The sequence below is a fragment of the Athene noctua genome, chromosome Z (assembly GCF_965140245.1).
Source record: "Athene noctua chromosome Z, bAthNoc1.hap1.1, whole genome shotgun sequence".
Lineage (NCBI taxonomy): Eukaryota > Metazoa > Chordata > Aves > Strigiformes > Strigidae > Athene > Athene noctua.
Genome location: NC_134077.1, coordinates 42,232,328 through 42,304,416, shown reverse-complemented (window position 1 = coordinate 42,304,416; position 72,089 = coordinate 42,232,328). Strand labels below are relative to the sequence as shown.

At 45.2% G+C, this 72,089-nt stretch overlaps 1 protein-coding gene across 4 annotated transcripts; it reads right to left on the bottom strand.

The window, feature by feature from the left end:
• Nucleotides 1-35,103: 35,103 nt before the first annotated feature.
• SLC49A3 (solute carrier family 49 member 3) lies at nucleotides 35,104-63,378 on the bottom strand. Of its 4 annotated transcripts, none has more exons than XM_074933173.1 (11): nucleotides 62,982-63,344; nucleotides 61,621-62,257; nucleotides 51,983-52,141; nucleotides 50,910-51,129; nucleotides 44,867-44,943; nucleotides 44,612-44,749; nucleotides 43,933-44,049; nucleotides 42,348-42,500; nucleotides 40,411-40,568; nucleotides 39,207-39,319; nucleotides 37,492-37,751 (listed from the first exon to the last, which is right to left on the bottom strand). In XM_074933173.1, exons 3-11 carry the CDS (start codon nucleotides 52,076-52,078, stop codon nucleotides 37,600-37,602), a joined length of 1,224 nt encoding a protein of 407 aa, XP_074789274.1. In that variant the 5' UTR covers nucleotides 52,079-52,141; nucleotides 61,621-62,257; nucleotides 62,982-63,344; the 3' UTR covers nucleotides 37,492-37,599. The 4 variants fall into 4 exon arrangements, with proteins under 4 accessions (XP_074789273.1, XP_074789274.1, XP_074789275.1 ...); XM_074933174.1 differs by having other exon boundaries at nucleotides 63,226-63,338; XM_074933171.1 differs by lacking the exon at nucleotides 61,621-62,257 and having other exon boundaries at nucleotides 63,226-63,378.
• Nucleotides 63,379-72,089: the final 8,711 nt, after the last annotated feature.

Sequence of the window (72,089 nt, the reverse complement as noted above, 5' to 3'; positions counted from 1 at the left end):
AGGCTGCGCTTCCTTCATCTCACCCTACAACTTCACATCTTTTTTCTTCACAGGTGCAGAGTACCTCTGTGGCCATGCACCGATAGAAAGGGATTATTAGAGATGCTATAGTGGAGGGTTCTTTTATTCCTGAAAGCGTACAAGTGTTTACTGTTTCTATTAATAGTGTTAGCGGTACTAACGAAAGGGATCCTTTAGATTGGAAATTGCTTGAAAAGGCTAGAGCTTCAGTACTGCAAAATGGTCTTCATCATCAATTAACAAAACAAATTATTAATTATATTTTTTCATCATCACTGAATTCCAAAAGATATTGATCAAATAGTGGCAGTTACATTAACTCCATCTCAAAAAAATGTTGTTTGAAAGTGCATGGACTAAATTAGCTAATAATGAGCAAGCTCAGCAGTGACCACGAGGCAATCCACTTTATCTCGTTCAAGCACAAATGTTGTCAGGTACAGGACCCTTTGCAACAGTAGATCTACAAGTCAATTTCTCTAATGAAGTGTTGCAACTATCACAGTCACTAGCTTGTCAAGCCCTAATGTCTGTGCCTGACACAGAAGGGAAACAGCAAGATAAATTTGTAACAGTAAAACAAGGTCTTAATGAGCCTTATTCTAAACTTGTAGATCGCCTCTATGATTCTCTTAAACAGCAGTATGACATGACTATAGAAATGAAAGAAAACATGTTTAAATTAATGGCCTTTGAGAATGCTAACCCATCCACCAAGAGATTGTTAGTTACCCTCCTGCAAGGAGTGTCTGTAGCTGATATGGTTGAATTAATCAATAGAGGGGTGCAGCAAGCTAATGTTACAGCTTATGCAGCTGCTCTGCACGATGTTGTTGCACCATTTTTTCATGAGGATGATGGGGAGAAGTTTGCATTCTCTGTACCATCTGTAAATAAGGCTGAGCCAGCAAAATTGTATCATTGGGTAGTGTTACCTCAAGGGATGAATAATTCTCCCACTATGTGTCAAATCTTTGTTGGCTGGACATTGGAAGCAGTCAGAAAAAGTTTTCCCAACTAATTATTTACTATTACATGGATGATATATTAATAGGCAGGGAACACATGCAACCAGAAGTTATATTAGGTCATTTGCAAAAGGAACTGTCCAATAGAGGTTTGAAAATAGCCCCTGAAAAGGTACAGTCTACCTTCCCTTGGAAGTATTTAGGGTGGACAATAACCAATGCCACTATTCGTCCACAGAAATTAAAAATTAACATAGAGGTTCACACATTAAATGATGTCCAAATAATCACTGGAGATATCCAATGGGTTAGAAATTTATGTGGTATTACCAATGATGATCTAAAGCCATTAATGCCATTATTGAACACTACTGTTCAAGCTGATAGTAAAAGAACCTTGGCACAGGAATATAAAATTGCCTTGCAAAAAATTACAGATAAGATAGAGTCGTGTCATGCACAATGAATACAATTAGAACTCCCAGTGCAACTGATGATTATCAATAGTGGAGAAAATAGACAATATCCATTAGCCATCATTATGCAATCGAACTCAGAACAAAGACAACCATTGAGAATCCTAGAGTGGGTTTTTACTGCACATACCCCTAAGAAAACCATAACTACAAGAGCAGAATTAGTATCACAGTTAATTATGAAAGGCAGACACAGAATTATTGAAATTACAGGCACTGATCCTCAAACTATTATTGTCCCACTAATACAAGAATATTTAGAATGGCTGCTTAGACATTCTGAGGCATTACAAGTTGCTCTTGAAGATTATACTGGACAACTGTCTAATGTTTATCTAGCACATCAATTACTACCATTGTTAATGAACCAAGTAATCAAAAATTTTCCAATCAATCAGAAGTACCAGGTCAAGGGTTAACAGTTTATACAGATGCAGGGAAAAAAACAAAGCAAGCTGCATGTACCTTGGTTAGAAGGAGAGGAGTGGAAATATCACCTCATTCAAGGCCAAAGAGAAGATTCCTTGCAGACATCAGAACTCCAAGCAGTTTTGTGGGCAGTTTTGTTGTGGTCAGATTTGGGATTAAATGTAATGTCTGATTCATTCTATGTAGTAGGAGTAGTAAAAAGGATTGAACAAGGACAAGTAAAAGAAATAAAAAATAAACACTTAGGGAAACTGTTGCAACAACTAGTTCACACTCTTGATCAGAGAATCATTGTCTACTTTATTACTCACATCGGAAGTCACCAATCCAAAGAAGGATTAGGGTATGGAAATGAACTAGCTGATCAATTGGTTGCTCCAGCCTGGTCTGGGCACTCTCCAAATTTGTTTGCACAAGCTAGAGAATCTCACAATTTTTTGTATCAGTCAGCAAAAATGTTGCATAAACAATTTAAAATTCCTCTTGCGGATGCGAAGGGCATTGTGGCCTCTTGCCCATCCTGTCAAAAAATAGGGTTTGGTCTGGGAACAGGAGTTATCCCACGGGGCCTATCACCTTTGCAGTTATGGCAAATGGATGTTACTCACATAGCAGAATTTGGTAGGTTAAAATATATACATGTTGTTATTGATACCTTCTCCATGGTTATTTGGGCTACAGCTCAAGCTGGAGAGACAGCTAAACATGTTGAAAAACACTTATATAGTTCTTTTGCTGTACTTGGAGTGCCAAGAAAGATCAAAACAGACAATGGTCCAGCATATATTTCTGGACACTTCCAGTGCTTCTGTATCTTATGGGGCATTAAACACTGCACAGGAATTCCACACTCTCCCACTGGACAAGCAATCATCGAACGAGCTCATCAAACTCTGACACAAATGCTTCAAAAACAAAAAGGGGGAATGTCAGATATGATGCCAGCTGAACGATTAAATAAAGTTTTATATGTTTTGAGTTTTTTGAGTTTTACAGGAGAACGTCAGGAACCACCAATGATGACTCACAGTTTAGCAATAAAGAGTGATGCTGAACAATCTATGGGCACACAGCAACTGTTAGTTATGTTCAAAAACTTAAATAGTGGGCAATGGGAAGGACCTGTTAAAGTACAATTAACAGGCAGAGGTTATATGTGTTTGCTTACAGATCATGGCTTACGATGGATTCCATCTCGCTGGGTGCAGCCTTGGAAAGAAGGTCACGCTCACAATCCTAAGCCTTGCAATGGTTCTAACAGTGATTAATGCTCATACATTCTGAACGTGTTTATTGAAATCCCTTCCAAACCAGTAGGGGCCCAAGTTATATAGGAAAGGTAACTATGTTCACAGATAGTTGAAGAAATTATTACAAGGGGGAATTGTTGTAATTGTTGTAATTGTTATGTTTGTTATTATTTTGCCATACTTAGTTTGTTGTATTAACAATTGTTGCAAAAAAGCCCACAAGGAATGTGGATTACTCAAAAACAAAAAGAGGGATATGTTGGGAGATAATGAACATGTGAGCAATCCTACACATGTGCACGCCTCAGCAAGGACACAGAACAAAGAACTCAGCAACCAACTCCAGGAGATGGGTTGGGTGGAGAAAGACATTGAGTGTGGCGCTTATTATCCAATCGCAAGAAGGCTTGAAGCACATGGACAAAGCTAACTGTCCAGTCATAAGGATTGTACTACGTACTGTTCGTGTGCACAGGAGAAACCTATAAAAGGGCTTGCTTACCTTCAATAAATGGGCATTGCTTGATCATACTGGTCGTGTGTGTGTCCATAGCTCCTGCAATTTTCAGTAGTGTAATTCGCAAAGGCAAATCCCAAATATATAGAAATTATCAATCCCACTGGGTCATGAAATACAGGTATTAAAAGTTTCTATGTAAGAGGCAGGAGAAAAAAGGAAAAAAATCACAACTCAGAGACAATCTTTCAGCTGCATTTATTGAACTGTATCTGAAAACACTGTGTTCTGAAGCAATTGTCTGCAACAGCATCTTAGCAGTTTCTTCATACTAAACTTGGATGTGTCTCATGTAGGTGCATGGAACACTACTGTCATATCTACTCTAACACATCAGCCAAAATTCGTTTGGTGTAATAAAAGCCCACTATTTCACCAAAACTGGAATGAGCTTTTACAGAGATGAATCTCTCTCACCCAAAAAACCATCAAAGTGTCTATTCATTCATAATAACTGAAAATAACTGCGGTTCGGTATGACTCTCTTCCCTTCTGTGCTTTGGAAGATACCTGTATTTTTAAAAGAGGAGTCTATGCCCAGAACTAGTTATTCAGAGTGAGCTACTAGTGAATTATTTTGAACTTATTTATGTAGCTGTAAGTCAGAAGCAATGCTAGGGAAATTGATAGAATATAGACCACCCTGAGGAGAGCTTGCGAAAGGATCTTTTCATTTTCTAGTCTGGATATGTAGACAAGGAAATAACTCTCAATGACCAACTGCATGTAGCAGTTTTACCATTCAGGGCATCTGAGAAATAATACAATAAGAAACATAATCAGTATTGAGTTTCATGAGAAGCTGAAGGACTCTGTAAGAAAATCCTCCTAACATCCATCCATTTCAGAGCACTCTTGACTTTACAGTGCTCCTTTATCGTGGTTATTTCTGTCCAATAACTATGCATATCTGATTAAGAGACAGTCCTTCAACCCTGACCAGGGGTAGACAAAACAGACCCTTATCTAGCTCATACAGCAAAAGTAATAACACTTCAGGCAAGCCATGGCCATATCCTTTGTGGAGACTTTGCCATGCTCCTGTACAAAATGTACACATCTTCTGTTATGCTCACAGAAACAAAAAGAGGTGAGAAATGATGCCATGAAAGATACAAGGTGATGAAAAGTCAGCTCCCCTGACTTTTCCTGTGCTGCTGCAGTCCCTGCCATGTTGCATCTCAAATAGAATACTGCAGCTGGGACCCCATGGCCAACCCTGCAGTACAGCTATATAGGACAACTATGTTTCTTAACCTTCAGATATGACAGACTGTAAGCTTAACTTGACATCCTTTTTGAAAACTAAGCTATATCCTCTTCGGTTTTCCTGACAAAACAATGTGAATGTGTGTGAGAGAATGACAGAAAAATAAGAACTGGTGGCATCTGTCACACAGAAAATCTGCTGCATGGGTCAGTGAGCATGACATCAGCTGTTTGTCACCATTTCCTGGATGTAAAAAGGCAGAATGCACATTTTACTGAGTTAATCTTTGTCACTGCTTGTAAATTGTTCCTTGTTGAGGTTTGGATGCTCAGAACAGTTTTGATATGACCCAGATGAGCTTTCTGGGCTAAGCCAGGTTCTAATGACTCGGCATGAAAATAAACCCTACAAAATGCAGAAGGTAGACTAGGAAGAGCAGACATCTTGCAGTGTTGCCTCAGACATTGATGAAGACAGTGAAACATTAAGTTACCTTGGTTCAATTAACCCTGTAGAGATATATTTCGGCTTTCAAACAACATTGAACTGAGGCATGTTGTCATTTGTCCCCTTTAATCTATTGATTCATGAGTGTACCACTGGCCACAACTGTTAGAAAATTACTTTTGCCTGGTAACTGATTTGGTGGTGTCTTTTCTCCCTTATCATTTGCTACAGGACACTTTGAAGCACTCTTCAACACACAATGTGTGGCAAAGGTGCCACTCATTGGCTCATAAACCATCAGTTCTTGGCTCATTCCAAGAGAGTAACTGTGAGTCCTGCACCTCTCACCACTGCTCTGATCTTCCTCTCTGTAGGTGTCCCAGGAAAGAGGAATGAGAGTCTCTGCTGGGCATCTTTCAAACCCTTCATCCCCTAGCCTGGGTTGATACCAGAGGTTGCCCTGACCTATGTGCAAGACCTTGCACTTGGCCTTGTTGAACCTCATGTGGTTCACACAGGCCCACTTCTCAAGCTTGACCAGGTCCCCCTGCATGGCATCCCATCCCTTAGGCATGTCAACCACACCACTCAGCTTGGTGTCATCTTCAAATCTCCTGAGGGTGCACTCAATCCCATTATCTATATAATTGATAAAGATATTAAACACTATTGGTCCCAATATGGACTTCTGAGGGACACCACTTGTTGCCACTCTCCACCTGGACATTGACCACTACCCTCTGGATGCAACCCATCCAACTAATTCCTTATCAACTGAACACTCCACCCATCAAATCCATATCTCTCCAATTTAGAGAGGATGTTTTGGAGGACTCTATCAAAGGCTGTTAACACAAGTCCAGATAGAAGACACTGGTCATTCCCTTACACAGGTAGGGACTTGTATTACCACACAACCACTCAGCACTGGCACAGGATTCATGTTAAAACTCTTCAGAAACTTCATGTACCTGGAGAATCTGTGCCCACGTGCAGGCAGAAAAACTTCTGATACACTTCCTGTGTAGTTAGAAACAGAAATACAGGGCTATAAACATCACCCAACAAAAACATGCTCTGAAGAAAGCTCAGAAAAGCTAGAACAGACATTTGTCTAACATATTCTTGTTGCTGTTGTTAGTGTAAGCTACATGCTGATGGTATGATTTCACAGAAGTCAGCAGCAAAACATCCACCTGTTTTTGTTTCTGTGGACAAACTTTGGGAGATGTGCATCAGATGTCAGTTAAAGAGGAAGAAATAAAGAGATGCTCCGCTGTGGCCAAAAGAATGGAATACCTTTACTAGCGTGCTAAATCTTGAAATCAGTTTCAGAAGATTCTTCCAATGACAGCAACAAATTTGCTACGCTTTGCTGCCATCTAGAGACTTGTTTCTCACAAGATGATTACATGTGAGTCTGCTCCTTGCTACTATGACAAGGCTTGTCCAGAAAAGATTGTGACAGACATGGAACAAATCAAAATGTTTCAAAGATAAATTTATGGGGAAAAAAAAGACATTTTAATACAGGAACAGAGGAAATATTCCAGTTCTAGGAGCTTGAGCACACATTTTTTAGCAAATCTCTATTTGGCACATATTGCCTTCAGATGTGACAGCAAGATGGGGAGAGAAAGTAGGATTTCAAATGTAAATTAATTAGGTCTCAGGGCTTATACACAGGTTAACCAATCCTGTTCATTTGCTTTGATGTCAGCACTAGAGCAAATACTCATGCAAGTGCACAGCTCTTAACAGTAATACTTCAGCAACCACACTAGCAAAATTATTCTCTACAAGAATCTTAATCAGTACAGCCTACTTAGCAAGTTTCTGGGTTGTAAATTTTCTTACCAAAGACTAACCTTCATATTAATTTTTGAAGCTGGAAGTGTGAAGATATAAACATGTCTTACCTTGTTTAGACTAGGTTTGGTGATATGTACACTTCTGGTGAGATTCAGCACTTTTGAAAGTCATGTTCTCTTTAAGATGCCTCATTATAGAACAGGTGACTAAATCTAAATGCTCATATTTCAAAAATTTGAACTTCAATTCCACAGAAATTACATTACCATTTTTCCTCCAAACATCTATTTTTTGTTCAGTGTTCCACATTACAATGTCAGCAGGTGGTAGAAAGCTAAATATTCTATTTCTAATGGGATGAATCTTGAAATATTCAAACCTTGCTACAGCAAACTACTGTGCTGTACTAAGCTTCAGTAGAGACACAGTAAGGATCTGGAATCTAAGTATTGTAGAATTAATGGCATCCATAAATGCCATTAACCACATTCAGCTACCTGGCTTGCAAATTTCTTTCAGATATATGCCCATTTTTTCCATGCTCTATAACCCAAGAAGTGTCCTTTAAACATCAAACCCTTCGTATCTTTTCATTCAGTTTTGGTCCACTCCATTTTCTATGTCTTACTATTAAAAGAGACAATTACACTGTTTGGTTGAGGCTAAAGTAACATATTTTAGCCTCTGTAATTAATCACAATAGCAGTAAACTAATTTTTACCCATCCATGCCTCTGGCCTGGTCTATTTGGTGCCACATATCTGTAAGGGGGGCAATGGAACAGAACAGTTATAAGCAGGATGCTCATTCATTTAGGCCCTAGCCTGGATTTATATTGGTTTACGGTATTTATGAAACTGCATTGAAAAGCCCTGTCCTACTTTCACCAAGAGATTCTCATCCATGCAAGTCCCCACCCAGCACAGGAAAATCCTCTAACTATTCAGCTGAGCAGTCATATTCTTGTATCTTTTTCATTACTTGAACCCCTCCAAATGAAGAAGAAATTGAATCTGTAATGGACCTTCCTTGTCATGCACTGATGTTTTCAAGAGTTCTTCAAACACTGGAAGACTTAAATATACAGTAAAAATGAGACAGATGGTTTCATTTCCCTCTACCCTCTTCCACGGGAGAGACAATCTCTCAGGCACTCTCTGAAGTGTTCATCCAAATGGGTACTGCTGACAAAAACAGACATATGTACATACATAGCCTCTGAGACCCATCAGGGACAAGATGAGAACTAAGTCCTTCATAGCATTATTTGGGATCATACGTTTCTGGGCATCTCCAAAATTACATAAAACAATTTTGTTCCCAGAAGTGGATGATAGAAGTTTTAATGTATAATGTGCATAAAGGACCTCAAGAACTGGACTGCTAAGTACGCTTTTGAAGAGAAAGTGTAGGCAGGCAAAGGTTTTCCAAATCTCTCCCAAAGTCTGAATTTTCCACTAGGGCATAAAAAGTTCCCTGGTTCTCTTATTAGTCATTATCCAGGTGTAAACAGTAAGCATATAAGCAACCCAGTACTTTGTAAAGGTGAAAGATCTCTTTGGATATTATCTCCAATACTAAACACTCATAGATACAGAATAAAACTGAAGTTGGTTTTATTCTTCTATGATAACCTCCCAGTCCTTTCCGATTTCCCGTACCAAAAGACATAGCATCACCATTATATTAAATAGATGCCAAATGACCAATTCTTCCTTAGCTTTGAGTGACTTTCAAAATATTTTTATTAAAAATACATTAACCTAATTACTACTATGTATAGTTGTAACATAAGACTGAAAACATGTTAGACAACCTGTATAGTCACATACAGACATAACACACAATTCTGACATTGTTAAAAACTGAATGATAGAAGGATCCAGGACTTCAGCAATGCTGGAATACATAGAATATTACAGGATTAATTAAATAAATTACATGATACACAACACAATGGCAAAACTGCCCTCACATGGAGGATTACAAAAGTGACTGAGAGGATGAGGTAGAGAGAAATCCCCAGGAGGATTTTGATGATGATAAATAGTCTGACATAATAGAAAATAAAACTAAATTGCATGAAAACTAACATAATTTATTATGTACTCTGGGACTAGAGGTACAAATGAAGAAAGAGAGGAAGCAAAGGAGAAGGTAGAACCCCCAAGACATTGAAGTGGTTGGACTACATAATTTAGGAACCGGCCTTATGTGCAATAAGTCATTGATTTTCCACTGACTACATTCAGGTTTGTTCCAGGCTTCAGAAGCACTGGCAATAGAAAAATCTCAGACAGAAAGAAGATTTAACTATCTAGATCTCATCTCTAGGGTATCAGCACTCTCATCAGATAACCTTAGAGCAAGATTTTCAGCTTTACCTGTGAAATGCTGGGGTTTCAATCCCAAGCCCCAAATTAAGGTTGACATATGGGTGATTCCCACAGCCCTTCACAAAGGGGGAGTGAGTTTGCCTTTAGGCTTCCCTCCAGGGTGCGGCCGGCCTGGCAAGGAGAGCCATTGGGTAAATGAGCCCCGGGTGTCTGCATTAAGGAAACAAAGGTCAGGTGTCCCACTGAGGGATAAAAGCTGGGACCACTTGCAGGAAGGGGCAGTGTCTGTCTGTGAGGTGGATGCACTTTGCAGAGTTTGGTGTTGGGGAAGGACCTCCTGCTTCCCTGGAACTGGGCTCCAGTCAGGTCTGGCTTTTGTAAACGCGGGCTGTGTAGAGATTCAGTATGTGGCTTCCTTGGTCTTGTGTATTTGGCTTGTTGACTCGGTTGTCTCCCATCCCTTCTATGGGAGACTGCATTTCACCATTTACTCCATCCGTTGTTGGTTGTGCCATGTTGTTGTTGGGGTCAGTGGAGTTGATGTTGATTATGTATAATCTGACTGACTTGTTTGTACCCCCAGTGCTCACCCATGTACCGATCCTTTTGTATCAAATACAGTTTAGTCATTTGTTCATCTTTATGCTGGCTGTGTCCTTTATGCTAGGCCTGATAACTGGCAAAACAACCTGGTACCTCTCTAACACAGGCAGAAGTTCTGCAAGCTTCATCTCCACGAAGAGGAGGGTTCTGACAGCTGGTGCAGGCAGAGAACAGGAATAATGCTACTTCTGAAGGACTTCTGCAATTCAGAGGGTGAGTGTGCACTAAAAGCAGCAGTGCTGTGCAGCCAAAGATACAAGGAATGCCATAGTTAGGGTCATGACTCTGCTAAGTTTCCAGGCTATGCTGCCACTCATAGGGCTGGGCTGCCCACCAAAAATGATAGAGTAATAGAATGGCTTGGAAAGGACCTTCAAGATCATCTAGTTCCACCCCCCTGTCATGAGCAGGGACACCTTCCATTATATCAGGTTTTTACTGATTTTGCTATCAACTGAAATTCTTATGTTTGATTTTGAGTATAGAATTAAGATGTATTTTAGTAGAAATTATTTGTTCACACTTATTGCACTTTATGCCAGCAACTGAAGGCTACTCTAAAATCTCCTGCACAGCCCTGTACCAAGGCTGAAGGGATTGGTCAAAATTATCTAGTAGGAGCTTTTGGAACCTAGGTAACAAACACAATTTGATTTATCAACTGATTTATGATGCATACATAGAACTAGAAGAATGCATGTAGCTGTCAAGGTCTAGGATTAATGGGAACTGAGGAAAATGAGCTGTAACAGCTTGTGAGTACCTGCCAAGAAACCATGAACTTAAGCATAAGGTAGTTCTGGCAGGGGGAGATCGCGACCACCTACTCACATTACACCCCAGACCTGTTTCTAGACATTTCTAGCTTTCACTGTGCAGAACTGGAAATAGGAGGAGAGTATGTTGATGATTTCCAAGAAATCATATGTTTATGCATGAATACTTAATGAATATGTATGAGCAGGTCCTATATAAGATGTACAATTTTGGTGCTCGGTGTGTATTGTTGGTGAGATGACTCCCCTGGGCACCCGGTTGTCAATAAAGAAGTGTCTGCTTATCTACATCACACTGGTGTTGATAAGTTTTATTTTTTCCTGGTTTTCCGGGTTGCTCAAAGCCCTGTCCAACCTGGCCTTGAACACTGCCAGGGAGGGGGCTGGAACAGGTTGCCCAGAGAAGTTGTGGCAGTGTCTCACCACCCTCAGAGTAAAGAATTTCTTCCTTGTGTCTAAACTACAATCTGCTGTCTTTCAGATTAAACCACTACCCCTTGTCCTATGACTACCCTCCCTGATAGAGTCCCTCTGCATCTTTCCCCTTTTTAAAAGTACTGGAAAGCACTATAAGGCCTCCCTGGAGCCTTCTCTTCTCTAGGCTGAACAACCCCAACCCTCTCAGCCTGCCCTTATAAGGGAGGTGCTCCAGTCCTCTGACCACTTATGCGGCCCTCTGCTGGGCCTGCTCAAGTAGGTCTGTGACCTTCTCACATTGGGGCCCCAGAGCTGAACACAGTACTGCAGGTAGGGGCTCACCAGATCGGAGTAGAGGGGAAGAACCACCTCTCTCAACATAGTGACCATGCTTCTTTTGATGCAGCCCAGGATATGGTTGGCTTAGTGGGCTGCTAGCACACAGTGCTGGCTCATGCCCAGCTTCTCATCTACCAGTACCTCCAAGTGCTTCTCCACAGGGCTGCTCTCAATTGCTTCATCAACCAGCCTGTATCTGTGCATGAGATTGCCCTGACCCATGTGCAGGACCTTGCACTTGGCCTTGTTGAACTTCATGAGGTTCACATGAGCCCGCCTGTCAAGGTCCTTTTCGATGGCATCCTTTCCCTCCAGCATGTTGACTGCACCACACAGCTGGGAGTCATTAGCAAACTTGCTGAGGGTGCACTCAATCCCACTGTCCTTGTCTCCAACAAAGATGGTAACCAGCTCTGGTTCCAATACCAACCATGAGGAACACCACTCATCGCTGCCCCCCCACTTGGACATTGAGCCATTGATTGCAACTCTTTGAGTGTGATCATCCAGCCAATTCCTATCCACCAAGTGGTCTATCTGTTAAATCTATGTTTCTCCATTTTAGAGACAAGCATATGGTGCAGGACAGTGTCAAATGCTTTGCACAAGTCCAGGTGGATGACATCAGTTGCTCCTTCCTTATCCACCAACACTGTAACCCTGTTGTAGAAGGCCACCGAATTTGTGAGGCATGATTTGCCCTCAGGGAAGCTATCTTGGCTGCCAGCAATCACCTCATTTTCCATGTGCCCTAGCATAGTTTCCAGGATAATCCGCTACATGATCATGGTGGTCCATGAAAATGCTGTCATTTAGATCCTTAGTAAAGTTTAACTCATGCCAAAAATGTCTCTGTCTCTTAGAGAAATGCAGAACCAGAAGACTGGAAAGTCCTTGTTAGCCCAGACCATGACTGCAAGCTTTTTGAGTGAAGAACAGGATCCTCACCACAGTTTTTCAAGACTACTTAGATATGTGTTTCTTAAAGAAATGCAGTGGAGTCTTCAGTATAGTTACGCACAGATATATAACCATAGCAATATTTCCTTTCCCAGCTCTTAATTAAAACAGAGACTGGAACAATTTAATTGCAGAACTCATTTGGACACTTAAAACCTAATATAAATAATAACATAGTACACATACAGAATGCTGTGATAACAGGAAGGAATAAAGAGAAAAACATGCCTTTGCAGCTATGAGCTCTTCTAACAACAATGTCAACATATTTTAGGATCTTGTTGCTTAACTGAGGGGACCAGGGTGTAGTTTTCTCTCATCTACATCAGGTTTGAAGAATTAGTTAAAAATATTGTGAGAGGATCTTGTTGCTGTTTGATAAATCTGAAACACACAGACATTCTGAAGCATTTAATATTTAGTCCTTTCAGAGACTAAATTCATGCATGGTTTAATCTACTATACAAGTTTTATTTACATAATTAATTAACTCAGAATTTAGATAATTAATCAGCTCAACAGTTACTATTGTGGAATTTATAAAGAACACTACATTTACACTTCATTGGTAACAAAATAATAGAGGAGAAAGCAGAAAGATAGCTTTTTCCACAAGAGCAGCAAGTAATAATCAGTTTAACCTCCTGCAGTAAGATCTTTAGATGCCCACTCCATGTAGATAATTTTTACAGCTGATCCATTGTAGTGATTTTTCACACAATTGGGAGAATGGACATTCACTCTAGACAATACACCATATGAGAATGCTGATGCCTGTTCAATATGGGGAATATAAAAAATTCTGTTAATAGAAATACCACAAACATTACAATACACAACTGCACCACTCAAACATTTCTGGGTTGCATTAGAAACAAATTGCCAATTTTTGTGATATGTGCAAAATCACAGTATTAGAGGACCTTGAAGCATGTACAAGGAATTCTATGGATCTCCCTATTACACAGTTCCTAGCCCTTTATGACTCCTTCAGACAACAGCAATTGCTTAGGCTCTCTGACAGATGTTAGGTGACCCTACAGCGACTACACACAGTCACAATTTATTTTGTAGAAGACCTGTTCTGCCTTTCCCAGATAGTATATTTACAAACAAATTCAAAACCAGAAGGCACAGAATTTGAAGTCTGTAGTACAGATTTTCAGACAGCATTTGACAATGAGGTAAAGACAGCTCCAAATAAATAAATAAATAAATAAATTAAAAAAAAAAAAAAAGAAGGAATGAAGAAATGCAGTTTTATACTATTGCCACTTCCTAGATTTAACTGATACACAACCCAGCAAAAGAACTTTCCCAACTTATCCTATAGTAGCAGTAATGCAGAATCTCTTTGATGAAAGAGAAGGGCAAAAGATGCCTATTCAAACAATCTCTCACATCTGCTATTCTTCTCTTCTCCAAGAATATATCTTCAGGGAATATTCAGCTAAAATTATTTCTTTACAAAGTTCTAAAATCACAAGATGAGTAACTGGAATATTATTAGACTTTCCAAGAGAATGCTGAGTTAGCTTTTGCAAAAGTGTACTTGGAAAGCTGTATCTGAGCAGGAGCCACTTCCACTGTGTTCAGCCTCATTTTACACCTGTAATCTCTCTTCCACACATGTAATCATCAGGAGTGAAGCTGAATTCAGCCTGAGCAGCCTCACGAGCACTTACACAACTTCTTTTGAAGGATCTCTGGATTCCAGTAGAGAAGTTGTGACCTGAAAGCAGTAGTGCACTTAAGGAACTGGGATACCAAAACCATAACAGAACAACAAAAACACCAAAGCTTTGAGCCAGTGACAACCAATTACCTCCTCCAGCTATACAAGCTGGGAACCTCCAAATTCCTCCAGGCTGCATATGTAACCTTTTTCAATATGCCAAAGTCCCATGTCACTGATTTAGTGTTACATATTTTGAATGTTAAGCGGTGCTGGTTAAAGGACTGTCAGTCAATTAATACAATTTATCAAAATAAAGTTACACTTTTAGAAACATGTATTTTTTAGAGTAGTATGAAGAGGCTTGTGAGTTGAGACAAAGGGGATATTTCTTACCAGCTACCCCCAAGGGCAAAACGGAGTTGACGTGACAAAAATTAATTTATTGCCAATTAAACACAGGAATTATGTTATTTCATATTAGTAACGGAAAATAATTATTTATTTACAAAAATATGCAACCAAGGTAACATTATAAATGGAGGAAACAAAAGTAACTGGAATTTATACTGCTTAACAATTCCATTATAAGCTCTTGTTTTCAGTTAACTTGTAACTTTATCATTACCTGTGTTTGACAAAAACTGTCCCTTGGAGATACCTATGCTGTGGTAGTACTGTATGACTTTCACTGCTGTGAAAGTGATTTAAAAGTCAGACGCTAGCAGTAGCAGAGATCCAAGTTTACAATGAAAAACAAGAGTTCAAGCAAACACTTTAACTGAACCTTTGCTAACCTCTGACCTACTATAGTTGAATTTCTAATGACACTCCATTAGACTGTACTAGTAAGTGCAGTAATGTTTCCAAAGCTAATACAGTACGCTGCTGTCAGAGCACATTATATATTGTTAAATTACTTGTGGAAATTTTAATCTGAAAACAGTTCAGCTATTTCCAATGACATATGAAGCTAGCAAGAGCCTGGTGAAAAATGAATGGTTCTTCACATAGGAAGAAATACATCTGTGGAAACATCTGCCAAAACATATTGCAGATGCTAAATTTACACGGGTTCGAGGGGAGGCTGAACAAGTTTATGGAAGAGAAATCGATAAGATGCTGCTAAGTACACAGAAACAACATCTGCTTCAGAAAAAAAGTGCCAAAGCCAAGAACTGAGGGCAGCTGAGAGAGTATAAAAACCCAGGTCTGCCCTGTGCTTCTGTGTGTTCAATGTCCCTACCATAAAAGCAGCTTTTGAGACTAGTTGCAGAAGTCTTGCAGGTTTCTGGACCACACAGGGCTACCAAGAGCAGAACAGTCTATTGTCTGTCCTACTTCTTACACAGGCCTTTGATGTTTTCTCTTTACTACCCTATGCACATCCAGGTGCTGCAAATTCCTGAGAAGGCTGTTCTAGCCGCTTGTCAACCCATCAACACAGACAAACAGCTTAAGGTGTCAGTAACAAGGAACAGATCCCGACAGAGGTCTGTAATATTGCAGACTTGAGACACATTTAAATAGTCATCCTAACTTTCAGAATAAAAATAACATGCTCAATTGTTGTGCAAGTCTGAGCTTTGAAACCTCCAGAGTACTGATTCAGGAACGAAGAGTTCCAGTTCTGAACACTGTAAACAGCTGTATAAGGCACTATGCAAAGAGAGTGTAACCTCCTCCTCTGCTGCTTAGTGCACGAAGGGCAACAGCTTCTTCTTGCGTGCAACTATTTCTTAGTACACGCAGCAAATATTTAATGTAAAGATCAATGGTCCACTGTCCCTTTATCAGACACAACAATGATGGTTTTGTCTATATGAAACAGAAATGTAGAGTTTCCAATTCATCTAAGTTATTATGAATCTTGAGATTGTGGGTAGCAACATTTTGGTCATTAAATAGGTTAGTAATACACTGCAATTTAAGTGTAGTATATGCAATACATTATTGTACATATGCATGTATGTAAAATAAGCTCTTAGTATCCTGCAAAGAATATTCTTTTGTGGCAGATAAGATCGGGAACAATTTAAATTGTAATACAAACACTTTTTTCATCTAAGCATGCTGAGTCCAGTTGAACAATTTCCTTGTATTAAGAAATTCCTCTAACACACAGTTGCCTTATAACTTCATTAAAGATATTCTGTTAAGAAATACTAAAGAAGACATCAGCATGTTGCTGAATATTATATATACAAAAAATCCTTAGTTCTACTGACCTTTGTTAGCAACTAGAGAAAAGCTCCCAGTAGTCAGCGCCAGGTCATCCTTACTCAGACCTCAGCCGGGAATATTCCTTCAGTGAGTAACCATCAGTTTTAAAAGAACTATTCTGACATTTGTCCTAAACTTTTAGACTAGAAATGCAGCAGATACTATCACAGATCTTTTAAACCATATTAAAGCCTTTAATATCCAATGGTTCCACACTTGCAGCTTACTGACTCTTCTTGTTCTGTCTTGTACTTCCGTGCTATGCACAAACCTCAGAGCATTTGGGTTTGTTGCTGTGTGTTTGGAAGTCATATAAGCCAGTCTTTCCCTTGGCTTGCTGGCATTATTGACAGTACTAAGTAGCTCCCCGTTGACGGATAGAGCCTGGCTGCGGGAGAGCTGAGCACGCACACGACCAATGTGATCAAGCAATGCCCGTTTATTACAACTAAGAAAGCCCTTTTGTAATGTTCTCCCGCACACGTGAGTAACATGCAGTACAAGTCCTCAAGCTTGGACAGTTAACTTAGCCCGCGCTTTAAACCTTCTTATGATAGGATAAAAAGTGCCACATCAGCCTTGCCAGGCTTCCTGCCTTGTGGAACTTCCTCTTCCGTCCCAACCCCTTCTGGGGGTTGTTTGTCTCGTCGAGTTTCTCCCCCCTCAGTCAGGGTTACGTCCTTATCGCATTCTTGCTCGGCTGAGGCTCTTACCAGTCTTGTTCTCGCGCAGGATTGCTCACATGTCCATTCTCTCGCAGAAAGCCCTCTAGAATCCCAACATATCCCTCTTTTTGTTTTTGAGCAATCCAGATTTCTTGCAGGCCCTTTTGTACCGAATGTCTAACACAAGAAATTAAGCACGGCAAAATAACAGCAAGCATGATAACTACAAGAATTACAACAATTGCCCCTTGTAACAACTCTTTCAACCATCCTGTGATTCCCAGTGAAGCAAACCATTCTGATAAGGGTGATGTTACAACAGTTAACTTGTTCATGTTATCTTTTAGTTTTCTCAGATTCTTACAGATCGATACCAAATGGTCAGATAAATTCATACAGCACATTCCTTCAAACTCTTCACACCCATGCCCTTGTGCTAAAAGCAGAAAATCAATGGCAGCCCTATCTTGAAGTACAGCATGTCTAAGACTCTCGACATCCAAAGCCAAATCACCCATTACATTTGATGTCGAGTTCATTTGTTTAGCAGTCCAACATGCAAGGCGAGTGACTAGCTGTAATGCCTTTTTGGTCCCAACTGGAGACTCTTGCCAAAAGGCTGTGGTGTCCACACGCCATTCTCCTGCTAAGCAAACATCTTGTTTTCAACAGTTCAGCTTCCTTATCTCTTTGCTACACACGCAGTTTCGCAGCCCCTTGGCTTTGCAGGTGTTCTTCACACCAGCTACAGCCTGTTGTTACAGTGAGGCCACTCGGTCTGGATCGCTCACATGTCCGTTGTTTTCTAACCATTCCACAAACCCCTCTTTTTGTTTTTGAGCGATCCAGACCCCTTTTATTGTTCAGTCCATCGTTTTCACAAAACACTTCCACACAGAGCTTAACATCATTAAAAGATTACAATGACAATCAAAACTGCTATTCCACATAAAACCAAATCTTTTAACCATCTAGTAATCGGTAACCTTTTAGCCGAATCATTATTAAATACTTTTCCTTCTTCAAGATGTAAAGTCATCGTGTAAGCATCACTACAAAACCAAGTGTCGTTTACCGGTACTGCTGAAGGAGTCACATTTTGCCATCCTAGCTAGACTGTCTGATTATACCAACCATGTGTCAGAGTTGTATAAGGCCGATGCCTCCCAGATCTCCCCTTTCTTTGTTTTTGCTGCGGCACCTGCAAGACTTGTTTGAGAGCTGTATCAATCAGGGCTTAGACAAACTTCAAAACACAGCATAATTAGAATAGTTCCACAGAAGGTTAAAAGAATACAGCAGTTACAATTACTGGTTAAAAAGAGTAGGCTAATTTCACTACCCATAATTAAGGGATATGACTAAATACTACAAAACAAACAGTAAGGAAAATACAGAGTAGCACACTTAATTAATCGGAGTACTAAGATTCAGATCTGCAGTTGCTAGGGAACCCTGGATGCAGCAAGAATTCAGAGTGCCCTTCCTCGCAAACTGGAAATCCTACACGATGTGTCCATCCGTAGGTGAGGCATCTAAAGTCGCTGCAAGCAGGTCCAGCCTCCAAATCAACAGGCCAAAATAACTGGCAATTTTCTTTGAGCGGGAACATCTGATTTCATCCTCCTGTTGGGTTCCACCCAGAGCCTGGCCAGCACTCCAGAGGGAAAACCAAGGGAGTTTCTAATAAGGTTAAACACTTGAGCTCTTAATTCTTAATATTGCTAAACAAAGAAAGTTGAATACACATATTCTTACAGCATTTCATCCTGATTAATAACTACATTTCATCTAAACTACATCTTTCACTAGTGACTAGTAAGCCTATATATCTCATTAAGGTGTTGCAATTACTGTTAGCATTTTCTCTTAAAAGAATTGGCAACTGTAGTGTGATTTGTTCTATTGCAGTAGCAAACATTACCCAGACATTCTGCTTAAATTATCAGTCGAAGAGATTGCAAACTGTTGGTACAGGGGCATCCACAGCACCCACAGCTGGCTCCTGAGCCCTGGGTGCCTTTCATGGCTCAGATGTGGTTGCACACACCTTGCCAGTAATCACAGGGACTGTGACCTCTGAAGACACAGGCATAACCTCTTCCCCAGGTTATTAAAGGAAATGGTCCTTCTCAGTTACTACTTTTTAAGTTTTTTGTTAACACTTGAGCTTTGCTTTGGATTTCTTCTTGATCTGGTATCTGTGATGAGAAATGACACAATATTGGTGGCACCTGTGAGACAGGGGAATGTTTAAAAGTTCATGACATATAATGCCTTATTTAGCCTTTTGTGACGTGGAGATTGATACCTTGCATCTCCCCTTTTTTGTTGTTGTAACAGACGCTTTAGCTTTAGTGAGAGTACATTTTACTAGAAGTCAACTTTGTGTCACTGTCTGAGCCCAAAATATTTAAGGGGTGCCTGCTGATCCAAATCCTGAGTAATTGCGGCTTCTTGGTATACTATTAGGGGGAGCCGCAGTAAAGTAAGCAAGCTGAACAATTTTTGACCCTTTTGTTACAGAACACAGGGGTTCGGGCCATAATTCTGATTTTATTCTTCATAACCAGCATCTACGACCCCTGGTAAAACAAACAACCCCGTAAGGTTGTAGATGATTTTTTGACAATATTTCCGTCAGGCAGATGGTACAGAGGTGCACTCTCCCCGCAGAGCATGCACCTAAATTCAAGACAACAATTAACACAGAATTACTGCCTCCCGTTAGAGGAGGTATTTTACATGTAACACTTAAAACACTGAGCCCAAACAGACAGCAGCACCGATGACTCCGCAGCTGCAGCTGCGCCGCGTCCCACACACGCAGAACGATCACACAACCACACAAAGAAGTCCCCCACACTCCTTACTGACACAGCATAGAATGACAAACATTACAAATACGGAGACTCCATTAAGAACATATAAAGCCTGTGCTGCATGACAGCGTCAGCACCTTCTCTGTGAAAAACTTGTTGCTTTTGTCGGGGGTTGGGGGGGGTGGGTGTGGTCCGAGCGCGGTGCCGGGCTGGGCCGCAGGCGGTCCCTCCGCGGCGGGGGGGGGGGGCTCGGGGGGGCACCGGGCCGTCGCCGCCAACTCCATACTGCGCGCCCCGACCACTGCAGGACCCCGCGGACTCCTCCGATGCCGCCTCATTCTCCTTCCTGACGGCATCAGGTGCCCTTCGGGTGTTCTCAGCTCTGGCCGCGCAGCTCTCGGTTTCGCCGCCGCTGCCCGCCGCGGACCCGGCGGCGCGACCGGCAAAGTAAACAGGTTTTTTTCCTGAGCTAACGCGACGGGAGCCGCTAGGGGTGCAGGCATCGGAGGCGGATTGTCAGAACGAGATGCTGCTCCGATCGCTGCAAAAGCAGAAGCATCCGCAGCACGCTCGCTGCTCAGCTCTTGCAAAGTCTCACGGATTTGTTTCCACAGTGTGCTATAGCTGCTCACTGCTTTTGCTGACTTTCCTCCATCACTGATCGAATCCCAAAGCTGTTTCCCTATAGATTCCCAAGTAGATATAAGTCTCTTTTCTCGGCTCCACCTTAAACTTTCCAGAGTGAACTTATATTTTCTCCCCCTCATAGAGAGGACACACTGGAGGCGTTTCACCACTGCCTGTTCGTCCTTGGCAAGGTAGCCCCGTTCCTCCCCGGCCGCCGCCTCTCGCGGATCTGTTATCTTCAAACTCTCTATCTCTCCCTTTTAAGTTACAGCGCGCTGATTCTCACCTTCCGACACCGGGGCAGTGTCTGGATATGTCGACCGGCTTTCTCTCCCTCAGATTGCACTCCGACGAGTCCTCCTTAGTGAAGACTTTGTGCCAATCTTGAGGCCCCCACCCAGGGATGCCACTTGCGGGAGAGCTGACCACGCACACGACCAATGTGATCAAGCAATGCCCGTTTATTACAACTAAGAAAGCCCTTTTGTAATGTTCTCCCGCACACGTGAGTAACATGCAGTACAAGTCCTCAAGATTGGACAGTTAACTTAGCCCGCGCTTTAAACCTTCTTATGATAGGATAAAAAGTGCCACATCAGCCGTGCCAGGCCTCCTGCCTTGTGGAACTTCCTCTTCCGTCCCAACCCCTTCCGGGGGTTCTTTCTCTCATCGAGTTTCTGTCCCCTCATTCAGGGTTACGTCCTTAACGCATTCTTGCTCGGCTGAGGCTCTTACCAGTCTTGTTCTCACGCAGGATTGCTCACATGGCCATTCTCTCGCAGAAAGCCCTCTAGAATCCCAACAAGGTACCAAAACCTTTAAGGTGTCGTCTGCTCCAGACGGAAGGCCAGGGTGAAGTCCACCCGCTCGAGTCTCAATTATCGCCCGTTGAGGAATGCCAAGGCATTGTGAGTATTTGCTCTAAACTTGAGAGGGAAATTTTCTTTGAGCTAGCTTCTATTTCACCCCTTCTATTTCACCTGTTTATTGGTGTGTGTGTGGGGGTACATACCCTTGCCCTTGTTCCTGTGTGCATTTGTCCTTTTTGTGTTCATTTTACTGAATCCAAATACCTTTCTGTATGTATATGTCTGTTTTGTGTATGTGCTTGTATATATACATGTACAAATTACCGTATCGTTAAGTAAGTTAGAGTGAATCTTGTCATTTTAGAATCTAAGTCGCTTTTCCTTCTGAGTTATTTTGTATTGACAAATTGTTGTTAGTTATTAATAAATCTAGATTATTTTTACTAAATCATTACCGTGTCAATATTTTCATCCGCAACAGCTGTTTGAGTCCTCAATGTGAAATGAGATCTACCCAAGCCTTCCCTTCCCTCTAGGTCCTTTTTCTGTCCAGATCTATGTTGCATTAAGGTCAGAAATAAGGACTATGGCTTTCTCTGCAACATCCCGGAATGCAGTCTGTACTGAAGATATCCATTTCTGGAAGGTAATAAGGATAGCAGACATCTCTTTCAGCACTCTGGTGACTACAGCTTCTTTAACTGAACAAATCCAGTTGATAGCAAGGCAGGACAGAGTCATCTGTACCTCACTGTTGACATGCGTAAGTGTCATGCTGACTACAAGTACTCTTTCCATTTCATTTTGCTGGCTTCATTGGGAAGAATGTTATTTCTAAACTTATCACATGATTCTGGTCTCAGCCTCATTATGAGCTCCTTTGCTCAATGCAGAAAGTACTTGATAAGCAAAACTCTTCAACCATATTTCCTCAGGAGTGTGTCCCAAAACAGCAATGAACTCCTGTCTACATTTTACATTCCTATGGATGCAAATGATTGCCAGTGCTAGCCCCACCTGTCTAAGGCAGGTTTGTTTCTTCCTTAAATAGATCATGCAGGATCTCTAGACATTAGATATCCTTGAACAGCCGTGTCAGGAGTGATGCAAAGGGGTTTGATCTACTTTAAGCACATCCTAGAGCTGAAGACACTTCGTATCTTCCTCCTAGCTTGTGACAGGTGCAGGTGCTTAATGCCTTCTTTGAATCAGTTTCTAATAACAAGACTACTTGTACTGAGGGAATCCAGCCTTCTCAGCTAGAAGACAGAGACTGGGAGAACGACCACCCTGCAATCCTGGAGGAGACAGTCAGTGACCTGCTGCATCACACAGACACACACAAGTCTATGGGACCAGATGGGATACACCCAAGGGTGCTGAAGGAGCTGGCTGGGGTGCTCGCTAAGCTGCTTTCCATCATTCACCAGCAGTCCTGGCTGACCGGGGAGGTCCCGACAGATTGGAAATTGGCCAATGTGATGCCCATATATGAGAATGGTCGGAAGGATGATCTGGGAAATGACAGGCCTGTCAGCTTGACTTCGGTGCCTGGGAAGCTGATGGAGCAGCTCATCCTGAGTACCATCACACAACACGTGTGGGACAACCAGATGCTCAGGCCCAGTCAGCATGGGTTTATGAAAGGCAGGTCCTGCCTGACAAACCTGATCTCCTTCTACGACAGGGCGACCTGATTATTGGAGGAGAGAAAGGCTGTGGATGTTGTCTACCTTGACTTTAGTAAAGCCTTTGACACCGTTTCCCACAGCATTCTCCTGGCGAAACTGGCTGCTCATGGCTTGGATGGGCACAGGCTTTGCTGGGTAAAAAACTCTCTGGATGGCCGGGCCCAGAGAGTTGTGGTGAATGGAGTTAAATCCAGTTGGTGGCCAGTCACGAGTGGTGTCCCCCAGGGCTTGGTGTTGGGGCCACTCCTGTTTAACATTTTTATTGATGATCTAGACGAGGGGATCGAGTGCACCCTCAGTCAGTTTGCAGATGACACCAGGTTGGGGGGGAGTCTTGATCTGCTCGAGGGTAGAGAGGCTCTGCAGAGAGACCTGTACAGTCTGGAGCCATGGGCTGAGGCCAACTGGAGGAGTTTCCATAAGGCCAAATGCCGGGGGCTGCCCTTGGGCCACAACAACCCCCAGCAGCTCTACAGGCTTGGGGAGGAGTGGCTGGAGAGCTGCCAGTCAGAGAGGGACCTGGGGGTGCTGATTGACAACTGGCTGAACAGGAGCCAGCAGTGTGCCCAGGGGGCCAAGAAGGCCAATGGCATCCTGGCTTGTGTCAGCAATAGCGTGGCCAGCAGGGACAGGGAAGGGATCTGACCCCTGTACTCGGCACTGGTGAGGCTGCACCTCGATGACTGTGTTCAGTGTTGGGCCCCTCACTACAAAAAGGACATTGAATGACTCGAGCGTGTCCAGAGAAGGGCAAAGGAGCTGGTGCAGGGTCTGGAGCACAGGTCGTACGGGGAGCGGCTGAGGGAACTGGGGGTGTTTAGTCTGGAGAAGAGGAGGCTGAGGGGAGACCTCATCGCCCTCTACAGCTACCTGAAAAGAGGGTGCAGAGAGCTGGGAATGAGTCTCCTTGATGAAGTAACAAGTGACAGGACAAGAGGGAATGGCCTCAAGTTGTGCCAGGGAAGGTCTAGACTGGATATTAGGAATCATTTCTTTCCAGAAGGGGTTGTTAGGCATTGGAATGTGCTGCCCAGGGCAGTGGTGAAGTCCCCATCCCTGAAGGTGTTTAAGAGTCGGGTTGACATTGGTCTTAGGGATCTGGTGTAGTTGGGAACTGACAGTGTTAGGTTAACGGTTGGATTGGATGATCTGCAAGGTCTTTTCCAATCTTGATGATTCTCTGATTCTGTGACATACAAATGAAATTTCTCACCAACTTTTTGTTCAGGATGCACAGTGAAATTGATAGGATTTTGATACATGCCTTTCTTGTAAAACACAACAATCACATTCAGATGGAAATATTTCCTGTTTTATGACTTATGTAACCCATATTTAGACTGTGGAAAGAGTTACTTCGTCATCCAGGTGTGAGAAGGGATGCTGCTGTTCACTGTTCTCACTGCACCACAGAGACATAAAATACCTCTTTCACTGCTTGGAAAAGTTTACACTTGCTGACAAAATCATCCAATATGTTACCGACATCACTAACTGATGTTGTCCTTCACATGTCTTAGGAGAATAAACCAGAGGGGAAAAAGAAGGTCTGGAGCTGTCTTTAGGACATGAATCCTGTGCCTGGAATAGGAACTTCTGCTCTGAGACCACCAGAAGTCCCCGTGCACTGGAGCTAGGCTAAAAGCTCCCAAGGCATCATGTGGCGTCATCCTAAGAGACCAGATGGATGCCGCTTTCTCATGCACTGTATCTGCTTCTGGATCCCTATCTACACGTACAGTGCTATACCAACAGGTGCATCTAACAATAGGTGCTGGTGATGTCAGGGCCCAGGTGCTTTGACAGACACGTGTTGACACATGTTTCAACTCTAGTGTTCTTGATCACAGAGCAGAGTGACACCTATAAACAGACATATGCTATGACAAGTACAATCAATCCCATTTGACTTCATGTGTTTGGGATGCCTTGGCATGCTCTCAGCATCCAGAGTGACCAGACTCTGGTGTCTGTACTCCCAGACATTATAGTAATGGCAGGGATCTGGCAGGAATTTCACACCTCTGCAAGGGGCATGCGTGTCATCTTTTTAGCCAATATGGAAGAAAAGACCTACTTGTACAAGCAAAGGTCCTCCTCGTGTCTTTTCCATTTTAAACTTGCATCAGCTGCATTGTTATCTTTGAAACTGTGTATCACTCAGTGGGGTGACACAACTCAGTGCATCAACATAGAGAATGTGGGGAACTGAGGTGAATGTGACCTTCAGACTTCAAATTAAGAGTATGAAGGATTCTAAATGATCTGACTTTAACTTCTCATTCTATTTTGGTAACATTGATGAGATATAAAGTTGGAGCTCATTCACCAATCATCTAAATCACCAATGACATCACATTCTACTCTGTCAAGGCACAGGACTTCTCACATCTATTCAGCAGTATCTTTCTGGACTCAGCCAGTTTGATTAACACAGCTCACTGCAGTTCCATCAGTCCTACCCAGCTGAGGCCTGAAGTTTAGATTCCATATACAGGTATTTAAGTACCAGCCTTGGTTCTTCCTGCTCCACAGATCTCCCAACTCATGTTACCTCAGTCTAACTAGCTTACATTAGAGAAATTGTAGCTTGGCAGCAGAATTTGACCTTTTGAGACTATCTTGCCAACACTACTGCCGCTGCAGAAATAGCACCTGCTTGCCTGGAAGTGAACCAAGAACAGTATCTTTGTGATTTGCTCCTAGAGATCACCATTTGTGTTCTGATCTGATCACTAGATCTAAATCAGCAAAACTGTGAGAAAGCATGAAAGGAGTGTAGTGTGAAAATTCAACTCTGCATTCCAAGTGCGCCAAAGAAAAGCTGCTTCGCACCAGCTGGGTACAGCAAGCCAGGTTGAGTTACTTCATAATTTACACCTTTTAGCTGTTAGCTCACTTCCAGCATCCCCTGCCATAGGATTTGTCCCACACTGCTTAGCACTTATGTTCCCAACAGAGTGCAGAGAGGGGGTTCTGTCCTCAGCTTGCCTTTGCCTTTGTTGGGCTTTTGAAAGCCGCGTGACCAGAGAATGACCCTGATGTCAGGCTGAACAGAGCAAAGAAGCTGAGGTCTGACTCTGCTCTGTGTGGCATGTGCCCACTTTAGTGGCATCACTTTTAAAAAATGACATAAAGCACAGTAACTAGAATGCATGGGTTGACTGGAGACTAGTAAAGTGCATGTTTAACTTCTCTGGATGTTCACATCCAGCAATGGTCTGTGCACTGAGCTGAAGGTAACACTCCTCAGAGAGGCTAGGTGCTCATGTGGTCACTGGGACATGTTTCTCAGGAGGAGACCTCCCTTGCAGGGTTGTCTGCACCCTGACTCCCAGACTGCACCATGCTCAGAGAAAGGAGCAGGAGTGGCTCTGATCCTTTCCCTTCCAATCTCTCCCTGGAGCAGGGTTTTCAAGCCCCTTCATCTGAGGTTGTTATGTAGCTGCTGAGATTCACAGGGTACTTCAGTCCCCTGGGTGCTCCTTCAAGGATGCATTTGTGGCTCTGAAAGATTTCATCTGGGATCCAGGGAGGCTGAGAACCCGTTTCACGATTTTCCCTACGGCCATGCCCCAAAAAAGCATCACTGACTCCAGGATCTTCAGGAAGGAGTGATGCAATGACCTAACATGGATGACATACCAGGGCTCCTAGCAGTAGTGCAAGCAGAGTCAAGTTGAAGCAAAAATCTGTGGAAAGGACTGGAAAAAATGATCAAGTTCCTCATGTTTTGTTTTGTTTCTTACCTAGTCTTTGTCACAAATTTTCTGTCAAACAGTTCTGCAGGAGTTTTCAGCAGTTGAGAAACTGTTATGAATTCTTTTGAAACAACTCACCACTATGTGATGTTAGTTATGAGGGACTTGCTGTGACTTCTATGTGAGTATACTGAGGAATGCCGGGGTAGTTAATTTGGACCTTACTGTTAAAAGACTCTGCTACTGATAACATGCTAAGATTACCTCGTCTTTTTTTCTTTTTTGCATCAGCTGCAAAATTATCAGGGCTTTTCTTTTTCTTCCCCCCCCCCCCCCCCCCCCCCCATTTTCTTTAAAAAGAAAAAAAGCTATCCACAAAGCAGAGGTCAAATACAGACCATCTTAATCAGAGGTATATTTTATTCTGCTTTAGCAGTTGTATGTAAAAGTGCACACTTGTAAACTGCTGGTAAAAGCACCTGACAGAAAGTCCTCTGAATTATTTATAAAAGCAGTTTGTGTCTGCATGTGCTGCTCAGAGAAACTAAGCATCCCTGCTGATGAATTAATGACTACTCAGTATTTAAAAGGCAGTATTTACATGGTACACAATTGTTCAAAATGTGACCGCACACAAAGTGAGTTGTATCGTAATCGGCTGCCATCACCTGCCTATTAGTTCAGCTCCTGAAGTAGCACAGAAATATCTTACAAAGATAACAAGGTTCTTATTTTAGCAAGGTGGGGAAACGTTTTTCTCCAATACCATTGCTACATTACACAGCTGAAATGTGAAGCTGTAATAATTAAATCTATGGGTTTTGCAGACTGAGATAAACTAATGAGGAATTATCTGCATGACATGAATAGTCCAGTACAACATCACACATATGTAAGTTTCCTGGGCCCCTGCACTTCTGAGATATGTGGACTGCTTTCTCTGCTTTAAAAAGACAATCTTCCTTTCTCTATGCATAAATAATGAATAACATGACATGGTCCCTCATACCTGGAATACTTGGTTTTAGAATTCATAGTTGCTGCAGGCATGTTTCAGCTGTTAGGGAGCAATGAAAGCACATTTTGTGTAGAATCCTGAACATCTTTCAGGACTGTGGCTATTCCAACCTCCTTTCCCATTTAAAAATTCTTTACTGCTAGCCTTGCAGTCCTCCTTATTCTGGAAGTATCACACAGTTCCTACTTTTGTTTGTAATGTGCTGAAATTTCAGAAGATAGCTTGGTCAGAGCTGCCACTTTAGAGTACAGAAGTCCATTATTGTTTTTATTAGATGTTTCCAGATTATACCCATCATTGCCTGGAAAGATTTTTTTATTAAATATACTAAAAGTTAGAAAAGAAAAAGAGACCAGAAATAGTAAATGTATGTATTTATGCAGCTATAAATCTTCCCAAACGATGCATAGAAAGTAAAGAGTTAAGAATTTTCTTCTGGACATTTTTCTTTTCAAAACAATACCATTTCACCCACACACCTACAAGGTTCTCAGAGCCATCCTGTCCAGTCTGGAGTTATAATTTCCTATTCCCCAAAAAACCACACATAGGTAAAATTTTTAAAGGAAAGCAAGAATATATTCCTTTTGAAACACTTCTGAAAGTGAAAATTACTTTTCATTGCAAAAAACCCACCCCACTACACTTTTTTCTTTCTTAAAATAAGGTGTCTAGCACTGTAAGATCCACAAACTTATTAAAACTGATTAAAAAACTTGGTGGGACCAGCACTGGACTCTGACTAAGTTTAAACTACAAGCAGATACAAGTCCTTCTGAAAGTAACGTTGGGGTATGATGTGACTAGTGTTTAGAAAAAAATAAACAAAAAATCCCCCAAACTGGACAACCACAGGTGATCTTACCTTTAAAGAAAGACAGGAACAAGGATGCCCAGAGACATAGTCCAGAATAAAAAATCCCAAACAACTTTTCTGTTAGCATTGTAAAAATAGACTGCCTATCCTCCCTTAGCAGAGGGTTAAAGTGGATGAAGCCTTGGAGACAGCCTGCAATGACTGATGGATTTTGCAATTACAGTAATAAGGCATCAAAACAGCTTCCCACCAGGAGAGAGAGTGCATTTGCCCGTGTGCCTCTCCAGGAGCCAAACCAGCTCAGCACTGGGTCAGTAAATCCAAACACGAAGGGGCTGGTTACTTTGCCTGGAACTCAAGCTCCCAGGCACTCTGGGCCTTTTCTTGGTCACAATCAAATGCTAGCGATCCCCGCACACAGCTGTGTGTGTACTGAAAGGAGAGGGAGCGTGCTACCTGGGAGATGCTTCCACATCTCCACGGATTGCACCTCACCCGAGACAGCACGTCTGCAGTGTTCAGTGCTTGCGCTTGAGTACCTCTAGCGCTGTTTCCCAGCAAAATGAGTTGAGTTTGCGTCCCTCTCTGCTCTCTCTCAGCTGCCAGTGCAACTTGAAGCAAGCACCTGTGGCACGGTCCCTCTGCCATGCACCTGCCCTTTCTCCCAGCAGAGGTGGCTGCGGAGACTCAACAGGGCAGAAGCCGGGGAAGGTGAAACAAGCCAGTCTCCTATCCTTTTTGAGGCTCCTCTTCCTGCAAACGTTCCACCACAGGCAGGGAACTGCTCTGAGTGACCTCTTCCCCAGTAGCCCACTACTGCCAGCTCCTCACTGTGGTATTTTGCCTGGGATCTCCTGGGACCGCTCCTCTACCTCCCCACTCTGTCTTATTCACCAGCCAAGCAAAAGCAAGGCAAGGGAGAGGCTCAAACACATTCCATGATATTAATCATTTGGGCATGGGCCTTTTTTTTACTCTTTTGCCTGTTCTGCACACCTACTCACTTCTCATTCACTGAAAACACGTGCATGACTTCACCCTTCCCTTTGTTGAACTTCCTGGGACTCCTGCCTTGGCAGGGTACAACCCTAGAATGATGCAGAGAGCAGCACCAACTCGTGACTCTGCGCAGCAGGGATCTGGACACTGCCATAGCAAGGCTTCACTGGGCAGTGCAGTCTGGTGGGAGAGCAGAGCACGGGCTGGAGACTCCTCGGCTGCAAACATCGGTCCTGGGACCAGTTGCAGAGACGCAGACCTGGACCTGGGCAGCACTTGCTTTTGGGAGAACAACAAAATAGTGCCTGGTACAAGTAGAGAAGGGGAGAAGGCAGCACAGGTGGGGATAGCAATGCCAGTGGTCTTGATAGCAATACAGAAACTTTCTGCAGTTTAAATGCTTTCATTTTCCTTTATTAAATGTTAAATAGATTCTGGGTGCCAGGACTACAAAGGGTTGGTGTGTGCCCCAGCTGCCTACTGACCCTGGTTTAGCAGGCCCCTGAGGTACCCTCCCAGTGTCACTGATGACAGGGTGGCTTCCTGGGGGGCTCAGAAGGATCCTTGGAGCTGTCAGCACTCCTCTTTGGGGCTTGCGGGGCCACCCAGGTGAGTGTTGGCTGCCCAGACTGCATGTGTAGGGCCCTGACACAGCCTCTTTTGGCTCTTCCTGGGCTTCCTGCTCCCTGCAGGCCTGAACGGGGGCACAGAGGCTCTGGTGGAAGGCTACAGTGGCCACATGGACTTGGATCCTTCTCTCCCCCTAGCCCACCTGTGAGCGGAGGTAGAAGATTTGGAAAGTGCCCAGTGAGTGGAGACTGGGGCCCCCTTGCTCAGTATGGGTAGCCAGGGCGGCTGTGCTACACAGGGTTGAGGAGTGCGTGTGGCAGTGAGGAGACCCCCTGGTGACGGAGGTACACAATCCATCCGAGCCCTGTGGACTGCAGCAAGCAGCAGACAGAGCACAAGACAGAGGTGCTGGGGCCTGCACTGCTGGGGATGGTGGAAGCATAGCTGGTGAGGGTCTGGGAAGTGTCCAGTCAAGATGGTGGCTGTGCTCCGGTGCAGTTCAGAGGCGGGGGGCCTGTGCTGGAGTCAGCCCTGGCTGTCCTGGACACGTGGCAGGGCCCACAAAGCATTCCTGCTTTCCACTGACCTGTGGGAGAGGGACACACTGTCCAAGATGCACCATCACTTTGTGTTGCAGCCATGCCAGCCCCAAGCTCCATCCCTTCCTCCTGGCCTCACCTGCCAAGGGCAGCTAGAGAGACAGCTTCCCCTGATGCCTGTGTGGGGTGACGAGGAGGGAAGGGAGTCCTAACCCCGGGTTGAAGGGGAAATGGGTGGTGAACCTGAAACAAAGAGTCAATATCCAATGTAACTGTTAAGTGCAGGTATTCTTTATTGCAGCGCTGGGCAGCACTGAGGTTTACTCCACGAGTGCTCGGACTACTAACAAAACACTCTAATATACACAAAAAGCATACATATTCATCAGATTCCCTGGAAAAGGTAGTCCTACACTAATGAGTTCTCAGAATTCATTTACATAGCATGCGTAGTAAAAATAGAGCGAGAGTCTTCTCCCCTCCTGGAGGTCAACATGGCCTTCCTCACACTGTCCCCTACTTGCAATTTGGGCTTCCCGCGTCCATATACAGTCATGGAGTTAGCTCATCCGTCCGTCAGCTCCTGTTTGCTTCAAGATGGTTAGTTTGAGACGCAGAAACAAACGCTACAACTCAGAAAGAGTTATAAAGCAGGCATGTTTATTCCAGCCGGGGTGCAAGGGGATTTCTCCACAAAGCTTGCACACCGTCTCTGGCAAGTAGCCAGATATTTATTACAACGGAACATACATATTCATTAGGAAGGGCTGGGTTATTACAAATAGTTCGGGGAATAGGTGTGATTATTATAATTATTCAAGGGGAGAAGTATGTGGTCCTCTTCACGGTGTCTTGCTGTTAAGGTTAAGCAAAGTCCAGATGTCTCCTTCCTCTTCATGAACTTTTCAGCTTGGCTTCCTGCACATGCTCTCTGGCCCTTCGGTTCCTCTCCAGGTTGTAGAGTCAGCCTTTTACCTGTTTGTTTTGTTAATTGGAACTTTTGTGTATATCAAGATGTCCCAGGAAGTAAGTCCTTTAGCTGGTATGGCTCTCCCTTTATCTCAAAGGCAGGGATTAGTTTGCTATCTATCCCGTTTTCTGTAAGAATGTTATCTACTTAACATTGCCTGAGTGATAGCATCTTTTAAGGGGCCCCACAACTTTGTCGATTTTTTTTTCTTTTTTTTTTCTTTCCTCAGATCAAGTTTAAACTGTCTTCCTGTCACGTACCTTGACACTGGCATCTTCTCAGGCGCTTGTCTTACATTTTTAGGTTCGTTATCAGGGATGCACTCAGGGAGTTTACAGACTGTCCAAGGTCTGTTTTGCCTCCATCAGGGCATGTTTCAAGACATTTTACAAATGGGTAAGGCTACAGGGTGTTGCTAGGAAAAGAATATAAATGAAGTGATATACATTGCAGTAAAACACAAAAATAAAAATCGGGGGGGTCTTGAGACGTGTACTGGTCTTGTAATTTCATGTGCACTTCAGCAGCTCCTCTTTCAAAACCTGAGGACATGGCCTTGGGGATCTCTTCATATCTGTCCTGTTCCCCATCTCTACACTTCTTTCCCCATCTTGGTGTTCCCTGCTCTTCCTTTTCTTCCCTTTGTCCCACTCTCTGGTTTTCTCACGCAGCCCCTCTGTTCTGGTCACAACCCAATTTTTTTTCTCTCTCTTTCTCTGCCAGGGCCTCAGACTTTTTGTTTATCCTTTTGTTTGGCTCCTCTTCCTTATTTTTGTGTCCCCACCCATCTTTCTCTATCCCCATCTCCCTTTCACTCCCCCCACCCGCTCCTCCATTCCTTGTCCCTATTTCAATCTCTCTATCCCATTTTTTGTCTGACCATCCCTTTTCCTCTCATGGTCTCTCCCACCCTCGGTTCCGGCATCCTCACTCCACCCGTACTTCCCACTCCTCTAATCCCTCCTCTTATTGCACTCTTCCCCACTCTGCTGCTCTCACCCTCTAACTGCGGCCTGCTTCCCGGGCAGTCCTACGCCAGCCCAGTTTCTCCGCCCCCGGCCCACTCTGACCTTCTCCCTCCCCTAGACCGAGGCTGCCGCCGGCCCCTCGCCCCCCACTCCGCGGTCGCTGCGGCCGCCTCACACATGCGCTCAGGTACGCCAGAATGCGCATGCGCACTGTCCCGCTTGCCCCCAGACCAGGGACCAGCTGGCAGAGCCATGCGCATGCGCGCCACGCCCTGTGCAGCCAGCCTGCCGATCAATGCGCATGCGCACTATTCCTTCCCTCCCGGCCGTTCTGTGGTCAAGGCCCAGCGCCGGCGGGGTGTGGCGTAGTCTACCCGGTCCGCTTCCCCATGGGGGTAATCTGGCCGCTCGCCGCCCTACCCCGAGGGGGTCCCGCTCCGCAGTCGCCAGCGCCTCCCGCTCGCCCGCTGAGACTGGGCGAGTTTACTACTTCTCCAAGCCTCGGTAACAAAAAAAGTGACCGGCCGTGGCACCTCACTGGGGTGCAGCACGGCATTTCCGAGGATTGGTGTCAGCGGGGAGCAAGTGCAGCCTGGAGCTGCTCCGCAGTGCCCGCGCACCACGGCTGCCTCTCTGCGGCCACCAGCCTCGCAAGCAGTTGGGGGATACAGTTCCTGTTAGTGATCCATTCTTACACGATATTCATCGTCCTCTCTTCATTTCCCACCCTGTGGTTCTGTAGCTCTGTGCTCAATAAGTTGTGGGTACCGTGGAGCTGATGCCGTCTCTTCAGCATGATTGGATACAGTCCTGAGTGACTTCTAGTCACAGAGGGGAAGGTTACGAAATCCAAAGGCTCTTTGAGGAGACAGGTCAGGATTTAAATGAGCTTGCCTTATCTCTTTTGATTTTCCTCCATTGTGCCTGATGTTTTTATGTTATTGCCTCTCTCCCAAAATGGGGTGGAGACCTTCTCTATTCCTCACACTGTTTAGCTTGGTTTTAGTTTTGCTACTTTGCGGGAGGCTTTCTGCACCAGTTTTCTAGTGACCCCTACAGATCTATTGTAGAGGCTTCTCCTGGGGTTACTGGTGTCACAGAAGGCTTGTTAAGGCAGCCAGAGCACTCCCTTTGGCAGGGAGAGGACATGGGTCCATGCCCAGCCTACCAGACCCATGCCTGAACATCAAAATCCCTCTGTCCTGCTAAGATTTCATCTTCATGCTTTCCACAGATTTTACAGGGAAAGGCACACCAAAGTGTGAGCTGTGTCAGACAGACAAGTTACGCAGCCTTGAGAAGAGCCTACAGCAGTAAACTGACTTCAGCTATGGTGGTGATTATCTACTAGCGTGGAAATTTGAGCCTCTTTTGTTCTAAAGACAAAATGTGAAGCTATTTGAGCCAGCGGAAACAGCTGATGATGCAAGGTAGGTATTTGTGTGAGCTACCTGGCCTCACTGTTAGCAGTGCCACACCTCTATGGCATGCTGCCAGGGTATGACAAACCATGTCACGTATAGTGTAGTGAGCAATTACACATTAGAAATTCAGAATTAGCCTCACGCACCTATCTGTCTGATGCATTAGTAGAGACAAAAATCTCCCCTTGCAAATCTTTTATATGCTTAAATAAAGAGTGTCTCAGCTGGTGCAAGGCAGACTCTCTGACCAGGGCAATGGCAGATTTTGAAGACATTTGCTAGAAGTATTCCTCATTCCTTTAACCTGTCCTTCAAAATAGAGCTAGGCGTAGTTTAACCTACAGCTAATTTCACACTGTCATTTTAAGGATCTGGATACCAGTTTACATCATCATTCTGAACACAATGCACATCTGGCAAATATAGAGACCTTTGGTTTGTGCTACATAGCAGATCTGATGCACGCTTGCATCTATAAAATACTTTTTAAAGTTTAATATAGTGAGACAAAATTAATCTTTTCTTAAACCACCCCTTATTAAAAAAATTATAAGCATTTGTAAATATATATAGAATTATAAAGTAGCAAGTAGCAAATGCTTCTTGCTTCCTGGTACAGTAGGACTCAGGAGTGGCAGGTAAATTTGGTGTTAATCTGTTTAGTGTATTAGGTCCAGGGCTGCAGAACTGACCAGCAACTTTTGCAAAAGACAGCTAATCTCATTCCTCTGGCAGGTCCAAACTGATGTTTCACCTCAGATTCAGACTTTCTTCCTTCTCCTTTTGACAAACATTGGTGTTTACTGGTGTGAGCAAGGCTGGAGCTGTAGGAACTAGCAGGATCCCTAGAAAGATGTAGCTAGGTGTTTTACAAAAGGAGAGATTTCCAGTTGCTTATGGGGAAGAGAATTCAGGCACTGAGAACTCCTCTGTACAGTGTTCCTCTGGGAAAGTGCATCCTTTGCTTTGGGATCATCCTCTAGTTGGACTGGACAAAGCTACGCACAGGTACAATTTGCATCATGTTTCTTTAATCATCAAGTACTCAGATCCCCTTTTAAGATACATGCTGTGAAATGGTATAGGATAAAATGTTCTCAGGTTGTACATCTAGACCCAAACACCAAAGCAGGACATTGGATTGCTGTGGAAGTACTGTAAAATTAAAAATCCCGTTGTACCCATTACAACTGTTAGGGGAACTGATCTCCTACGACAGGGTGACCTGCTTATTGGATGAGGGAAAGGCTGTGGATGTTGTCTACCTTGACTTTAGTAAAGCCTTTGACACCGTTTCCCACAGCATTCTCCTGGTGAAACTGGCTGGTAGCAGCTTGGATGGGCACAGGCTTTGCTGGGTAAAAAACTGTCTGGGTGGCCAGGCCCGAAGAGTTGTGGTGAACGGAGTTAAATCCAGCTGGTGGCCGGTCATGAGTGGTTTCCCCAGGACTCAGTTTTGGGGCCACTCCTGTTTAACATCTTTATTGATGATCTAGACAGAGGGGATTGAATGCACCCTCAGTGAGTTTGCAGATGACACCCAGTTGGGCGGGAGTGTTGATCTGCTCGAGGGTAGGGAGGCTCTGCAGAGAGACCTGGACAGGCTGGAGCCATGGGCTGAGGCCACCTGTAGGAGTTTCCATAAGGCCAAATGCCGGGGGCTGCCCTTGGGCCACAACAACCCCCAGCAGCGCTACAGGCTTGGGGAGGAGTGGGTGGAGAGCTGCCAGTCAGAGAGGGACCTGGGGGGGTTGATTGACAGCCCGACAAACAGGAGCCAACAGTGTGCCCAGGTGGCCAAGAAGGCCAATGGCATCCTGGCTTGTGTCAGCAATAGCGTGGCCAGCAGGGACAGGGAAGGGATCTTACCCCTGTACTCGGCACTGAGGAGGCTGCACCTCGATGACTGTGTTCAGTTTTGGGCCCCTCACTACAAAAAGGACATTGAATGACTCGAGCGTGTCCAGAGAAGGGCAAAGGAGCTGGTGCAGGGTCTGGAGCACAGGTCGTACGGGGAGCGGCTGAGGGAACTGGGGGTGTTCAGTCTGGAGAAGAGGAGGCTGAGGGGAGACCTCATCGCCCTCTACAGCTACCTGAAAGGAGGTTGCAGACAGCTGGGGATGAGTCTCTTTAACCAAGTAATAAGCGATAGGACAAGAGAGAATGGCCTCAAGCTGTGCCAGGGAAGGTCTAGACTGGATATTAGGAATCATTTCTTTCCAGAAGGGGTTGTTAGGCGTTGGAATGTGCTGCCCAGGGAGGTGGTGGAGTCCCCATCCCTGGAGGTGTTTAAGAGTCGGGTTGACATTGGTCTTAGTGATATGGTGTAGTTGGGAACTGTCAGTGTTAGGTCAAGGGTTGGACTGGATGATCTTCAAGGTCTTTTCCAACCTCGATGATTCTGAGAGTCTGTAACTGAACTTCAGATTGGATTTTTCATGTCGCTACCCATCTCTTCTAACACCAAAGAACAGTTGCAGAGAGAACTGGAAGATGCTTGTTGATGTTGTTTCCTACTTGGTCTTCCCCAGAAAGACCTTATCATCTTGAGAAATTTAGCACAGGTCCCTGCATTCTCTTAAGTGGATACCTTTGCCAGTTCTGCCAGCTTCCATCACACCAGGCACTGCTGTGTCATTCCTCAAAAAGTGAGCTGCCCTCTCAGTTTTCCCTTATAGGAGAGCATGACTTGGCCTGGGGAGGGTACACTACCCTAATCTTACACAAGCAGGTACATCTTCTTGTGGAAAACTTAAACTACTGGAATTGCAGGAAAGGTGAAGAAACAACAGAAGCCCAAGTAAAACACGCTTATCCTGAATGTCTCTGCATCTGGCAGGGGACCAGAAGGTAAAGAATACTGCCATGTTTAACTTCTGCTGCTTACTGTTATTTTCTTTTACAGGCAGCACTGCAGGCAGGGCTTTTCTTTTCCTGTTATAAAATTGGACAAAGTGGCTCATTGTAACAGGCTTTACAGATCACATACCTATGCTTCCCTGCTGCAGTGGAAGCTAGCTCCTCTAGCTCTAGCTCCTACCACCCTTTAGCTGAGAGGCACAGTTAGCTCTAGCATTAAGGTGGAAGAATTGTTATGCTGTACAAGAACCACAGTCCTTAGAAGTTTCCCACTAGGTTTGTGATAAGCATGGCTTCCACCTGTGTGAAAGCTTCATCCCTGATCCAAGTAAATGAAAAAATGGCTAAAATGTGATGATCCTCTCTTCTGCAACATTTCTTGAGCTTGAATCAAGTCAGCTAAAAATCCCTGTTACCTGCATAGTTGACCAGTCCCACTTTGACCTTTCTGGCAGCACAGCCTTTCTTAGCCCAGACTCACAAATAAATACAATATTGAGGGAAGCACAGAAAGGTGCCCTAGTGACTCTGCTCTAGCTCTTGCTTATTCTGCAACAGGACACAGCTATCCCAGTATGCCAGCTGAGCATCTGCAGTCATAGTCCCTGCCCAAAGTCCTGAGTTCTTCTTTACTAGAACCTTGGCATCCCTTTTTGGCCGGCTAGGCTTCAGGAACATCTGCTGTTGCTGCATCTTCTGCCTTGACCAAATCACCATTTGTCTCAGCATGGAGCCGCTTGTAGTCAGTGTGGAAGAAGATGACATAGAAACAAGCCATAGCACTGCAGAGGCCAGCCAGCACCAGTACCGGAGCTGCAAGGAAGATAAACTTTTAGACAATGAATTCACAACTCCCCACAGGTGCAGAAGTCTAGAGATCAGCTCCCTAGGGACTGCACAGCCTGGGTGGTCTCCCGAGAGCTACCCCTGAGGACAATGTGCAGCTCACAGTGGGGCAATGCCAGTTTAGTAACAGCCAAACTTTATCGCACGGAACAGTGACATAGGAAGAGGATTTGGGTGAAATGTGGAAGGTTTCCAGGACTCTTGTCCTGCATGACCCCACAGGCTGAAGGTCTTACACCGGTGCAGTGTGTTTGTGGGAGCATGTGTTTCCGTGTAAGTATGCACATTTGTGTGTTGGGGGTAGTGAAGAAAGTTACAAGAAAGACTGAATCAAAACACTTGAGCTTCTTAAGAGAACAGGTCAACATAGGCAGTGCTTTTTGTTGTATCATCTGAGAGCAAAATGTAGGAAAGGTTCACTAAGGATAAACTTTAATCAAAGAAATGTGTTGAAAGAACCTTTTCTGAAAACAAAAAAACCTAAATCTAAAAGGCTGTGCACAAGGCCTAGAAATAGTTACATTCTTATTCCAGCAGTGCCTCAAATAAAGTCTCCATGCCTTTCTCCACAGATGTCCCTGCACGTATCAGACCACAAAATGAGCAGGAATGGGTACCTAACAATGAGATCGAGCTCTGATCTGCTAAGATGGAGAATTGTGGACTTTCAGACATGAAGCAGTCAACTTGCTTTTTGAAAGTAGTTACTGTGAAGCCTTGTTCCCTGTCAGCTAGTGGAGCTTGTTCTGGGGAGTTTCTGCTCAGCCAAGATGGTTATATTTAAAAGATGTTTGCCAGCCTTTGTGTTACAGTGTGTCCCCAGGACTTGGTGTCAATATTACATAAATATGAATCAGCTGAGAGTTCGAGATCGGGGTTTAGCCTGCAGTGAAAACACACCTGTGCTCCTGTTCATCTCAGTTGCTGTCTGTTCTCCTGACCAGCTAGGAAAGGAAGGGAAATGTGGAACAAATCAGAACAAAGCTGTACTGGCATGTTACAAACCCAGGCAGCTGTGTTTGCGGAAACAAGGGAAGTCTCTTTCGGTCAATGCATTTGTAGTCTAGTCTTGGCCTCCCACACTGCAAAGCAGCACAGGCTGTGCTACATGGACAGTGTCTTCCCCCCAGAACTGCTTTCTAGCTTGGTGAATCTCAGGTCTCTGCAGGGCGGCTGTAAGAGAAATTTTAACACAGAGCCAGCAGCAACATTTATGGCAACTTACACTTCTCATTTCAATCTTGCAGGCCTGATTTAGCAGGACCAGCAAGGAGTGCACCATCAGGTTTGGAAAGGTGGCTAAGAGATATGCTACAATAGGAATCAGTCTTGCAGGGTCCCTCACAGTGAGACCTGCAGGAGAGTGGGGGTTATGTGGGGTGCAACTGAGTGTCCAGCATAATTTCTCAAGAACACACTTACTTGTCCAGTCCAGGGCTCCATCCTGGTCAAGGGCACAGGTGGAGGATGGATCCTCAGAAACACGCACAGTGAAGGCTTGTAGCAGAACCATTAAAATCACACCTTCAATCTGGCTGTGGGGAGAAGCCAACAGGCAGTTGTAGTGCTAGTTGTAGTTCATCACTGCTGCAGACAAATACAGCTTCCTCAGCAGGAAGAAAGTGAGGCCTGATTCTGGAGCAGGGTCCTTGTATCAGAGAAAGCTACTGATGGCTTCCTCTAGCCCAGGTGCTTGATTTATTGGCCCTGGCTCACAGGGTGTCCAGGTCTACTTTTCAGCAAACCCTCAAGCATGGTGCCAGCATCTTAGGACCACTGTATACCCCTCTGGAGGCAGATAGGTGTTGAACTGTATCTGTCAAGGAGCTGAGGCTTAGTCACTAGGCAGAAACTTTGAAATACCTCTCTCTGCAGAGCTGAGGATGAGAAAAAGTCAGACTGACTTCAGCCTCCTCTTCATTCATAGCTGGCTGGCAGCAGCAACAAAGTCCACCACCAGTGGCAGACAACAGCCTTCAAAGGCAGTCTAATACCCCTTTTTCACTAATGTTTCCTGCTGTTGCAGCTTCACCTGATGCATACGTAAGGCACCAGGCTACATATATCACTGCTTAAGGCTACAAGTCATTCCTGCTGCAGTCTAGTGCCATCCTAAGCATGTGAACTGATCACAGGAAGGACTGTCACTGCCCCATCTGTTGTGGTCAGCTGCACTGTGAGTGATGAGCCCCACCTCCCTCAGCAAAGCACTGAGACCTGACAACAACGTGTACTGCCATGGGAATAGGAGGCCTTCTCAGACATACAGTTCCCATCTGCATCAAAAGTAGGTGATGCTGGGCATGGTTAAATCCCACTTTGTGCCAAGCAAGGGAGACCTTCATCTTCCTTCTTGCTTTTCTCACACCAATTCCACATACTTCTCCATGCTTCAAAACCTTTAGCTCTCCAGCTCTGTGACTGAGCCAGCTAGCTCCCCCCTTGCCATGGTCATGTGCAGAGACACCAGAGAGAAGTGTGCTAGGAGAAGGGTGCAAGATAGCTAGCACTGATGTCCATGCTCTTCTCTATCTGCACCCACACCCGTGTGTGTGTGTGTGTGTGTGTGTGTTTGTGTGTTTGAACCCAAGCTTAGCTGTCAATTGGATTTAAACTGCCTGCTTACCTGGCAACAAAAATCAGTCCTGTAGATGTGCCCTCTCCTACAGGGTATGAGCACTCCACAGCCAGCTCCATGGCAATAGGGTAGATGGCAAAACCAAAAAAACCAAAGACTGAGCTGGTGATGGCCAGCGTGATGGCCTGATGTCTGAACCGAGAACTCTGCAGGCAGAAAAGCAACACCAAAGTCTCAGTGTTGGCGCTGTTGCACAGAAAGTCTCTGTAACCTGCAGGAAGTCCCAAGGGCTCACTGTTCCCACCAGTACCTTCCCTATCTGTTCCTGAAATCGCTCTTTTACCTCCAGCCCTCTAGAGTCAACAAACGGCTACATGATGGAGACTTATCTCTTGAATTTAAGCAAGAGGGAAGAGGATCAGCAGAATTACCTGAAAAGCACTGGTGTGGTTATATTACTGTGATTTGACTTCCTGGTCAGTAAGTTACCAGGAGTATGCTCAGCGTTATGTCCAGTACCAAGTGAAACACACACCTTCCTCCCAGTGCAAGCTAACATTTCAGAAGTGGTGTCTGCACTGGGTTACATATGAGAATTCAGTGGGTTGCTGCAGCTCACTGGTAAGATTAGTCCTTATCATGTCAGACATCAGTTTGTAACACTGGGGTTTTACCACAAAAACAACTCCATAAAACAAACAAAACCATCTGAAACATTCACAGACCCTGGAGATTAGTTTAGTGCCTAGAAGAGCCTTGTCCCTAACTGGAGCAAAAAGCATGGCCTTGTCCAACCAATGCTATTAAAATCAAAGGCATAAATCCTGCAGCCATAGTGCTGGTACCTCCTTTCTTAGCCATGTAATAAATTCCCACAGAGGAATACAAGGTGTCTGTCCTGGCATGGCTGCAGCAGGCCTGGCCCAGCTAAACTGGTAAAGTCAAGGAAAACTCTGTGTGTCTGGAATCTGAGTTCAAAGGATCAAGGTATCAAGCAGATTTGAATGAGTATGGTTTTTGTTACTACTTTGAACTAGTTCAGCTGTATGGGATGAAGGGGACAGAGGGAAGGGAAGGGGGAGAGGTTTGCTTGTTGCTCCTGACACAGCCTTTTGCCTACTCTGTACTTTGCCTGAGCCCTGGCATGATGACTGGTATTCAGAGCATCCCTGCAATAAATGCCAGAGTACTGAAGAGGGAAATGCTAGGTCTGCTTTATGCACCTTGTCCTATGCTGAGAAAGACACTGCATTTGTTTGGCCCTTCAAAGTGGAGCTAACACCACTGGGACCTTGGCCCAGGGGGAGGTGTGATCACACTGTATTGGGAAATGTGGATTTTTCAACACACAGAAGAAATGCCCAGCACAAGCCTGTTGGGAAAACAGAGGCTAGGAGTCCTTCTGGGTCCATGCTCAGTTTCCTGCTGGGTGATGGCTCCCATTGGCAATGACTCTGCTTGAATACAGTACTTGCTCCAGCCCCATGGGTGTAAAAGTCTCCAAGTTCTGCATTCCTCTCCTGGCTGTCCCCCTTTTCTTGTCCTCCTCGAAGAACCACTGCAGAACTAAGCACATAACTAGGTCCTACATTCCTGGCAGCCACCACCATTAAAAGCAGGTTTTGGGAAAATTATGGCATTCTTGATCATTTTTATAAGATGGCTATTTAGCCATTCCATTTCTTTCTGGAAAAAATGGTCTCAGGGACAGTAAGCAAACATGGTGATCCAATGTAAGGAAGTAGAATTGTGCCAATTTATTTATATCCTGCAGCAGACTGCCTCAGGCTCCACAGTGATTGTGAAATCCTCAGTAAAGAGGCTTTTTTACAAACATTCCTTGCACAGAAGGATGAGATCTCAAGGCATAACACATAGCTTAATAAATACTATGACAACCAAATGACCTTGGTTTGAGTTGGTAATTTATCAGATGGCAACAGAACTAAGCCCACAGATACGGTGCAATGCAAGGGAGAACTCACCACTGCGAACACAATGCTGGCAAGTGCACTCAGACAGAAACAAATCTTCGTGGACTCTATAAACTTCCTTGTCCGGTCGACATACAGGCTTAGCAGGAAAGCACCCAACAAACCACACACTGTGAACAGTGCACCATTCAGGCCAGCAAATTCCTGGAGGACAGAACAAGTAACTGAGCAACTAAAGCAGTTAGGAAGGAGGTTTTAATGTCACTGACCCATCTGCGTCCTGCTAGTGGATCACTTACTGAGGTGGGAAAAGCTTCCCTGCCTTTTCCAATAGCTGAGGCCTCCAGAGGGTTCTAAGTGGCAAATAACAGGGCCCAGGTGCTGCTACAAACACGTGGGTATAGCAGGGTCACAGCACTCCCACAGTCTCAATGATGACAAGTCTCTGCACACTTGGCAAGGGAGGTTGAGTACAAAGCAGCAGCAGTTCCCTTGCATTAAGTGCTCCAGCTGAGGCGTGAGTCTGTTCCTGTCTTTTCCAGGGGCCAGTCAAATGCCTTGTCCACACTGGTGGCAACAGGTCCAACTGCCTTGGGATCTGCTCTTGTTTATAATCATGCCTGTGGTCCTTTTCTTATCAGGGACCTGCACTGGTGGAATGCCTTCCACAAGGCTGGCAGCCCTAAAGCATGTTAGATGAGGCACAGAATTTCCTGGCTGTAGCAAGGAGGTATAATTAGAGAGGCAGTGAGCAGTAGTTAGGGTAGGGTACGTGCTTTGTTGCCTGCAGTGACTGTCTTTGCTTGTCCACTCCTTCAGTTCTGTAAGAATTCAAATGCAGACACCGGGGAAGTATGGGGAAGCTTTCACAAATCTGCAAGCCTTGGGGGCAGACTGGAAGGAAAGGGTATCTGAAATAGCTTCTGTGGACTAAAGGTCCAGGGCAAGCCAGTCACATGCAGACAAAATCATGATGCACAGAAAGCAAGGCTGCGAAGTTTAAAAGCCTTACAGTTAAAAGACAATGGAGTGTGCAAATGTGACCTGGCTATGGAGCACTGAGCCAGGTATTGCTATTGCAGGGACAGAGCAGGAAGAACCAGCTGTGTGCACACTGTCCTCAATTGTAAACGCAGCACCTGGCCCATGTCATGGGAAGGATAACAGCTGTCACAGTACCTGTGAGTTCTCTGCTGTCCTGGCTTTATATAAGACTGTGCAAAGAGGAAAAGGCCTCAGCCTGCCTCCAGCTTCAATCTAGGGCCTGCCTGGGCCCCATCCCACTCTGGGAAAGGTGTCAGAAGGCTGCATAGATATCAATGCTCTGGAATGGCTTAGAAAAAACACAATACTCTTTTTTCCTAAAAAGTGTTTGAGGAGTAAATGTTTGATTTGCAAATGGGAGCCTGGCCATAGGCAGTGATAAAAATGCAGATCACCCATTATACTGAGAGATTGACTGCTCTGGATTAATGTACTGCTTAATGCAGATTAGATAATGTGAGCAAATAAGAAATATGAAACAGTGCAGCATATTCAACTGTCTTCATTTTGCTTTGAGTCTCCTATCAGGGAAAATAATTTTGATTATATCATAGATGACGTGGACAATGGGGAGGAAAGGAGGAATACTCACATTTGAATATCCTTTTTCACAAAGGATCTGTTCTAGCAGAGCTGAAAAGCAGGTGAATGTCCCAATTCCTCCTCCAAAGCACACTGCCAGGATGATGTATGGCTTGTTTCTCAGGAGCTAGAGAAAGAAGTTAACATATCATTTATACAAGTGGAAGGAGAAAAAAGGCCTGGATGTGACAGTAGACTTGAGGGTCAGTGGCTCTGACCCCTCAGTTGGAAATGTTAATGGGGCAACCCAGTGATCATTAGAAGAGTTTGGCTCTCTCCTGTCAGTTCAGGCAGAGAACAAGTTAAAATGGGGACTGTGTAGAGAGGAAGGATCTCTTCAGTACCCAAATTCTTCCTTCCCTTTGCCATGTGCTGTCCTACCTCTTGTCATATCTGCTTAGAAGGCTCAGTTTGTGTTATCCTCTTGGATGAGCCCAGGTGTGCCTGTTTGAGCTAGCTGAACAGCAATCAGCCCACAGCTGAATGGTCAGATAGCACCTCTTGCAGCTTTGCTGTGAGTGGCTTCCACTTGCTGTGGAAGGAAGGGATCCTGGTTTCCTTCCGGGGGTTTCCATGGTGGGTTTGGTGGAGTTCAGAGTCAGCATTATCAGCAGATTCCCCAGCATATCCCTGTCTGACAGGGCTGCACCCCTCACTCCAGCACTGGTCTCTCTCTCTACAGCACTTACCATTTTAAGACTCACAAGGAATGGCTGGGAGGTGGAGGTAGTGGCACTGGCTGAAGGAGGTGTTGGAGGAACCTTCTCGTGAATTCCCACAGTAGCTAGAGCGCAGGCTGTTACTGCTGGGACAGCATAAACACCCAGCTACACAACACAAAGTAAAGACATGTTACCAGTCTTTCCAGGTCCACTGCCTCCAAATCAATAAATCAGCTGGACCCCAATCAGCCCATCTGGCTGATTAATGCAGTTCTCATTTACCATCAATGGGATGTGCTTTCCTTCAGGAACTAGTGCAGGTGACAGCACATTTGCTATAAGAACACCCAGGGGATTAGCTGGAAGGAAATAAAACAGAGACACTTTTTTCATGCAAGCAGTCTGAATCATGTGTCCACCTCTACTGCCAGTCAGCACCAGAGCTGCAGTGTGCAGCAGAGCAATGAGTAGGGAGAGAACAACGCATATACAGGGAGAAACCAGAAGAGAAACATTTGGAGAAGTTGACTGTGTGGTCTTACTGTTGCCACATTGGTTCTCTCACCCCCATGAAGCCCATTCTATAAACCCATTTCTGTACAACCCCTAACTCCTGTAAACTGATTTACATCTATGAATTACAGTGTCCTCACCCTCACCAGGCTAACTCAGGAAATGCTAAGCTGAAGGGACAGAATGACGGATGAATCCGTATTACCTATCCTGATGTTACACAGCAACAGTAACAAATAGAGGTGCTTTCCATTCATTCTTTACTCCCCCAATGCCATTAGGCATGTATACATGTGGGTAGAGATCCCCCTGAGCCTTCTTAAGCCCCAGCTCTCTCAGCCCTGTCTGGTATGACAGATGCTCCATTCCCTTAATTGTCTTAGGGGCTCTTAACTGGACTTATGCTCATATGTCCATTTCCTTCTTGTATTGAGGAGCCTAAAACTGGACACAGAACTTCAGATGTGGACAGGGGACCTCCCTCAAGCTGCTAGCAATGCTCTTCCCAATGGTCACCAGGATGCAATTGGTCATCTTTGTCAAGAGGGCATGAAAAGCAGAAAAGCCCTATGACAGCTCTCTAAAGTGACACTAGATCATCCCTGACACTTTCAAGCCAATACATTTCCTCAGTAAAGCCCAAGCTGGCATACAAGTTGAACTCTGCTACCAACTACAAAAATTACATAGCACAAGAGTATTTTGGACACTTGTCTGTACTGGAGTAGGGGGTTGCATTGTTGTGAAGCTGCAGCTGAGCAGTGTGTGAAGCAGCACTTCTGGGACTCAGCTTGGGAACATCCAAAAGTGCAGAAACAATTTTTTAACTTTAAGGCAATGTTCTGCAAATGGTCAAAAAAGTGAAGTTGATTGTCTAGCAGTGGGCAGGGATGAGGTTAGGAAAGCCAAGCCAACCAGGAATTTAGTCTGGTGAGAGATGTGAAGGACAACAAGAATGGCTTCTACAAGCACATTAGCAGCAAAAGAAAGGTTAGGGACAAGGTAGGCCTGCTGCTGGGTGGGCAGGAGATTTACTGAAAAGGACACGGAAAAGACCAAAGTATTCAATCCCTTTTTCACCTCAGTCTTTACTGGTAAGACTGCCTTCAGCCCTGAGACCAGAGGTAAAACTCTGGAGCAAGGAAGATTTGCCCTCAGTGGAGGACTAGGTTAGGGAACATTAAATAGACCAGACATACACAAGTCCATAGGACTCATGGTATGCACCAGTGAGTGCTGGGGGTTTTCACTGCAAGGTGAGGCTATTTTCACTGCAAGAGAGCAAGTGAGGAAGTGCACAGTGTTTTCACTGCAAGGCCATTCTTGGTTATCTTTAAAAAGCCATGGCAATTCCAAGAGGCTTGGAAGACAGGAAATGTCACTCCTATATTCAAGAAGGGCAAGAAGGAGAATCCAAGGAACTCCAGGCCTTTCAGTCTCACTTTGATCCTTGGGAAGGTCATGGAACAACTAATCCTGGACACTATTTCCAGTCACATGAAGGACAACAAGGTGCGCAGGAGTAGTCAGCAAAGGAGAAATGCTTAACCAACTTAATAGCCTTGTACAGTAAGATGACTGGCTGGGTGGATGAGGGGAGGGCAGTGGATGTTTTTTCACCTCAGCTTTGCTAAGGCTGTTGACACTCTTTCCTATAACATCCTCGCAGACAAGCTGACACAGTACTGGCTAGATAAGTAGACAGATTAACTGAATGACAACTGAACAGCTGGGTTTAGAGGACTAATCCTCACTGGCTTGAAGTCCAGCTGGAGGCCAGTCACTAGTGGTGCACCCCAGGGGTTGATACAGGGGCCAATACAGTTTAACCTTAACAAAAAACCTGGATGATAGGGCATAGTACACCTACAGCAGGTTTGCAGATGATGATACTGGGAGAAGTGGCTGATAGAAGAGATGGCTATACTGCCATTCAGAGGAACCTCAACAGGTTGGAGAAATGGGCAGAGGGGAACACTGTGAAGTTTAACAAGAGGAAATGTAAAGACCTGCATCTGAGGAGGAATAACTCCATCCACCAGTACACACTGGGGCTGACCAACTGGAAAGCAGCTCTGGAGAGAAGGACCTGGTGTCAGGGGTAGGTGTCCTCCTGGACACCAACCTGACCATGAGCTAGCAACACAACCTCATGACAAAGGCCACCAGCATCCTGGGCTGCATTACAGAGAGTGCTGTCAGTGGGAGGTGATCCTTCCCCTCTACTCAGGACTAGTGAGGCCACATCTGGAGTATCATGTCCAGTTCTGGGCTCCCCAGTATGAGGGAAACACAGACTTACTGTTCCAGCAAAGGGTCAAAGAGATGATTAAGGGACTGGAGCTTCTGTCATGTGAGCAGAGACTGAGAGAGCTTGGACTGATCAGCCTGGAGAAGCTTGCAGAGAAGGACATGGGATCCAAGTTGACCATGAGCCAGTGATGCACCCTTGCAGAAAGGTGTCCAACAGCATTCTGGGCTACATGAGGAAGAGCACTGCTAGCAGATGGAAGGTGTGATCATTCCTCTTCTACTCAGCCCTGGTGAGAAGCACCTGGAGTGCTGACCCCAGTGCTGGGCTCCTCAATAAAAGAAAGATACACACTTAATGGAGCAAGCCCAGTCAAGGACCAAAGACATGATTAAGGGACCAGAGCATCTCTTATGTATAAAGATGCTGGGACTGTTCAGCCTGGAGAAAAGAACCTTGATGAGAGATTGCAAAGAGAGAACCAGACTTTTTTCTCAGTGGTGCCCACTGTCAGGATAAGAGGCAATGGGCACAAACTGTAACACAGGAAACTGTCTGAATATAAACATTTTTACTGTGATGGTGATTGAACACTGAAACAAGCTGCTCAAAGAAGATGCAGCATAGGGTTATCCTCGGAGATAGTCAAAACCTGACAAGACATGACCCTGGGCAACTGGTTCTAGCCAACCCTGCTTGAGCAGCGTGTTGGATGATATGATCCCAAGAGGTGCCTTCAAACTTCTGTTCTGTGATTCTGCTGAGGCATCAATAATAGCACACAACTGTAGCATTTCTGCTGTGTACTTGGGAAAGTACTAGCTTATGCTCCTGATGAAATGTTACCTGCTTCTAAGTACATGGACACAATTGATCAACAGTTTCCAAGGAAATGGATTAAAGCTTCTCCTTTGGAGTAAAATGCACCTGGGCATTCTAGGGAACTGCCTGAAAACTACTGTCAGGTGTTTCCATGAACTAACAGCATGCTGAAGCAATTCTAGTAGGTATGGATGAGGGGTGGAAATGCAAGCACTAGTTTAAATTTGAAAAGACTAAGTTTGAATTTCTGAGTAATTTTAGGGTTTCAGCCATCTTTTCTTCCTGTGAAGAAAAATTATATGAGCCAAGACTAAGAATGGAAAGGAGATCACTGAAGTTAACTGTACATTATGGTCCAGGGGTTCTAGCTTGCAGTATTCTGCAATTGGGCTGTGTATTTTGTGGACAGTGACACTGGTGCACTAAAACTGCAGGGTGAAGAATGCTGACATGCTGACAAAACACAGCAAATGAAGAATCCCACAGATAAAGCAGATGCCACTTCAGTGGACTCAGGCAAATCTTTCTTCTGACACAGTAGAATTTCTCATAGTTTTCATGGGGGATCAGTTCTTGGCCCTGCACTGTTTCTCCATGACTAAGTCTCTACAAGTGATGGGGAGGACCAAGATAAAATAAATACTCAAGAGCACAGCTCAGACATAGTGATTTCAGCTGCTCAGCTGGATCATGGGTGCAGGATCCAGTTTTGCCTGCACACAAGCACAGGGAAGCCTATCCAGAGGCACTAATAAGAGCTGTGGGGATAGTGACAGGAAGCTGTAGGGCTAATTTCTGTGTGCAGCACTGATACCAACAGTATTGCAAAGCTGAGTGCTGCTCTGGCATTAACACAGGAAATGGATATTGAAAAACTGGAACAAACTGAGAGAAAAAGCTCATGTGAGCAACAGGCAGACATGGAGACATGGGGAGAGGCAAAGGGAAATGCACCAGTAAAGTGACTGGGTTGGAGCTATTCAGGCTTTCTAGACAAAGGAGATAAGAGGTGGCTGACCATAACTACCTGACAAACAGGTGCCACAAGACTGAATAGCTGGGGGATAAGGAGCATCAAAACAAGAAGTAACATGTAGACATTTGCCAGTGAGGTAATTAACTACTGGAGTAAATGACTGGGGCTGTGACAGATGCTTCTTCTAGGCAATATTCAAACTTTCTTGAAATGAAATGCTGATTTTGTATAGCAGACAGTAATGAGTGTAACCAGACATTATTAATGAAAGTCCTGTAGACAGCAATATGCAGGTGTTGCAGCAGATAACCATCACAGCCCATTCAGTTCTCACACTGATATCTCAGCATGCTACAGATTGAACAGCTTCAGGTCTTGAGTTTCCACTGTTCCTTGCTCTTCAGTTTTATGCATTCCCATAGTTAGATCAATTCAGTCCTGTAAAGGCTGAGGACACTATGTGAAAGAAATGCTCTTTGGCTGCTCTGACTGCTGTCTCGCTTAAAAAGCAGAAGCTGTCTGCAGGATGGGGTCCTTCAGGGCAATGAAGGACTAAGTGCCCAGTGGTCCCTAGCAGTACTTGTACTGCACCACACTGATGACAGAGCTTCTCCAGCTGGGAAGGTGAAAGTCTGTCTCAGTGGTGGGAAACACAGTGAGCCATCAGATCCATCCCTATTCTAGGGAAGGCAGTGCAAAAAGAATTTATTTGTTCTGACACCATAAATCCATTCTCGCTAAACAACAGTTTAGCATGCTCTAGGTTTACAACAACATTGGGAAAGATGTATAGGGGTGCTCCTATACTGCCCTTTCCCCATGCCTACCCTTTCCCCACAACTCCAAGCAGTGGGGAGGGAAGGTGATTGATGGCTATTTTGAGGGAAGGGCAGGTGGGGATCCCCCACACATTAGGTACCGCAAGATTTCCCAGCTGAAGCCAGTGAGTCAGCCCAGTTTCTAGGGCATCTTTTGGGTTCTTGGAGAAAGAAGGAAAAGATCTCTTCTGTCTGCTGGGGAAAATGTCACGTGGAGGGAGGAAACAGGTCTGTCAAGTGCAGTATCCTGTCTCTAGCAGGGCCCAAAGGAGCCAAGAGAGGAATGAGATTGGAGTAACCATATCTGGTGCTTCCTTTCCAGCGTCCCAGCTTCCAAGCACTTTGCAAGGCAGATGTGGTTTCTGCGTGGGTAGTCCTGCTGCATTTAGCATCCCCAATATGTTTGTGTGACCAACTGAGTCTATTTATCTGTGCATGCATAAATACCATTTGGGAATACATGCTCGGCCTTGCTACTGCACAAACTGGTGGACAAAACTGCTGCTGCAGCCTCACCTCTATCCAGAATTTAGCAATTGTGACCACTGGTATCACATGCAAGTTGGACACCTTCTCAACATGATGCAGAATTAAGGCCACTGAAGACTTTAGACTTAGTAACATTGAGGGCTGTCCCCAATCTCTACAGTATTTAGGCAAAGATGATCACCTCATCATGGCAGAGAGGAAGGAGGTTGGGAGCCTGGGTGACTTACTTTGAACTTTGCACCTGGATGTGGGTAAGGTCCACTTCTTGCTCCCCAAGCATGGAAATGCCTGCCTGTCTTGTGGGGCCTTGAAGGCACTAGTTTATTGCACATGGCTATGACACTCTTGAGTGGAGATGTATTTGCAGGGGCAAATGGCTATACTACAGAGGTGTTCCTGGCAAAATATCTAGCAAGTTCTGGGAGGCAGCAATATTACTTTGCAGCTATCACTTACACATTGATGCAATCATATTTGCTTTTGCTCTCTGGTGGTCTGGGAACCATAGTGCTGCTAGTTTTGTCGGTGAAAAGATGATAAGGGGCTGTGCCAGTGCACAGAGGCACTGCCCAGTAAACAGGTACCAGTAACTCTGGGAACCCAAGCTCAGGAACTTCAGGATGCCAAACATCCGGATGATGCTTCCCATCATGTTCAGCCATGCGCTCAGGATCACCTGCAGAAACAGCCAGGGGTTGCATGCTAAAGCCTGAAGGGCAGAACTTAATGCAGAGTAGCATGAACAGGTCTCAGAAGCCTATAGGTTAGTAATCACTGCATGGATAGCTACCTGCAGACCATCCCCACCCCTTTGGGCCACTGCAGGATGTTCTTGATCGAACAGTGAGTTACCCATCTCCTTAGGGAGGAAGGGGATATCCTGGCCCCACATGAGAACTACACCACAATGTGGCTTATGGAAGACATCAGACACTGTCATGGAATTGATGAGAAATCCAAAGTTCACTAACTACACTGCAAGTTTGTGCCACCACCCATATTTTTCTGTGGCAATCCAAAGATCATGGCAATGAGTCATCCAGCATACAGGTCCTTCAAATGTTCTGCTATACCACTCGCATGCTAGTGTTTCAGTGCCACATTCCACAACACTCATGCTTCTGGGAAGACTCTGGAGAGCTCCCAAGGTGGCTTAACACAGACCAAAGTCTGAGCTGACAGGGGTCCCTTGCTTGCACCCTGCCCTGCTGTTCCTTAAACTGGCCCTACAAACAAAACACCTGTGCTAACACTTTTCCATAGCAAATGGTACCCAATTACAGCAAGCTCTTCACAGAGTCGGCTCACAGCATCTGTCCCTGTCAGTTGGCTAACACAAGAAAAAAATTAAGTAGGAAAAGGCAAGTAGGGATGCAATGTTATCCACTTTTCCCACTGCTCCCCACCTCAGAGGTGATGTGACAGCTATTACTAAAGACTCCCATTTACAATATGTGTGTTAGTGCTTTGTGCAGCTACTGCTGTCTCTAGGTGAAATGCCCTCAGTGAAACAGAACAGTTCAACTCACAGCACATCTGAGCCCCACGCTGTCGAGAACCCATGTTGACACCAGACCAAATGGGATTGAGATGAGGAGATACACTATTGAGAGCCAGTTGACCATCTCCAGGGAAATGTGGAAGTAGGCAGCTGTCTTATCAGCCACAGGAGCAAACGTCAGCCACAGCTGCAGAGTAGAGAACAAAGATGGGTAAGCATGAACAATTCTACCAGAAATTCAGCATCCCCTCAAACTGTCTGAGTTGCGAAAGGGCTCACTATCTTAGTTCCTTCCTGAACTTAGGATGTTAAGGCTGATAAGAAACATTCAAGCACCCAGTGTCTGCAGTTACACAGGCTAGGACTATTTTACCACTGGTATCATCATTATCTTGGCCCTGAACATCTCATCCATTTCACTACCTCATCCTCAGTCCCCTAGTCCTGCTGGGAGCTGGCAGAAGCAGAGGTCAGTACCTTTTTGTGTCACCAGGTTGAACACATTGGCCCCTGATGCACTTATTTACCTGATATTAACCATAAGTGATCCTTCTGTGTTAGCATAAACAAAACAGAGGCTGCCATCTCCTCTCTGCAACTAGAAGTCTCTTAAACTCAGTCTGGTATTTATGGTTGCATTGGTTGTGGCCTTGTAAGAACGAATTTGCTATGTGTCAGCCAAGAGAGACATTATTCCATGCTGGCCTACACACACTCAACAGTTAGGAGGGGCCCTAGAAATCTGCATTATTTGCTATATCAAAACACATACATGAAAACACAAGAAGTACTTTAATAACTATCCATCTTTTCCTTCCAGTGCCATATCTGAAAATATTTTACTACCTTGTTTAAGGCACTGGTTTCCTAAGGTTGCTCTCTGCTTCTGGTTTCTTTGAGGAATGACAAGGCCTGCTTTGATCCTCAAATCAGGTCCTGAGATCATGGCCACAAGAAAGAAATGAGGGTACTACTGCAAATTTAAGGATGTTTCTGTGGATTCTTTGTGAAGATGCCCTCTCTGGTGCTTCTCAAAAAGACTGGCCTAACCTGAGAACAGGTTTCAATTACATGGATGTAAGCTACTCCATTGTTAGAATATGATCTTGCAGCTTCTGAATACTCAAGATGATAAACTTCACAGAAACATGAACAAAAACTTCAGCTATAGCTTCCTACAAAAAAACTCTAGCAACTGTCTCTTTCCAGGTACCCATTCTCTGCGACCACAAGCTTCCTTTTCACAGCCTTCTTCCCGCAGACAGCATCAACTGACCCATTAATGTGTAACTAAAAAAGGGCTTGGTTAACCTCAGAGGAAGGTATGTACCTACACTCTGATACTTGTTATTTGCAGTGTTCTTATTCACTCTTTAAATGCTACGGACCATAAAAACTAGCACATTAAAGGGAAACAGAAAGGGAGATAGGCTTTTTTTTTTTTTTTCTTAGTGTCACTGTGTGAGAATAGCCACCTGCAACTCATTGTTTAGATAGGGTTTTCTCCTAGCAGGGATTCAATAAGTGGCAGTAACATAGAAGTTATGAATGTATTATCAGTGTCCTGGCAAGGACCCCTAGCATCAGCCCCTTACTCTTCTCTGAAAGGAGCTGACATGCTCCTGCTTTCAACATGAAGCTCAGAGTGTCATGCTGGGCTCAGACACACCCATGTGGGATCAGACAAAGGTCTGGCAGGGGGTGGATTTGGTGTTTACTCAGCTTCTACAATTAGGTGAGTGAAGATGCTAGGTGCTAGGGGAACTGTAGTCTTGTTAGACAACAAGAAGTTTATTCCAGCTCACTGGGAGACTTGCATCAGACTTCTAATAAAATGAGCTTTTTAAAAAAATCCTTGAAATAATATAGTGGAATGATGTTACTGTCTTGTCTCAGGAAGAAATTTCACCCACCTTTGTTTTTCCAGAACTGATCCCCATCAGATTGGAATGGGACTTTAAACGCTTAATGCTAACCTATCTGTTTAAACATTTCAAGCATCACTAACTAATAAACATTAGTTTGATTATAGGATGCTAAACTGCTGCTAAACAAAACCCAGCTGTGTATTTCCAGCAGCAGCAATTCTCAGTTCTTTGCTGCCTTCCACGTGGGGGTGGTGGTGATGAAACACTCTATCAGGAAACAGTGTAATTAAAGAGATGATACATTTTGTAAACTGTATTGGAGTACATTTTTGCCCCTCCTATTTCTCCACATACCAGGCTCACCTATGCATGACATCATTAGGAAAATGGTGCCACAAGACAGAGCACAGCATTTTTTATTCAGTGCCAGTATATACTTAGGCAAGCTGTTATCAAGCACTCTGTCATGTTTCCATTAGAACTAGTAGAACCATTCCTTGCTGAAAAGCAAGCATTTGGGCTGCCCTGTATCTCTATCCCAAGCAAAAGCTCCAGGTCTGGCATATGTGTGTGAGAACACAGGAGGTGGGAAGTTGCAGCCTGTCCAAGCCTGAGTTAGTTCTTCAAAATAGGAAGTGGGTTTCTTTTTATGGGTCTGGAGAGAAAAAGTATGTCTCTGCCTCCATTCAGGCAGGAAATACGTTGCTCTAACAGAGAAATTAAGAACTGGGCAATGGAGCTTGAGGTGTAGCTGTGGTCAAAGTGACTGCCCCTGCAACAAAGAGATGTCACTCTGAGATTTTGCCACGGAAATTTCTGTGCTAAGCAAGTATGCTTTTGGTTTTCCCAGCTACAAGGACTTCATTCACAGTACTTACCAAGCCCTTCCACAGGGAGCTAGAGCCCTTATCCTACATGTTTGTGAAATTCTGCACTGCCATGGCTGGTACTTCGTCAGGGACTGCCCTGATAATTGTCTCCCTCAGGCAGAACAGAGTGAGGATAATGCAGTTCTTCTCTGGTGAGGTCTAAGCACTGTAACCTCTAAAGATGTAGAATAGAGACAGAGAGGTTCCTCTCTCCGCCACTCCCCAAGGGTCACTGTCTTAACTGAGCTTCAGCACAACAAAACCAGTACCAAAGATCCTCACTGTAGATCACAGAGACAGATTCAGGAGAAGAGATAATGTGTGGGGTTACAGGATGCCAGTCCCCAAAAGCTGGTTGCTCATGGGACAGATAAAGGAAGGAGAAACAGACAGACACCTCTGTCTTTGCAGGGTTGTCTACATACTTTTTCAGTCCCTGCACAAGCCTCACTTTGTGGAAATATGCCCTGTCATCTGGTCAAGCTGCACTCCATGGACTGTGTAGCCACACAGACCTAGAGGTGCAGCAGGCATCAAGGGGAGTCTGTGTTACACACCACACTGCTACATCCATATCCATATGTGCTCCTCTGAAGGCAGCTCAATGGATGTTACAACAGCAGAACTGGGAGAGTCCAGCCCCTTGTCAATGTTTCTTCCTAACTTGCAATGGTGACAAGCAATTTCCATTCACCCATTATGCCTTAGGTCCCTTCTGAGCCTTGTCAGGGCTACAATTAGCCAAAACCTTTCACAAACTTCGACAAAATTCCCAGCTTGGCACCCCACAGATCAGGAGTGCTTGTGTCTGAGGCTTTAGATGCACCCATCTTAGGGTCCCACACCCTGACTGCTCAACAACTACCTTGTGAAGTCCCCACAGCAGAACACGGCTGGGCTGTTTAACAAGTTTGGAGTGGATGATGTTGGAGGTCAGCAGGAGTCCACTCTCTCAGTCACAGCACAGTTAGGTCAAGTCATCTACACAGAAGACCATGCAGAGCCACTCAAGCACAGGGACTCTTGCCTTTGAACACCAAACAACCCCAATGGGTTTGTGAGCCCAACCTTACAGGTATTGCATTATTTGTTCTCAAATGACAGCTCCTGCTGTAGCATAAATCCAGTATCACTGGCCATCATCACTCGTGTTGTAGACCACAGTATCTGATTGTTCAGCATTTGGGATGGACTCTTCCCACCCTTCAGATATGCATCTAGCAGGATGTTGAAATAGCTGCTGTAATAACATACACCATTTGTTCTCCAAATGCAAGAACTGTAGTTCCCACATTCTTCCCCTCTCCTAAGCTTAAGCCTTGGAAGCATGTTCATCTCACTGCTATTTCTGAGTTTAGAGGCAGCAAAAGCTCCAGTGCATGCTAGTCTGGGCAGGAAGTCATACCGCAGCACAAACTCTTCACTACAAAAACTTGTGCTCTACACAGTGGGCACAGAAACGGATGAAAAGGACAGCAGGTCCCTTGGAGACCTTGTGAACCTGTTCTGGCTTGCACTGAACTACAGCAGAAGCTTTCACTGCTTTCAGCATACAGCTGGCTGATTGGATAGCCATGCTCCATCCCTAGAAGGCATCAAGGGGAGACTGTGTTACACACTGTACCCCTACATCCATGTCCATATGTGCTGCTCTGAAGGCAGCTCAGTGGATGTTACAACAGCAGAACAGAGCAAGTCCAGCCCCTTGTCAATGTCTCTTCCTGACTTGCAGACAAGAAAATGGACAGAAAATGTTTTCCTCTCAGTCTATTTATATCTTCAATTACAGGAGAGTCCCCTCCACACCTCCTTTAACAGTGAAGCATGTGCAACCACCAAGGAAGTAAGTGCACTGAAATTCAAACCATCTGACTGGTACTGATGTTGGAGGGGTACTGGCTCCACTTTCAGCTCTCCCTCCATTTGCTTTAGCTTTCTTCTAGCTGACATTTTGTTTTCTCTTCTGCACCTCTGAGAGACTGCCTGCTCCCTTCTCCTTTAATTGCAGGTCTGCTTGGGCATTCCTGTTACCAAGAACAGGCTACAGCTGTTCTCATCCTGCCCCCATTTCTAAACTTCACTGTTGCTCCGATACCCTTGTAAACCCTTAACTGATTCTCAAACATTAATCCAGCCCTCTTCCTTCCATAATCAGCCCAAACCCTCTAGTCTTCTTCCTGCTTTCATTACCCTTCTGTCTCCATCTTCTAAAGGTTCAGTTCCTCTAGCCTATTGCATTTAATGTTTTCAGTCCTGCACAGACTCTCCAGGACCTACTTCACCTGCAGGACCCAGTTTCCTTCCACCCACTTCATGGCAGCCCAACATTTGGTTTCCCTCCCACTTCCTTGGGAGGTTACTGGTGGGCTGTGAGCCACTCTGTCTACAATGGTAGCAAGGTGATGGCTGAAGACAGGACTCCATACAGACTCTACACTTTGGTAAGAAATAGGCAAGAGCTGCAGAAGGCAGTATAAATAAACACAGCTCCAGGATTTTTGGAGCTCAAAGAGCAGTAATGACAAATTGACACATATAACCAGGTGCAAATCTGACAGAAGCAGTATCAAAAATACTGTTTTTCAAGAAAGGCGGGCTGTTAACCAATGTGTACATCTACAAATGAAGATTCTAAAAGTGAAAAGCAAAATAGTTTGCAGAGTGGCAAGCACATGCAATCAGGCAGGGTGGAAATTAAGCCATTTTGCCATCAGTGGTGGTACCAGCTAGCAAAGGCTGCCACATGGAGTGCTCTTCACTGTCTGGCATACTGTATAGCTGCACAGTGTAGCAATGCCCCCTGTAATACCTTTTATGTATATCTTAAGAAGGAGGAACCAAGGGGGATGACTTACCTTCTGCTCTGTAACAGGCGCAGCTTGCTGATTCCCAGGCAGGCACTGCCTGCAGCATGATCTTTCCCATGCCCCCAGATACTGCTTTAAACATGATGTAGGATGGCTTTTTGAGACACAGAGGCTGCCTCTTCTTTCACTGTGACCAGGCTATGAAGCCCTTACACCTGATTCCTCATCTTCAAGGCTAAAAGGACACATAGTCTGGAAGTAAACAGCTCCTGGCCTCTACTGAAGATGTCCATACTGATAAAGCAGCCTAGGATATAGGTGTGATCTTCAGAAAGGTCAGATCCCTGCCTAGATGTCACTTTTAGACTCTATGGCTCTCAGGAGGACTAGCAGGACACAACAGCCAGGCAGCAGCATCTGTGTGTGCATGCTTATCTACAGGAGCACTGCTGGAGCAGACAGCAGGTGTGGGCGAGGAGCCTGTGCACCCTGCCCTGGAGCATGCTAGTCTCCACTTCTGCAGCTCTCCTTCCTCTCCCCAGTACATTTAGCAGTGGTGAAAGTCCTACAGGCTGGTGAGTCAGGAACCACCTGGCCACATTTGAGCCAGCTCCAACCTTCTGCTCTCCTTCTCTTGCCCAGCTTGCTCATGCTGACAAGCACAGAACAGGGTAGGAAACACTCTGTTTCATTCTTCTGTGCATTTCTCTGTCCCCTGTGTGTGCAAGTTTAGCTCCTGCCGGGATCAGAGAGCACGTTGCCATTGCACCTCCCCCACCGGCGGCCGGTCGGGCTGGAAGTTAGGCACAGACCCGGGCTAAAGTAACAAGGAGTTTAATACAACAGAGTGATAGAACAATCTGAACAACAGTAACAATGATAATAAGAATGAACAGCAATAACAGTGAACAAGACAAAAGATATACAGAGAAATACCACTAAATGGTCAAGGAGCAAGCCCGCCGCGTGTATAGCAACCCCCAAAACCAGAAGTGAAAGTAAAAAGACTCCGCCCCTGGACCTGACGTCAGCATGGTATGAATAACCCGGCTGGAGATCCCTTCCCCCTCTCTCTTTGCTGGGGAAAACTTGACTCTATCTTAGCTAAACCAGGACACCAGCTAAGGCAAGAGTTTTCCTGTGAAACACAAAGTTTCCATCTGTTCAGCTTCACAGGAAGGAGGCAACAAGGAAGGAGGTATTTGCCTCAGCACTTCACTGCTACAGCAGCTGTCAACACACTGTGAATAGTCTTAAACATTAAATCTTCAGCTTAAAAAACCTCACACTCTCAAAATCACAGCATTAATTTAGCAAAACAAATCTGAGGAGCAACTGCAGGCATAGTTACATAACCGCTCACCAGGACTGCTGCAAGAGACAGCTGGGAAACAATTATCTAAGCTTAGCTGTGGTCAGAACCTCTCTACCCAGGACTTCATAGAATCACACAGAATCACAGAATTATCTGGGTTGGAAAAGACCTTAAAGAACATCTAGTCCAACCATTAACTTAACACTGACCGTTCCCAACTACACCATATCCCTCAGCGCTATGTCAACCCGACTCTTAAACTCCTCCAGGGATGGGGACTCCACCACTTCCCTGGGCAGCCCATTCCAACACCTAACAACCCGTTCTGGAAAGAAATGCTTCCTAATATCCAGTCTAAACCTTCCCTGGTGCAACTGGAGGCCATTCCTTCTTGTCCTATTGATTGTTTCTTGTTTAAAGAGACTCATCCCCAGCTCTCTGCAACCTCCTTCCAGGTAGCTGTAGAGGGCGATGAGGTCTCCCCTCAGCCTCCTCTTCTCCAGACTAAACACCCCCAGTTCCCTCAGCCGCTCCCCGTACGACCTGTGCTCCAGACCCTGCACCAGCTTCGTTGCCCTTCTCTGGACACGCTCGAGTCATTCAATGTCCTTTTTGTAGTGAGGGGCCCAAAACTGAACACAGTCATCGAGGTGCAGCCTCACCAGTGCCGAGTACAGGGGTAAGATCCCTTCCCTGTCCCTGCTGGCCACGCTATTGCTGACACAAGCCAGGATGCCATTGGCCTTCTTGGCCACCTGGGCACACTGCTGGCTCCTGTTCAGCCGGCTGTCAATCAGCACCCCCAGGTCCCTCTCTGACTGGCAGCTCTCCAGCCACTCCTCCCCAAGCCTGTAGAGCTGCTGGGGGTTGTTGTGGCCCAAGGGCAGCCCCCGGCATTTGGCCTTATGGAAACTCCTACAGGTGGCCTCAGCCCATGGCTCCAGCCTGTCCAGGTCTCTCTGCAGAGCCTCCCTACCCTCGAGCAGATCAACACTCCCACCCGACTTGGTGTCATCTGCAAACTGACTGAGGGTGCACTCAAACCCCTCGTCTAGATCATCAATAAAGATGTTAAACAGGAGTGGCCCCAAACCTAAGCCCTGGAGGACACCACTCGTGACTGGCCGCCAACTGGATTTAACTCCATTCACCACATTCTTTGGGCCCGGCCATCCAGACAGTTTTTTACCCAGAAAAGCCTGTGCCCATCCAAGCCATGAGCAGCCAGTTTCACCAGAGAATGCTGTGGGAAACGGTGTCAAAGGCCTTGCTAAAGTCAAGGTAGACAACATCTACAGCCTTTCCCTCATCCAATAAGCAGGTTGCCCTGTCGTAGAAGGAGATCAGGTTTGTCAGGCAGGACCTGCCGTTCATAAACCCATGCTGACTGGGCCTGAGCATCTGGTTATCCATTATATGACTTGTAATGGCACTCGAGATGACCTGCTCCATGACCTTCCCTGGCACTGAGGTCAGACTGACAAGTCTATAATTTCCTGAATTATCCTTTCTGCTTCTCTTGTAGATGGGTGTCACATCTGCCACCCTCCAGTCCAATGGGATCTCCCTGGTTACCCATGATTTCAGGTTAATCATGGACAGTGGCTTGTCAAGCAAATCTGCCAACTCTTTCAGGACCCTTCAGGCAGCAAGTGAATTATAGTGATGCCTACTTATGGCATTCTTAAGATAATACATGGGTTTCATACACTACATTTTCAGCTAAGAATTTCCAGTATAGCTGTATTTAGGAATTGAGAACCAATCCCTGGTAAGATAGTACTCACTTTGTACAGCAGGGAGAAACAGAGGCTTTTAAACTCGGATAAAGATTCAAGAATAAATTCAACAACTTATTGTTGCTGTAAAAGTCTCCCTTATATTATATTTACCCCACTATGCTGTGGTTAAAAGAGGGATTTCACATGATGATGTCAACCAGGAGGAAGTAGGGCAGAGTGCCCCTTTCATCACCACATGATCTTGTGTGGCTTTGCTCAATTTTAATCCTAAAATAGACCGAACTAAGAAATACTCCTTTCTCAGCCTGTCTTTGCTGCATGACCAAGTACTTTCCTGAAATAAAGTTGTTTCTACCTTGCCTTCCTGACACTGACAGTCTCTCCCTCTCAGAATTGTCTCCCGTCTGCCACTTTTTGTGACACTGAAGACTAGAAATACAATAGAAAACTGCATGTGTGAATAGGTAAGAGTGGAGAATAGAGAATCATCCTGGAAGCTTGGTCTAGCACATGTGTTCTTTCCCAGTCAGACAATTCAAGTCATGTGTCCTCGCAACATGCAGACAGCCTGACAGAAATACAAAGAACAAAGTGGCAGCAGTATCTGCACAGGAATTGAGAACACAACCTGCCAGAGAATTTTCACACCACAGAACTAGTAAATTAATCTTTCCATCTGGAACTTTTAAACAGCAACCAACCACTTTGATTTCATGGCCTTTAACCACTCCCTCCATTTTAATGTGCTTTTTATCAGGAACATTTTAGGAGAAACTTTAGCATCAGGAAATGTTTGGTTACAACTTTATACGTCAGCATACTTGCCATGCCAGACCTTTGCAGTGGCTTAGAAACAGTATTTCTGCCCTAGGATATTTATGAAACACCAGTTTTGAAGTAGTGGAGTTCTAGCTTAAATTCATACTGTGGGAAAGTAATATTGTGGACAGTCAAGAAGTTGGCAAGAGACCAAGCAGACAGACAACAGTACAACCTTTCAGGGCTACAAAGTTTTCAGTAACATGACTCAGGACACAGTTATACTTGCAGATGCATTGAAATGACCTTTTTAAGTAACCCTCTAGTTTCACTCCAGTTTCAGCAAAGTGTGACAAGACATCCTGGAAAGGTTTTGTACAGCTTCCTTCACCTATGCTGTCACGGTACATTTCTAGCAGGGTGGGGCTTTTTTTTTTCTTGCTACATAATGTTCTTGTGCTGTGTCAATTTAACTGCAAGCAAGCAGCAGGGCTTCACATTGCTTTTCTGCAGACCAGTTTTTTATACTCTTAAAGGATACGCTGACTTCTGCTTGAGAAGGCACATTCATTTTTTAGTTTTCCATATACAGCCAAATTCTCACTACGATTTTCCATTTCTCTCCTCCATCAGTCTTGCATCATGGAACACCTACTCTTCCAGCATTAAAATGTTTGCAGGTTGCAGTGCCTGATCTTGGCTGCCAGACTGCCTGCATTCACAGCATGGTAATCCTCAAGCACATGAATGATTCTTCATCAGTCTCAACAGTCTCAACAACGTCCTCAGTGACTTGGTGAGCAGAGATTTGGGTTTCCATCTTGTATACTTGGTAAGGCAAAACTTTATGTGTTATCTTTGTAATCACCAAACTTAGTAAAACTGTTCAACAGGTGGGGTGTGATACTTATTCCCTTTTTTCGGGTCTTTCAGAATAAAGTACCTGTAAGCAATAGGAAGTTCACATAGCAGTATGTATGCAGAATCACTCCTATGCTGTTCTGTATGTTCAATAGACCCCAAAAGGAAACCTACTTGCTGCTTTTTGTGATCAGATAATTCTGCTGTCATAGGCCAGCAATAAGGCAGAGCTAACTTATACTTCTCTACCCAATGGGTATCAACACTGTTTTCCTATTCTTTGGTTTGAAACATGTGACCCCCACAGACGCTGAATACTTTCTATTCTTCCCCATGGCCTACAAAGTGGACACGGCAGCAATTTCAGATGTGCAGCCAGGATACATTTTGCTTGACGCTGCAGTACTTCCTGCTGTGCCCTTCTAGATCACACACATCCTCCGCCCCATCCTGCGCTTGCCTCCTCACCACCCTATGTCCCGGATCCCACCGGTCAGAAAGGGAGGTGTGCAGAAGGCGTAACCAGAGAAACAAAATTCTGAAGGAAAAGGCGCTTATTCGGTCCCTACGGCACGGCCAGGCTGAGGCTTCTCTGCGCTGTGCGACTGCCGTTGAGTCCAAGGATGAAGCGGTGGGTATGAGACAGGGCACCGGGGCAGAGCCCTGAAGATTGCCTGGCTGCTTCTAGGAAGAGACAGGAGGTGGTTTTGGCTCCTTGTCACCCCATCCTCCCTCGGCAGCAGCAGCCAGAGTTGCTCTCCAGAGCGCCGGCACAAGCAGGCAGGAGAGAGGGCTGTTTGTCCTACCTGCTCTGCGCCCCCTGCGCTCACGGTTGCCGCCGGCAGCTGCTCCTTTCCGCTCCCCCCTGCGCGAGGCCGCCCTTGCCCCTCCGAAGGAGAGTCCCCGATGCCCTGTGCGGCCGCGGCCCGCGCATCCCCCCGGCTGCGGGGGCTCCGCCAGCCGCGCAGCGGGAGCGTCTCCTCGCGGCGGGGAAAGCCGAGCGAGCGGCGGGTCTCGGCCAGGCCGGTGCCGCCCCCGCGCCGCACTCACCATGGCGTTGGAGCAGTTCAGCAGGCACACGGCAGCCAGCAGGAACCACCGCCGCCGGTAGGTCTTGAACTGCGCCAGCCGCCCCAGGCCGCGCTCGCCTAGTAGGCTCGCTGCTTCAGCACCCTCCATGATGGCACGGCGCGGCGCAGCACGGAACGGCCCCGCCCCGCCCCGCCGGCCCCGCCCGCCGGCCTCCGCGGGGCGGGCTGGCAGCCCCGTCGTCTGCCGCCGGGCACGGCACGGCACAGCCCAGCCCGTAGCCTGGGCCAGCAGTGCGGGCGCGCCCGGCGGAGCCGCGTCAAAGCGAGGGACAGCCGTTCCCCGCGGGTGCTGGGCTGCGCGAAGCCGGGTTTGCCCTGTTGCTCTTGGCAGCCTGGAAAAGCCCGGTGCTTCGAAACGGGATTTCTAAAGTGCTCGGCAAGTGCCTGCTAAGGCTCTTGGAGAGAAAACCCCTCTCTTGCCCCGCATGTCGTTTAAAACAACAGCAACATCACTGATGCTCTGCCTTATCTTAAGAACCACCGTTAGCTCTTGCCTCGGGGCAGTGCCAGAGAGCTTCAGTGACTGGGGTTGCTAGTGGCAGTAGAAGGGAGAAGTCTTGTGGGAGCAGCTCTATCAAGGGTCATGGCTTACTGGAGTAGAAAAAGGACTTGAGAATAATAAAAGGAGGATGTTAAGACCCACAGAGGTCTCTCAGCCACGGGATGTACAGTCTGGTTATGGTTTTATATGACTGATTATGCTGCAGACAGCAGTAACATCTTCCTCCGATACAGAGACACCCACATTCGCTGTTACCTTCTAAAAAAAAAACACCAAGGCAAAACCCCTCCTTTTCCATAGGGGGGGATGGGGGGGGGGGGGGGGGAGAAGGGGTAGAAAACCGAGGGGAGGGGAGAGAGAGAGAGAGAGAGAGAAAGAGAGAGAGAGAGAGAAGAAGGAGAGAGAAGAAAACCTGTCATTCCCAAGTCCAGCCTGTTGTTACATGGTATAGAGAAGCATGGAGGTTTTTGTGCTAGTGAGCAAGTTTTATTGACTAATAGACAGTGTCTTCCAGTCTTCCTCAGCTGGAACTGGGGGTTGACATTTCATAATAGCAAGTAGGACTAGTAAGGTAATATTAATGATTGACCTGCTCCTATGTCTACAAATGGCTGATCAGGTTTGCTTGGCTTTATGAGCTGCTAATGAAAGAACACCGATGTTTGTATTCTGTAGGCTGATGCACAGCAACTTCTGTCCTGCTCTGAAGAGATATGCTGTGACCTGGATTGTGTGCATGAGTTAACTGCCCTCCTGACCCCTCAGTGCTGACACATGGAGAGAAACTTGTTCATCAGTGTTATAATCAGACAAAGCCAATGGGTTCAATTGATTTAGGGTGGGAAGCAATAGGCAAAGCAGCGCTGGGTGCATGGAGAGCCGCAACTCTGCCACATGCACGCCGAGTTCAAAAAAACAGCATTTTTTTATACTTCCGTGCCACCGTCTTTAACCAATCCTCTCTCATCAGATGATTGTCCTGCTTTTTCTCCATTGGGTCCTTTGAGATGCTTGGGTCTTTGTCCTCCTCCTATGGGGTCTTTTGGAAGTCTCGAAGCCTTGGTCTCTTGGCGTGCTTTTCTCCTATTGGGTCTTTTAAAAGCCTCATGATTCCATCTTTTGGCGGCTTTTCTTCAAGCAGCAGTTACAGGTTATCTCTAGGGGGGGGGGGGCAGGGAGGGGGGGCGGTTTCCAAGAAGCAGTTACGTATTATCTCTAGGTGATGGGGTTTCCGAGAAGAAGTTTACTTATCAGTTCTAGGTGATGGGGTTTCTGAGAAGTAGTTACATTTTTCCAACCAAATGGCATACTTTATATTTTATCCATATATATTCAAACATTCATTGTAATATAGGTTATAGTAACTGCAAATCATTTCAAAACCCACACAGGGTACCATATTCTATTTTTACAATACTTTAGACAGCAGGATAGTGTGGTTTAACATTTACAGATCATTCAAACCTATCATACCCTCCTTGCTTAACTTAGCAAATTAGTTACAATAGTTTATTACATCAGCACACTAGAAAGAGTCCCAGGTATATGGGTGCCCTGGTTTGAGTGAGTGGCATGGTTTTTTTGGTAGCAGGGGAGGGGGCTACATCAATGGCCCCCTGCAAGAATCTTCTCAAAGCTCCCCTGGCTCCAAATCGGACCCACCTTTGCACCAAGGCCAGGCCAGTTAGCTGTGCCTCTTCGATAATGTATTTAGGAAGGAGAACCTGGGCGGAGTTGTAGAAGTTGTGAGCAGAACATCTGTGTGAACACTGAGGTCAGTGAAAGAAAGGAGGAGAAGGGGGTGAGGTACGATGGAGCAGAAACTCCCTGGTATCTGCGGCCTGTGGGGGGCCCCATGGCGACCCAGGTGACTGGAGATGAAGAAGGCCAGGACCCCATGGAAAGAAGACACTGCTGTTTCTGTTCAGTGCTGTGAAGATTGCAACACGTTGGGGTGACCCAGACACCCATGGGACTGACTTATGTCAGAGTTAGTTTGTGGAGGACTGTCTCTTATGAGAGGGGGACCATGCTGGAACAGGGGAGGAATGCTAGAAGTTTCTCCCACCCCTGGGTGGAAGAAGCAGCAGGACTGACTGCACCCCCCATTCCCTGACCCCTGCGCTGCTGGGTGGGGGAGGTAGAGATACTGGGGGCAAAACTGAGCCTCAGAGGAAGGGAGGGATAGGGGAAGGTGTTTTCAAGACATGGTCCTAGTCTGTCTGTTAAGTGTTGTTGTTAGTGTCTGTATTAAATTTTATGTTCTTTATTTCTTGTCCTGATGAGTCAATGAGTCTGTTTTTTGCCTGTGCCTTAAAGCATGAGATCATCCCTCCTTGTCCTTATTACAGATTCCTGGGAATTTTTTTCCCTTCTTCTCAGCACTGGGGGGAAAGGGGGAGTGAGTGGTGTCTTTGCTTATTTTCCCCTTCTCAGCACTAGGAGGGAAGGAGGGAGTGAGCAGCTACATGGTCCTCAGTTGCCCTCTGAGCTTGAACCATGAAAATGGGACAACAGAAAGACCCAGTGGTCAGTGGTCACCAGGAGAACCATCATTCCCTCCTCACCCCAGTCTCTCCTGTTGGCAGACAAGCCCTGTATGAAAATTAACTTCTCTGAGGCTCTGTCCACATGATCTGTCCACTGTGTCCATTCCTTTTCAACTCAGAAATCTGTGTTATCATGAAAGAAGTCTGAATAATGCTGGCAGAAACCAGGGTCCCATGTGAAACACCTTTACTGCTTCTGTTCTCTGCTGTCCATTTTGTTAGTAACATACATGAAAAGCTCAAATTGCACATATTTGTGGGACAGACCAGAATCAAGACTGCCATGTTTAGCCCCTTTCTGCATTATTATTTATGTCAAGATAACATGGGGTGCTGTTCTCTACTTGAAATAGGGTCCAGGAGTGAGTTGTAGCTAGACAGTGAAGGAGATGCTGTCTGACAGCTCTGTCACCTTGCGTGCAGACATCAGAAAGTACATGTGAAGCAGGGCCACAGAAAGGGAAAAAGACAGCTGCAACAGGAGAGAACTGCTTTGCTGTTTGGACCAGAATAATCAGAGGAATCTGTGTAAATCACATCTGGGAGGAAATTACAGAGCAGCTCTGTGCAACTTCATTCCTCTGCTCTACACCATGTTTCACATGAACAGGAGCACCACTGGCAGCACATCAAGGACAGCAGTAGATTAATGTTGAAGAACACCCCCATCTGTCCTGCACCTCCCCATTCTTTCTTGATGCTCCAATTCTGCCCTAGATATCTCCAACAGCCCCTTTCTCCCCAGTGTTGCACTCTCTTCCTCATACCTCAGGACATCCTATACTCTGTTTTCATCATGGGTTTTGTTTTCAGGAACTGACAGCTTAAACCAGATGTCACAGGTGCTTCTCAGTTAAGCAGTTTCTTGTTTTGTAGGTACTTGTACTGAGGTATCTGTGGTGTCTGATATGTGAGCAATATGTGATATACACGGAACAGACCCAGCTACAGAACTTGTACACTGAACAGTCCCTAAACAGTACATAAAAAACAAAACACAAAAACCCACACCAAAAAACCCCAAAACAATAAAGCAAAAACAAACAAACAAACAAAAACCACAAACAAACAGCCAAACCATAACAGAAAAAGAAACAAAACCATTAAAAAAGCCCCAGACGTTTGTTTTCTGTCATGAAGTGAAATGCTGAGACAGTAGGTATGTGAAATAAGCTTTTCAGCAATGGGATAGTTGAGACTTGTGCCTTGGTTGTAAAATGGGTGTGGAACAATTTAGTGTTGGGAGATGATTCTGCATCCAGAGCAGCTTTCCAGTATTGAGCACTCATGTTAGGAATTACAGGATCATTCAGGTTGGAAGAGACCTCAAGACGTCTCTAGTCCAACCTCCAAAGCAGGGTCAGCAATGAAGTTAGACCAGTTTGTTTAGGGTTCAGTCTGGTCTTGAAAGCCTCCAGAGATGAAGACTGCACAGACTCTCTGGGCAACTCATCCTACTGCTGGACTGATCCTAGGATAGATGCCACAGTACACCCTTCAGATAGAGTAGAACTCATTAACGACAACACTCTGTTCCAATACAACCAGTACTTCACCCATCCAGTTGTCTACCTGTCCAGACCATAATGTCCCAATTTAGATACAAGAACACTGTGAGAGAGGGTGTTGAAGGTGTTGCTAATCTCATGATAAATGACATCCACAAATTCTTTCATCAAAAAAAAAAGGCAGTCAGGAACGTTCAACAAATACAATTTACCCTTGGTGAACCCAAATTAAGTATTTGCAATTGCCTACTTCTCCTTTATGTGTCCAGAAATATAATGCAGGAGAATTTAGTTCATGTTTTTTCCAGGGACTGAAGTGTGATCAGACAACCTGCAGTTGCCTGGGCTGCCCTTTGAGTGCTTTTTGAATATAGGTGCAACATTTCTCCAGTTGGCAAGAGTACCTATGGCCTCTCAAAAATGATTGAAAGTGGCCTTGCTGTGGCATCAGCCAGCTCTCTCAGCATCCTTGGACATGGCTCTTCTGGTTCTATGGACTTGTATGAGTCAAGTTTTCTCCAGCAATCCCTGACTCATCCAGTAATGACCTCAACGCCTGGGAGACCTTGCTGGTGAAGATGAAGAAAGCACTGAGTTCCTCAGGTTTGTCTGTGTCCACTCTCAGTAAATCACCCAGCCTATCCAGTAACTCTCTGCAATTTTCCTTGTTCACCCTTTTACCACTAATTCAGCAGCTGAAGCTCTTCATGTTACCCTTGACATGTAAATTGAAACTCCAGCTAAGCTTTGGCTTTCCTGATACCATCCCGACATGCATGGGCAATGTCTCTAAATTCCTCCTTTGTAGAAGATCACTGTTTCTGCCTCCTGTATGCTCTTTCGCATTGGAGGTCTGCCATGATTCCTGGCTTACCAAGCTAGTCTGCTGATATGTCTCCTTTTTTTCATGAATACTGAGATGTCCTGTTCTTGCACTCAGTTGAAGCTTCAGAGACCTCGTCACTGCTGGAGACAGTGATAGAGCAAAAGGCTGCTTCTTCCTTGCTGTGCACTGAAAGAGACAGGGAACAAGACATCCTGAGCTGCAGAACTAAGAAACCAGATACCTTAAGGATGCACCACTGTGTTGACTAGCACTGAGTAAACTGCAACATTTCATCATGGTTGGTGCACTGGTAATATCGCCGTGCTGTATGGATTATCTGCTTGATGCTGACACTGCAGTTTTTCTATGCTGGGATGCTAATGGGATCTTTTCTCTCTTCAGCCACAGATTTTCATGAAAATGTAGGAACTTCAATGTTTTTGAGAAGGCTGTCCCTCTGTCAAGTTCCATTAAAACTCATTAACATAATAATAATAAAAAAAAAAAAGTGGAGAGGGAAGGAAATAGGTGGATGTACTAGTTTTCTTCATTCCTTACTATCTAAGGAGACCAGGTTAAAATGGTACCCAAAAGCATAATTAAAGACCATGCTGGGTCATTAGGTGCAGAGTTTTTGTATGAGGATGGAGGTGGAATTAGGATGGCTCCAACAATTTTTATTCAGGTATTTCTTGATTTTTTAACATTTAAAATAGCAAGCCTTGATTAATTTTAATTCCACAAAAATATAGTCAGAAGTGTGTTGTTACATAAATGGATCCACCAACCACTGCTGTTCTGTGTCTTGGCCTGGTATTAGAAGCATGAGGAGACTTCCCTAGGGAATCCTGGATTTTGGGTAACCTGGAACATTTAATGCTAATTAAAGTGTGTATTTGTATGGTTTGTAGCAGAGAGGGCTCCAAAGACTCATTCTACATGCCTGGAGGGCAGCATCCTGTTTGTTTCCACAGAGCATACTGGAAGAAACCAGTAAAATCTTAATTTCTAAGACTGTTGATGAAAAAAAGAAAAGGGGAGGGGAGGGGAGGGGAGGGAAGGGGAGAGGGGAAAGAAAAAAGAGGAGAGGAGAGGAGAGGGGAGGGGAGGGGAGGGGAGGGGAGGGGAGGGGAGGGGAGGGGAGGGGAGGGGAGGGGAGGGGAGGGGAGGGGAGGGGAGGGGAGGGGAGGGGAGGGGAGGGGAGGGGAGGGGAGGGGAAGGGAAGGGAAGGGAAGGGAAGGGAAGGGAAGGGAAGGGAAGGGAAGGGAAGGGAAGGGAAGGGAAGGGAAGGGAAGGGAAGGGAAGGGAAGGGAAGGGAAGGGAAGGGAAGGGAAGGGAAGGGAAGGGAAGGGAAGGGAAGGGAAGGGAAGGGAAGGGAAGGGAAGGGAAGGGAAGGGAAGGGAAGGGAAGGGAAGGGAAGGGAAGGGAAGGGAAGGGAAGGGAAGGGAAGGGAAGGGAAGGGAAGGGAAGGGAAGGGAAGGGAAGGGAAGGGAAGGGAAGGGAAGGGAAGGGAAGGGAAGGGAAGGGAAGGGAAGGGAAGGGAAGGGAAGGGAAGGGAAGGGAAGGGAAGAAAAGAAAAGAAAAGAAAAGAAAAGAAAAGAAAAGAAAAGAAAAGAAAAGAAAAGAAAAGAAAAGAAAAGAAAAGAAAAGAAAAGAAAAGAAAAGAAAAGAAAAGAAAAGAAAAGAAAAAAAGAAAAGAAAAAAAGGAGGGCAATTGTTAAGTGCACAGAGCAAACCAGTGCAAAGGATCTGCAAGAAACTACTGCATATGCGAGTTCCACATTACTGGCAGGTATGGAGAGGAAACAGGAATGCAGAAGTCACTGAACTGTCATGTTTGCAGACTGCTGAACCAGACACTTTCCTCCAGACATAAAGAACAGTGGCCTGCTTTGCCAAACAGAGAAAAACAGGCCAGTTAAATCAGAAAAATATCGTAGGAGACAGCAAAATGCATGTCCAACATCTCGGTAGCAAACCAGTTGTCCTGGGGCTGAATCTCTTCATAGCATGGCAGGTCCTGGGAACAGTTTCTCTTGTTCACGTCTCTGGCGGTGGTGAGCCTGGGAAACATGTTTCTTAAGAGAACTGTAAGTATCTGACCTAAGTGCAGGAAACTAACAGTCACTGCTGCCACTCTAAACAGCAGCAAAAGACTAGTCCATTATGCAGTCTTACCTCTGAGTATTTTTCTACAGAATACAGTTTTAAAGGCTTGTCTACATTTTGGCTCACTCTTCCTTGTGAAGATATTCCTTTTCCCAAGGCAAAGTACATATTTGTTATCATAGCTGTTACCATTTCTGCAAATGGGTGGACCCAATCCAACAATAGGACTTTTCTGGCTAAAATAAATTACATGTGCCTCAGAAAGTTCTGCTTGCGGACTCTACAAACATGAAGCAAAACACACTCCTGATTGCTCTATCTGTGCTGCCAATTTTTTCTGAAGCCCAAGATAACTCAATGAAAGGCTTTAACCATTACCTTATATTTTAATGTGTTTTCTTATTTTGGTATTTAGTCATCCTTGAGTCAGGTTTTTTCCATTTACGTCTATACCAAACTTACCCATTCACATGAGACAAGTGGGTGGAATTATCAATATGTCTACATAAAAATCAATCATTTCTGCGCTGATAGCTCCATTAGTGCCTTGTAGTATGAATTTTCAAGGACAGAACTGGAAATGTATTTTATTTTATTTTATTTTATTTTAATCATGGAAAACATTATCCATTTCATAGCTTTGCAAACATGAGTAGCTGAAGCTGTTTTAGAATCATTACACATGACCACATTTCATGCTCCCTGTAAAATAAATGAGTGCAAAATTAAAAGTGTCCGATCTACATTTCGAAGCAAAAGGAAATTCCAACAATTCGCTTTCCTCATAAAGCACTTTGTTCTTTTAAAAATATTCCTTCTTCAGCACAAGCGTGGCTCACCTAGTCAGCAGCGTCACCCGCGCGTTGTGTGGCTGGTCCTTGTCCCCCCCGAGCGCAGATCCGTCCCGGGGAGGCACGGGTACCCCTGCACCGCCCGGCCCGCAGCAGCCGCCGACGCGGAGCCTTCGGGAGGAGGCGGCCACCTCCCGTCGCTGGGGCGGCGGAGCTCGTGAACCAATGCCCGGCAGAGCGGAGCCGTTGGCCGCAGGGCGAGTTTTACCTCCGTTTTATCGCAGCATTCGTGGGGTGTTTGCGCCGTGTCCCCGCCCGCTACCCGCCTGCTAGAGCAGCGGCAACCTACCGAGAGGTGTTCGCTAGAACGCACGGGACTGGTATCACATAAATAGCAACAGGCACTGGTGCACCACACCTCTCCCCCACCACTCTCGGTTTTGCTAGGTCATGCGAACCACAAAGCTTTTCTAGCGTCCTGCTTTCCGATTTTTTTTCCTATTGTAAGCTTTTAAAAACATATTCCTTTTAAACATTA

Bases quoted from the DNA above. Each gene is read 5' to 3' on its own strand.
- SLC49A3 (XM_074933171.1), bottom strand. From the start codon at position 63,354: ATGGAGGGTGCTGAAGCAGCGAGCCTACTAGGCGAGCGCGGCCTGGGG. The intron at 44,944-50,909 runs GTAAGTGATAGC...ATTTCCTTCCAG, and splicing joins AAATATGATTGCATCAATGT to CTAATCCCCTGGGTGTTCTT. The intron at 37,752-39,206 runs GTAAGTGTGTTC...TCTTCCTTGCAG, and splicing joins TGGAGCCCTGGACTGGACAA to CTCCGGTACTGGTGCTGGCT.